Genomic DNA, 72,089 nt, shown 5'->3' on the forward strand with positions numbered 1-72,089 from the left:
GCCGATGACGAAGTGATGGTATACAGCAACATGGCATTCAGCAGTTGCGGCAAACAGATCACAAGATATATTTTCAGCCCCTGCAGTTACTTTATTTATTCATTTCTTTGTTTGTTTTACAAATTAGGCACTGCCTGAGGTAAGTGTTGTGTATTTATCTTGAGATAACAGTTGCAAAGAGAAACAGGCGCAGGTACATGAACATTGGCACACATTAACATTTCATGATGCCATCTGGATTACATAGTTTCAGTGGTTTGGGTGGGATGAGTGACTGGGACAGGGAGAAGCCAAGTAGCTACTTTAACAGACTGTGGGCTTGTCATTCTAAGGATCACAAGAGCAGGTTCAGAGGGGCAGTTTTGTCAAATAAGACATTAAGGGCCATAATATTTCCAACAGGTGATGCAAAACGTCACATAAATGAAGTCAAATTGCAATAATTGTAAATTATGCAAAATGCACATATGGGTCTTTCAAGTGCAAATTCAATGTGAGGGCATCCTCATGTTCACAAACCGGTCAAGGAAACTGGTTCACAGAAAAAATGTCTGTCATGATGCATTTTTTGCTCACACCTATCTCCTGTGGGACATTTTCTGCTCAAATCATGCTTTTTGATCAGATAATTTGGCAAAATGTTACATTGGCATCATGGCTAACATTTTTCACAATTTGTGGTATGTGAGCCTAATATAACATTTCACAGAATCTTAATGGGTTCCAGCCTGTCACCTTTGCCCACTGTGCATTAAGTGTCTTCTTACCACCAGTAGGTGCAGATAGAGCCGAGACAGATTTTCCGGATGAACACTAAAGGCCTGATTAAGAGCTGCATAGTACTGAAAGTCTGAAACCTCTGCACCCCTAAACACTGTTACTGTGATGCAACACCGAGCCAATGCTGTGCCTTTTGCAAGTCAAGTCCCACAGAATGGGAAATAAGTACAGGAAATAAGTTCAGGGACCTAATTTATTCCAGGTGATTTACATACAGCTTTCCCGATTCTGTTTTGATTAACGCTCACATTTAACACTTGCTGTCAGAAAGTAGTAAACGGGAGCGTGTGCAGTGTTGGGGCAGGTATGTGTGCGTGTGTGGTGGGGGAGTGTTGTTAGGGCAGCCTTAGGAAGGAAAGTGGGTCCTTCCATGCTTCCCAGGTCTCTTACAAGGGGGTCAGACAGTGGGTCAGGCTGTGCTTCCAGCCCCATTCATATCTGATTGGACTAGACTGATTTTTGCCTGCCGGTAAAATCAGTCCCAATGTTCCTGTACCTGGTAATTCCAAATTTAGAACACCGGAGGTGGTGGGGGGGGGGGTTTGATTACTTTTTCACACCATGCAGCGCAGTAGCACAAAAGCTGCGCTGCTTAAAAAAGAGAGAGGAGGAAAGCACCAAATTTACTAAAATAAGGCACTCTCCCCCCCTCTCCCTAGCGCAGGCACTGAAATCAGCTGCCATGAGCGGCGGAGACACCTTTGCGCTAGGGTGCAAGGGTGTCTCCGTGAGTCTAACATAGGTTTTGTATTGGAAGGAACCCTTCCAGTACAAAATACTATGCTGAGACTTACTTCAAACCTTTTCCCTACTTTAAAAGGGTGCAGTTTTCTGACGCTAAACCCTGTCTACTTTGCTTGTAAATTGGGTTTAACTTTAACATCAGAAACCTTTGGTGGTTGCATAGGAATGCCCATGCTCAACCCATGGGATGCCCCCTTGGCGCTAAGTAATGCAAAACAGCGCTATGTGCAGCTTTGCATTACTTTCAAGTTATTTCCAGCACTAATCAAGTTTAGTGCTGGAAAGTAAATCAGTAAAAAACGTTTTGCTCACTTTTGTGATGCAAACACAGTGTGAAATCTTGATAAATTCCCCGCTGGGTCTCTTTCAATCAGGAAGACTGGTATCCAACTGGGGTACTGCTCCGCTCGACTCATAATGTGGGCCATTACTGTGTAAATGATTCTGATTTGCATTAATTGTATGTCAGTGTATCTTAGGTGGATATCCTGAAATCCTGGCATGGATCCAGTGTTCTAACCATTACATATGTGTCATCTGAAATTAGGCCAAGAATTGGAGGAGAGGACAAATTACTCTTCTAACTCTTGCCTGTTGGGCTCGGCCCTTTTAGCAGGGTCATCCCTGAACTTTTTGCCTTCCTCCTGATATTTTTTCTGACCTGGTGTTGGTGGTTTCAGGACTCTGGGCACTTTATCACTGCTGTCCAGTGTAAAGTGCAAGTGCTTTCTATGGTAAATGTGGTAAGATTGGTCAGCACCTGTTTGGCGTATTTAATTTACGTATCACTCCCTTGTAAAATGGTATCTCATATACTCAGGGCCAGTAAATTAAATGCTACTGGTGGGCTTGCAGTGCTGCTTGTGCCATCCACCAAAGTAGCCTTTCAAACCTGTATCAGGCCTCTGCCATTGCAGGGCATGTGCGCGCAGTTTACTGCTGCTGTGATGTGGCACATAAAGTGGATGCCACGTCTGTGAGTCACCTTTTACTACAGATCAGTCACCCATAGGGTAGTCCCTAGCTAGCCCTATGGGCAGAATGCAATGTAGGGAAATGGCAGGACATGTGCCTTAACTGTGTGGCATATCCTGGTAGTGACAAACAGCTATTTTGGTTTCTCACTACTGTGAGGCTGCCCTCTCATAGGAATGCATTGGGGGTTCCATGATATGTGCTTCAGAGTGATCAAGTTTGGTATGTTTGGAATAGTGGTAATAAATGCTGTGTCATGGTGTTCGCAGACTTATTATCACTATTTTAGAAATGCCACTTTTAGAAGTGGACATTTCTGTGTGCTATGTGTCTTTGTGCCTGCTTGATGTGTATTGCATGTCTGGCTCTGGAGTGACAGGGGCTGGGGAGGTGCAGTGGCTCCAGAGGAGCTGGGTGAGTCAGCGCTAGGCTTAATAGGCCAATCTGCATTTGGAGTAGTGGGAGGAGTAGCATTTGACCCTGAATAGGTCTGTGCCTGCCTTGTGCAATGTTGGCTCTGCCCCTCTGTGGTGTGTCAGGGAACAGGACCTACACTGTCACTGGGGACTGTTGTGCACTTGCTAAGTGCTCCCCAGAACTGGTTTGAACTGGGACCTAAGTCCTGTGCCAGGGCAGAACAAAGAAGACAGGTAGGGTAAATATTGGGGCTGTGACTCCAGGAAGGTGTGGAATTTTTGGGTACCTGCTGGAGCCGAAGGACTGCTGGGCAAGGAGGAACCGCCGTGGGATCCAGCTGCTGTCTCCTGGGGTCCCTACATGCTGGTCTGCCTGTGCCCAGCTCTGCCCCTCTGAACTTGGGACCTAGCGCCTCATGAGCGCTGCAATCCTTATTGTCCCTTGGTGCCCGAAGAGAGGGCTCCAACTTCGCAGCTGGGAGGGCGCGTCGCCCCGTGACAGAAAAGCCACAGACCAGAAAGCCAGACGGTTGTTGCCTGGTTGTGGGTGGGGCTCCCGTGTGCTGAGAAGAGCCCTGTGTGCTTCTACGAGCCCGAGGAGGGGGCTCCAACTTTGCCATGCAGAGTGGTTGACAAGCCTTTTTCTGAGCCTAAGAAGAAGGGCTCCAGCTCTGCTTGTTTCGAGCGATTTGGCCGGAAGTCAGGCGAAGAGAGCATGATCTGGGGCGTGGCCGGCGGCCGGAAAACAGCGTGGAGACCGGGCGGAAGCCAGGCAAAGGCTGAGCCTGTTGGTGGGCGTGGCCTGCACCTGCAGGAGAAATGCTCACAAGGTACATGGTTGGTGCCTGCCAGGGGCACCACAGAAGCCCGGTGAGTGGGGCTCACAAGGCACTATGGGTGCCTGTTGCAATTGATACAACTGCACCGCCAGATCGCGGGCAGCTGCAACGTGGGGCACATGGTTAGGGAGGACTAGGGTGAGTTGCACCCCCTCCCCCCTGTGAGGATTGTGCCCAGAAGTGAGTGCTGCATCCGCAGCCAGGAGAGCCCTGACTTTTGGATAAAGGGCATTTGGGATACCCCAAGATGGGCCCCCAAGGAAGGCCAGTCGGTCTGGGGTTCGTCCCGTGTTTTGGTGGAGCGTAAGGCCCTAAGGTGATGTGTAAACCGCAGGAGAGTTACTTTGGTGCACTGCTAATGTAGGATGTATGCCTAATATGATTTATGCATAATGTGTTTATGCTAAGTGCCTTTACCAGCAGTTACTGGTTGTTGTTATCTTTCACTACTGGTGTGATTCTAATGGTGATGACAGTGGCCCAATTGGCCCTGAAATGTATATAATCCCCTGTAAAGTGTACCAAGTGCCAGGTGGCACAGTGTACATATGTGATTATGCTCTGATGTGTTTTATGGATAATAAAAAGGCTATTTTTATATAACCTTGTGTGGAGTTTCTTTTGTGGTGTGCCTAGTGTGTCGCTGCTGTGTGTCTGTGTTGCGCAAACACTTTACACATTGCCTCTGGGATAAGCCTGACTGCTCGTGCCAAGCTACCAAGGGGGTGAGCAGGCGTTATCTTCAGTGTGTAACTCTCTTGCCCTGGCTAGAGTGGTGGTTTCTGCCTGTCTTAGGTGCTTGCCCTCGCCAACCAGAAATCCCATTTCTAACACTGCCCATAAATAGCCAATGATGGGCATATTTTAGAGCCTTGCCACAGGGAAGGTAAAAAATAATGATGCTTGTGGCAGGGTTGATTGAATTCAGTGCATGCTATTTTAACTCTGATTGACTGTGATTTTCCATTCACATATTGTTCGTGCAAGGTGAAAGTGAAAGGCCTGGAAGGCAAAATAAAGGCTACCTGTCTTTTTCTTGCATCTCATGAGCGCGCGCTTGGATTGCCATGTTTATTTTTAACTCAGGCTGAGAAAGAAAATGTCCATTCTTTGATTCACACATTGTTTATGGAGGAGGCAGTCAAACAGATAGACATGAAGGAATTGAATTTGTCCATGGTGTCTTGTAAGAAGAAGGAATGAAAGTAACAGTACATTTATGAATACTTTTTCAGAGAAGAACAATTTTTCAAATATCACATTGTTCTAGTATCCTGTGAAAGATGCAGGAGCCAAGCACGAGCTGAGCCCCCCTCCCTTGATTGAATTGGGTGGAAAAAGGTTATAAGGTACTATTAAATGAGCATGGTTAGACACAGCTGGAGCAGATGCTGAAGGGAGGATTGAACGATAGAGTGCTGACTTCAAGCCTAAAGGAGAGAAGGTATAACTAACAGTGGATTTACCAGAAACTATGCGCCAGGCTCTTACTGCACAGATTCCCATTAACTGAGAGAGAAATGTAGTGGTCGGAGCTGACACAATATATTCCACTGTGGTATTTTGCTCATGGGTTGAAATAGAAGCTGCAGATGCAGCAGGGTTGACTACATGACGTTACATTGCGGTGTTTACACCGCGATGCCTTTACAACGCAGGCATTACAACGCAAGCCGTTACAACGACATGACCTGGAGGGTGCTGGATTTAGGAATAGTATGATTTACTATTTAAACTTCAGTCTACGTACAGTAGGGAAGGTGTTGAAATAGTAAAATAATACTATTCCTTATCTTAGAGCGCCATCCAGCACAAGTGTAATGACTTGCGTTGTAATATCCGTGTTGTAAAGGTATTGCGGTGTAAACACCACGATGCAAACGATGTTTCCCAGCAGGGTTGTATACATGTTATGCTATAGTAAATTGTCCAGCACACTATGACCTATATGTATTCACTGAGGCGTTGTCAACCTGCATAAAGCACTTGTCATTGTTTCAAGAGATGCTACTGCATGTAACACTGTAACAAATACAACATGTGTACATTCCTTTGCCACAAAGGGATTGATTCAGTTGCCTAAGGGAGAGACTAGAGAGATGCTGGACGAGGTCATTTCAATGTTCAGACAGCTATAGCAGAATGTCCTATATTAAGGGAAACTGAACCCACAGGCACTATTCAGAAGCCACAGATGCTAACACGACTGGCAATAATCTGCAAATTATATAAGCAATTACAGAGTGATGACCAGTCAAACAAAATGAAATTGTTTTTTGAATAGCTAGGAAAACCTATGAGGTAATTTATCCTCACCAGTTAACTTCTCAACTACTGGCATTGCTGTGGATTTGGCACCATCCCATGGGATGGTGCCAAATCCACAGCAATGCCAGTAGTTGAGAAGTATACTACGTAAGGCATACCATGGCTAGCCGAGTTACTGTAAGCAGATAAAAGAGCAATATGGCACCTCAATGGAAGTGGACCTGGAGATGAAACTGATAGGCAATGTGGATACTGTATCCAAGATAATGCCATGCAGTATTAAAAGTGATACAGCTTTGTTGGCCATGCACCAAAGACATGCTGTGGCTCCACAGATCAGAAAGAAGTAGGGTTTCTAAAAATTATCTCTCAAGAGAAGAAACACACTCATCACAAAGCCACAGACACGCCAATTAAAGAAGCTAAAATCCAAAAATGAGGCAAGCTGTATAGGAAAGGAACAGGACACACACTGATTGCAAGGGGAAGTTGTGAACTCCAGTGGGAGACTTAAGAAGAAATTCATATGGATGAGGAACAAGGGACTATAACCTGGGAGATAGGAAATAAATGGGTGCTCCTAGGGATAAAAATCTTTATAACAATTTTTCTTACTTATTCTTCACAGGACAGGGAGATAGAAGACCTGACCCTACAGAGGACCATTCAATGCAAGGATTTTACAAAGGGCTGAATTATCAGGAGGTAAAAGAGTGTGGAAGGAGATCAGGTCCAGCACTTAAAAAATTCAGAGAGAAAAAGTGGCTGCAACCAGAAGTAGTAATGTCTCACAGAAAGAGGGTACGGATACTGAGCAGGGAATGGTCGGTGGCCATCCTACAAAGTGGCTTGGAGGTAAAACTAGCTCATGTAAAGCTCAAGCTACTCTTGAATATAGAGGAGACCAATAATTATGTTCAGATAGAAACAATGGAGGGGCATTTAGATATATCAAAAATAATTTATAAAAACCCAGATTCAAATTTCATGGCAAAATATTTGATCAGACAATCCTTAGAGTTTTCTAGGCTCAACAGACATAATCCTAGGATATCTTACTAGCCAAGAGCGATTGACTCCAGCAAATTATATTGATGCTCTCAACAGAGAAGAAGTTATAATGGAAGTCTTTGCTTGAGTAATGACTCAGCAACTGAGTTACTGGTATACCATGAAGTTGCCAATGGAAATGGCTCCAGCACTACATAAAAATCAAGTAGGCAAGGAAAAGCAGGCAACTCCTCACATTACACTATTCCATGATGAACCACAGGCTCAGAAGCAGTATCCGATAAACCCAGAGAGAAAGCAGGATTTAAAACATATACTAGATGTATTACAATATCAGTGAATCTTCACTTAGCATCCGTCTAAATGAACACCGCTTTTTTGCCAGTCCTGAAACAGGTTAGTCCTGGAGATTAGTAATCAACTTTTTTTATTTGAACCACATTGTAAGACATATGCTGTACTGATTGCAAGTGGCACTGGATCAATGATGGCAGCTCGCACAAAAAGAATGCAAGAAACTATTGATATAGCATATGTAGGGAACAGGGTTGGGAGGGGTGTTACATTCCGCCCTCGGATTTGGCGGAATTAGACGGCTCCAGGTTAATCTTGTAATGCAGAGTTCCGGCCAAATTCCGCCACTCATCGCGTGGCAGGATTTGTCCCACGAGACTCCAGAAATACAGGACGAGCAAGATTTGGCGTCCCCTAGCACCATTGTCTAACGTGGCTGGTTGCAGGTGGTCACAAGTGGTCGTGGTCGGAGGGCCGATTCTCAAATAGATTTTCTGTGGCTTAAGTAGATTTTCTACTCAAGCAGCAGCAAAATCAACTTGAATGGCTATGCGCTCTTGGCACCGCATGGTACTGTTCATGCTAATTGTTCAGTGCTACTCGCGCTACTGGTGCTAAATTGTAGCAAAGGAGTGCAAACAGTGCAACATGCATGTTCTTCGCCCGTTTGTGGAACTCTGTGGAATCTCACAGAGTTGTTATGTAAGTCTGCGAAATTGCGCAGAATGAAACTCCATGAGTGAATTCTTCAATCTAACCTTGAATAGGTTCAATGGGAGTGGGACACTGTAAGAAAAGGGTTATTAAGTGAGAGGGGCGCGAGTACCAGTGAAGTAATAAAGACAATCCTTGTCCGGGTGCGCTACAAAATTCCCTAAATGAACCTATGCTTAACCTTTTGGTAGCTTGGTACAAAAGCAGCCAGTTTTAACATAGAGGCAATGTATGAAGTATTTATGGAGCACTCAAACAGTAATACATTGAAAACACAACACAAGAAAAAAACCAAACTAATTGTAAGAAATTGGGTTACTGGTTGACAGGGGAGTAAGCCCTCGTCAAGCAGTAGGCACAATCCTTGTCAGGGTAAGGCACAAACAAACCCCAAATTAACCTGTGCTCAAACTCTTGGTGGTGTGACACAGAGCAGTCAGGCTTAACTTAGATGCTATGTGTAGAGTATTTGTGTAACACTTCAAACAGTAACACAGTGAAAACACACCACAAAAGGCTCCAACAACAGATTTAGAAAAGTAGAGTGATTTTTAATAAAATCCCGCCACGCAATGATTGGTGGAATTTGGCCGGAACTCAGCATTACAAGAGTAACGCGGAGTCACCAAATTCCGCCGATTCCGTGGGCAGAATGAAACATTCCTTCCAAGCTTGTTCAGAACTTATGCTATATCAATAGATGTTTGTGTTTTTTTTATAAATAAGACAAGTCCAAAATTAGTAGAACCGGAGATATTAAACGTTTAAGATTTTAGTGAAAATAAAGCCAAAAAGCACAAAAATGCCATTTGTGAATATCTGGCACATTGGACCAGAACAAAGTCACAAGTTCAGGCTGACCACACTGTAGCACATGTCGGCTAGAGGGACCCAGTTAGGCCCGCTGAACAAAGTACCTTAAATCCGGGTTGCCAAGCATTATGAGGATCTGAGTTGAGGATGCATTGTGCTGGTTCTGATGTGGTGAGGCTGCAGTGTGAGGTCCTGCTGGATCGTAAGTGAGGATTCCATTGACGGGGCTTGTGATGTGAAGTCCAACATTGACGGTGGAGTGCGCATCAGGGCAATGCATCGTTCCGAAGATCTGCAAGGCTGTGATGCAGGGGCCGGGGTCGTCATCGATGCTGACATTGGTGAGAGACGCAAGGGCCTGCGCTGAGGATGTGTCGCACTGCTGTGGTTCTGGAGGTGATGTGGCTTTGGTGGCGATGTGAGTATTTACAACAGGTTCAATTCATGCAGCATCAGTGATGCGTTGGTTCGGTTCGAGGATGCGTCATCCAGTAAAGAAGATGCGTTGACTCTGCTCGGGGATGCACCACTCAGCAGATAAGATGCATTGGTTCTACTCAGGGATATGCCACTCAGGAGAGTATATGCACCAGTTCTGCTTGGGGATGCGCCACTCAGCAGAGAAGATGTGTCAGTTCCTATGGATCCACAGGACCTGGTAAGCACCTTAGGACAACTTCCTAGGGTCCAGGACTGTAGTGGCGCCACTTAGCAGGGTAGACTCACAGATGGCAGAGTCCGGATGCAAATACAAGGTTGTTAGAAGACTAATATGTCGCTGAGGTGATCAGGAGGCCAGCCAATTAGCCAGTGAAGTCACTCTGGGTTCTGCCTTCAAGAGATACAGGTCCAGTCCTCGTCACCCAGGCAAGAGGGCAGAAGGCAGCAGGTCAGCACTGCAAAGCAGGAGTCCATCAGAGTGCAGTCCGGCAGAGTCACAGTGCTTCAGAGTACAGCAGTCCTTCTTCCTGGATGAGTATCCACAGGTCTAAAATTGTACTGAAGAGTTGGTGTCGTGGTTCTACTTATATACGCTGGTGCCCTGGTTCTGGAAGGTGGGAGAAGCCTCTCAACAGTGTCTTTGAAGTACAAGGAATTCCCTACCTCCCCTGCCCTGGCTTCAAGGCCACTGGGGTGACAATACAGTGTTGTTAGGCCCTTTGTGTGAAGACAGGACAGAGCCCAATCAAGTGTAAGTGGGCCACTTTCCTCCCATCATCCAAGTGATGGTCTATCTAGGCACACCTAAACTCCCTATTGTGTGTGGCTGTCTAGGAGGAATACACAAGCCCAACTGTCCACCATACCCAGTTATGTGTCCCACAGAGAGGCTGCATGCACCAAATGGCTATGGCAAGAAAATGGCAACTTTCTAAAAGTGCTATTTTCTGAATGTCAATTTAAATTATGATATCACAATACATAAATTGTTATTCCAGAGACAATAAACTTGAAGTTGTTATCTCTTCCCATTTGGAAATTACACTTATAAAATGTATAAGGCAACTCCAATATTATCCTATGGGAGAGATAGGCCTGGCAGTAGTGAAAAACGAAATTGAGAGTTTTTCATACCAGGCCATGTATAACTTAAAAATACATATCCTACTTTTTAATACAGTGCACCGTGCCCTCCGGGCTGCCCAGGGCCTACCCTATGGGTGACTTATTGTTATTTAAAACAAAGGTATGGCACAAGGTTTATTTTGCCAGGTTGAAATGGCAGTTTAAACTGCACACACAGGCTCTGCAATGGGGGCCTATGACATGTTTAAAGGACTTCTTAAGAGGGTGGCACAATCTGTGCTGCAGACCACTAGTAGCATTTAACTAAAAAGCCCTGGGCACATGTAGTGCACTTTACTAGGGACTTAAACGTAAATGAAATAAGCCAATTAGGTGTAGGCCAATATTATCCATGTTCAGAGGAGAGAGCACATGCACGTTGGCACTGGTTAGCAGTAGTAAAGTGGTCAGAGTCCTAAAACGAATTTAGCAAAAAGGGGAGGAGGAATGCAAATTGTTTGGGATGACCCTGCAGAAAGAGTGATTTCCAACAGTCAGCATAAGGATGGTGATGAAAGTGGTACCCACTCTCAAAACATCCCTTTATGTGTGAGTTTGGAGCAAGACTTTTAGTTCTTGCACATGATTGCATTCATTTCTACAAAAAAGTCTTCAACTTAGAAAATTCCTCGCAAATTCCCATACCCAAAGCCGTAATGTCAAATGATGGAAAATGCTTCTATCTCTAGCACCTTTGGAGCTCATTTAGATGTGTGCCCATGCATCATGGTGATGACCACAGGACCCCGAAAAGACAGTGACTGATCAGTGAGTGGTTTTCTGGTTATCCTCATACTATTGTTAGGTGAGTATTTCTGAGAGGATTGAGAGAAAGCACATGAGTGTTAGGGTGAATGAGTGTGACTGCAAGTAAATACCGAAAGTGAGATGAGGTTTAGTGCACAATGCAGATCAAATTGCTACAAGTGGAAGAGACTAGGGTTGGCTTTAGAAAAGTAGGATCGGGGAGGTCAAGGTGGGGGTAGTGACCATGAAATGGGCTACTTTACTGAAACTTTACAGTAAGTAGTAGTGCGCATGTGAGCCTTGTCGTAGGCCACACAATAACTGAGACCCAAAAATGTCCAACCAGCAATCCACCACATGAATGAAATTGTCCATCCACCAGTCCGGCATGGCAGCTTCCAGGTGGTGAAGTAAGTAAGAGAATGCCTAATGGCATGTAGCTAATTGATACCCCGCTTTCTTTCAGATGCCACTTTATATATCAAGTGCTTCAAAAAACACAATGCTTTTTCATTTTAAGAAGAGGGATTAGAAGGCGAACCCCAATTTCATCCCGACAGCTGCATCAGTGAAGAGATGGATATTTTCCATGAGTACATAACGTGAAAACAATCTCCAATTCACAAGCAACTATTATCAAGCAGAAAGACATGCATCAGTGCCTAATTCTTAGCATCTGGAGCATGCTAAGAAACGCATTGTAAACACGGACCACAGCTCCAGATTAAGACGATCACAGCTAAAATCGATCAATTAATGGCCTAATTTAACTTCACAAGACAACCGCAGACATTCAGGTCATTAAGAGCATTAGGTTGTGAATGTAAATGCAATACTCTCAAATTTAATACCCTCTTAAAGATGTTGTTTACTTCACTTCCTGGATGAAATGGTCACAAATAGGCGAGCTTGGACTTTAAGAAAGATGTGACATGCATGAAGCAGGCAAACATAGTGGAAGAAACCTGGTCATCAGATTGGTCTACCATTGCGTTCTGCTTTTTTGAGAATTGAGGACGTTTATTGGGAAATAGATGTAAAGTTAGAGCTGTTCCCTCTCATCAATCTGCGAAGGTCTGACTTATATGTTGAGTGAGTCCCACGTGCTCATCAATGGAAGTAATATATGAAATGCGCCTAGGTTTTCTATGGCACCTGGACAGATTTTGCTGGGTTGTTTAGTGCAGACTAGTATGCCCACGCTACATTCTACCTGGTGGCATCTATTGGCAGCTGTTGCCAGACGAGCTCTTGGGTGTGATAGAGCGTGAAGTGAAATACATTTTATATACGTATATTTACATTCATAATACTCAATCTATTTCCTCTCTGGGCCCATTTTCAAGTAAACATACAAACCCTAGATCCTCCGATGAATCTTTTATGTGAGCTAACAGGTACTTTGATATTTGGGGAAAATCCTTATGAGAACCTGGAATAAAAGGATGCCAAATTCATGCAGACACATAAACAATTAGTCCTTTAAATCCATGTAGATAAACTACAGACAAGAGATTTCACACCGAGGATGACTCAAAACGATAACATTTGCTCATGTATATCATTTATCTAATTCTAAATTTGAATGGTCAAGAAACACAAATCACATTTAATCTTTAGGTATAGAAATAATTTAGTACCACTAGACACAAAATAAAATACAGTACAGGTGAATAACATTTGCTGATTACCTAGGAAATAAAAGAGAGAGAGAACATGACAAATATCAAGTTCAGCATTTAGGTTATACTAACCAAATATGAAGAAAAGTAAGGAGTCACAGGATTGAGTCCATAACTCTTCAGTCGAAGTTACCTGCACACTTTACCAGCCGGTAAAGTACAGGTTAAGTCAGTTTGAAAGTTCAGTTCAAAATGGGATAGGCATAGGAAATCAAAGTTCAGTCCGACAGCATGCCAGGCAGAGAAATGATGGTAAGCTGCCCGACTCCTCCTCCATGAGAGCAAATGTACTTCCAAAGTTCTCAGTTTATGCCCACAAAGTATTAGTTCAGTCTCACGTTATAGTTTCCATTTGTTGTCCACAGTGGGCTGTGATCGATACCTCACTAAGAAATCTGGAAACATTAAGTAATCCTTTTGTCGATTCATCAATTTCAACAACTATATAATTTGCATCCGCTCATTGGAAGTAAGGAAGTTCACTTTGTTCAATGTCTGTCTGTTCCCAGATGCTCTCTCTGGGTTTGCAATTGTATTGATACATTTCTGTCAGAAGTGTCACTGTATGGGAAAAGGACCTATTGTTCATAAGCATGAAAAGGACACTCTCTAGAAAGTTCTCAAAGCATATAAAATGATGATGTAAGCTAGATTCTGCTATTCTGAATAAAGAGAAGGAAGCATTCAAGGCCTACATGAAACTTATTAAAATCATTAGCACGTTAAGAATAATATAAAACACACATTAACATGAATAATTCAGTTATTTTAATAAATTCACTCATTATTTCTTTCTTCAAAGGGTACATGCCAATATTAGGCATTACTAAAAGAAACATTTCACACGTTTTAGCTTTTGAACAAGTTAATCTGCATGTCACTTTGGTTATTCACGTTTTTGAAATTCATCATATTTTAATGTAATGCAGCAAAACCTTTACTGTTACGAATCTTTAAGCTAACCCCTTTAATCATAATTATTTAGTTTCACTATGTAAGCATTATTTTCATTATGTCAAGTTAGGTAATCAGCAGCACATTTCTAAGTTAACCACGTTTTATTTCTTAAACGCATGTCTACATTTCATAAGCATATAACTATTTCTCTTCTTTCTTTATTTACATTTTTACTTTTCAGAACACTTCTGCATGCTTTTACGATTTTCGTCATCATTCTATTTTGCACATTTTCTTAAACTTGTTGTCATAAATCATGTATAATAGTGAGAATTGAGGGAGGCAACAGTCTTTGAACTTTTACACTCCATCAGGTGTAAGGTCATCAGTTAGGGAAGTACAGTTCAGTGTATTCAGTCTTGATAGTTGAGGTTTAAGTAGTGGTGTGCAAAGTTAGAATTCTCCTGGTGTAATCTGTTGAAAATCCATGGACTTGAATTGTTTTCTTTCACCCGATGCCAACTGCAGGAACATTCTCCTGTAAAAATTAATTTGAATGGTACTGTCAGCAAAGAAAGTACTACTTATGCCACTATGGGCTGATGCATTCAACTATTTAGCAGTCATAAAGCCCACAATTCACAACTTCATAGCAAAATAGAGTGTTACAGTGTAATAAAAATACATATTGCCAAGAATGATAAAAGTCTTTCTGGCTTGCAAAGTGGCTTCTGAAACTCATACCCACTCTCATAGGAAAGGGCGAGTGTAGTGGGTAGACCCCTATCCTTTGCGTGCCAGTAAGCATTGCATCAACTACCTGATCAGCAAGCAAGATACAAAAGAGGGAGGTAACAGACTTACAAAGTGTAAGCTGACCTCAGGGACAGCTTCTACCTTTTGAATAGTCACTGTCGGTGTCGGATTCAGGGGACCACTGCATGCCCCACCAGTGCCACTCCCTGATTGCCTTCCTTTATTTTAGATAACAGCCTCTGTTCCTTTCTGGGACAGGGCTGGTTTCTTTTTTTAGTATTTAGGCATTCAGGGAGTTTGTGCTGCAGAGTGTAAGCTGCCTTTCGGAGGAGATGGGTAGTAGGGACATTTTGGTCTCAGAGAGACATGGGACCGTTCAATCAGTCCAAGTTTGAGAGTGCCAATGTTTGGACCCATTTTCTGAAATCCGGTGCTGGGAGGTAAGATTTTACTTTCTTCATGAGGGAGAGATGAAGCGATGCAGTCTTGATTTACTTGGCAATGTTCTTTTTGAAGTAAAGTGTGGTGCAAGGGTGAATAAAAGTGAGTATGCATTCTGTTTTCAACAGGAGGATAAATCTGTTCAGATTTACTTTGCAGGGACACATGCGTTGCTTTTAACAAACAGGAGGAATTCCATCTTGATGGAGCTACATTTTGGATATCCAGTTTTGAATGAGTTTGGGGCTGATTTTGAGTCTATGAATGTTGTGAGTTGTGTATTGCCTGCATATTGTTGGCTGTTAACACGATTATTGGGGAATAGGGTTCCAGGTGGCTCAATGCACTGAGTGAAGAGGACAAGGTAAAGGATAGAGCTCTGGGCTACTCCACAGGAGATAGTCAGTTTCTGGTATCTTTGCATTCCCATCTCTGCAAATTTGTGATCCTTAGAGACAGGGGAAGTGAAGCACTGTGGGTCTATTTAGTAAACTATGAGAAGTAAGAATCCCTCACATTGCTTGTCTCTTTCCCTTGTATATTTTTCTTATTCATTCACTTATTCATTCTCATGTCGAAGCATGACATGTAGTGAGCACGCTCACTCTGTGTTTGACCGAGGGTTGTATGGCTCTTGAATATTCATATTCCTCAATATGTTTCTCATCTGATGGCTATATGCTTGTTTTTCAGGTCTAAAACGATGGCTGGGTGATGGTCTAGTTTAACCTTTCATTAATTTGTCATATTTTTCTTTCATGCACAACCTCCTCCAGACACAAGTGTAGGCCTAGTCAATGAGGGGGATAGGTATAGAATTAGGGCACACACCAATTTTCTGAATTGCTGAATTGGTCCTGATGAATGCTGTGACCTTTTTAGGTAAAGATTAGGCCGAAACATGTTGACCAGAATTTAGAGACTGTAAAGGATGATAATGACTTAGAGTGTCATACCTTGTTTTTTAACCTTCCCACAGGGACGTTTAATAAAGCAACTTATAGTTCATCTTTATCTATGTATATATTTATAGATACAAAAGGGATTCCCATTTGTAGCTACATTTCCAACCATCAAAGGTGTATAAAAACAAAAGATCTCCATTAACAGCTCAAATAACATAGAAGGCTTTGGATGGAAAAGGTTTTTTTTAACTGCCCAACAAGGAGCAAACCCCGAGGAGGAAGCATGCCACTGTTTTTGGATGTTATTTGGCTCTTTCTGAGAACACATGCATGTTTCCAGTTTGTGGATCAGTTCCTGATGGTGTCGTCAAATGCTTCAGAGAGATCAAGCTGGATCAAGAGACAGGGGCTGTTCTTGTAAGGGATCAGGAGGGTGTGACTGAACACCCGAGGGGTAGAGGTTGGATTGGTAGTCCAGGTTGTTTTACTGACCTTGTTAGGGAGTTCGATGAGCAGCTTTAGTTACTAGGGGGAAAACTCACATATAACAGTTTATTACACATGGATGAGTTAACTAATTAACAATCAGAAGAGTGCATCAGTAGCAAAGGAACTGCACTGGTGAAATCTGCTGTAAGTATACTGTATATGCTATTATTAAAGGACTATAACGGGCCAAAGGATATCTTCTTGGCTGGTTCCAGTGATTTTGTATCGCTAGTTTAGTTCACCTAAGAATCCATATCCCCCACTAGTGGTCAAGAATGTCTTCTATTTTGAGAGATAGTGGAACAAAGCATATTTTAACTGAGCTACTAGGAAAGGAGTGCAAGATAGCAAGACTTCTCAAGGCCTTTCCGGGGCTAAGAGCAGATGAATACTGCAAATCCTGATTTGGCGGGACCAGTGGTGCTGGAACAATTTTGAGAGTGGGTGGCTGCCATCTTGTGAGTCATAGGGCCTGATTCACAAAGGGCCTCTGCATTCGTGACAGATGCCCTGCAATCAAAGCAGGGATCCCAGGACATCCGTACTTCAGTTACCCAATGTATGTCCCATCATAAGTGTGGGCCCCTCGCCACTACTGCTGGGTCTCCGCCATGATTGTGGAGGCTCTTTGTGAATTAGGCCCACAATGTTTATGAAAAATCAAAACACTACATGAAGAACAAGGTTAGCAAATGAGCCATGTTTGTATAGCAGGTACATTTTAGGGTTTGTAGCAAGCATCCAATGGTGCATTTTGAAGTGCATTGTGCCAAGCATAGCAGTAAAGCATGGAGAGGTAGTCTACCGTCATTTTCATAGAGCCCATTTTCCATTGCAATATTCATTACATTTTGCAGGAAGCATGAAGTTCTACTGCTAAACCTATATGGCACACAAACAATAACACATGGCAACTTGGTGTCTGTGCACATTTATCCCAATCGTCATGCTTTATTTTGATCCTTTTAAAATCTTTGTTTCCATGACATTTCACAATTAGTAAAATATAATGTACTTCCTTTGCAACCCTTTATGTTTGATTTCAATCAATCATAGCATTTGTAGAGCGCACTACTTACCCGAGAGGGTCTCAAGGCGCTGGGGGGGAGTGCTGCTACTGCTCAAAAAGCCATGTCTTGAGGAGTCTTCTGAAGGTCAGCAGGTCTTGGGTCTGCCGTAGTTGGATGAGGAGGATGTTCCAGGTCTTAGCGGCGAGGTGGGAGAATGATCTACCGCTGGAGGTCGCTCTTCGGATGCGGGGGACTGTGGTGAGGGCGAGGGCGGTGGGTGGGGGTGTAGAAGCTAAGTCGTCTTTTGAGGTACGCTGGTCCGGTGTTGTGGAGTGCCTTGTGTGCGTGCGTGAGGAGCTTGAAGGATATCCTCTTGTTGACAGGGAGCCAGAGCAGGTCTCTCAGGTGGGGTGTGATGTGGCTGCGGCAAGGGCTGTCGAGGATCAGTCGTGCAGAGGCTTTCTGAATGCGTTGAAGTCATTTCAGGAGTTTGGCCGAGGCTCCTACATAGAGGGCGTTTCCGTAGTCCAACCTGCTGCTGACGAGGGCCTGCGCAGCACCTTACATACAAGAGGAGGTGAGGTTGAGGGATGGTTCTGGGACTTTGGGTGCCCTGCAAGAAAGGTAATGTGCGAGGCCCTCTCAGATTTGCATACAATCTGACACATTCAGGGCTGTTTGCATCTCAGTACATTATCCCCCCCCAGCTCCTGAAGCTGCTTTATGCAGACTCCACCAGGGCTGCAGCTACTCCCTCTCAGTCACCTACAACACCTCTTTTACAGCTCATAATGGGCTGAAGGTGGGAAAGTTGCTTGTCTTCTCAGAGGGTAAACTGCTGGGGCACTAAACTGTGGGACAAAGGGCATCCCAAAGTGCCTCTCTATGAACAGCAGGGCTGGACAAACTTGCAGAATGTATCGTATTGCATCTGAGCCCATTTGAGGGGTCACTCTCCCCTAGGTATCATCACCATACACCATGTCTGCAAGGCCAAGTGGAGGGGGGACTCGTGTGGGAACAATTTCAATGAGACACCTCTCTCTTAATTGGATGGGTATGGGTCATGAGAAGGCCAGTGTGCCGTGGCCTGGCTGTGTCATACCAGTGCAGTTCAAACATGCTAAACTTTTGAAATGGCCATCCTATAGACCAGTGCTTCCCAAGCATTTTAGAACCACCTCCCAATTTTTAGAATCAACAAACTTTCGTGACCCACCAACCTGTAACAGACATGAGGCTGGGTCAATATTTTTATGTAATAGTAGACATGCTTCCAAAATGCTGTGAATTGCCAAAATAACATACTCTTGAAAATTGTATGCATTCCTCCACAACAGAAATTGTTTGTAAATGTCACAACCTTGACCACACCCTTCGATATGTCTGTACTGGGCTCTAGCCAAGAAACTGATTTGCCGATCAAAGTGGCAGATGGTGAACTGCATTGGAGCATTTCATAGTGCGATGCTGGCCAGTGGCATCTGTTCATGAAACTCACAAGGCTTCTGAAAAATCTTTGTGTCAATACCAGTGATTTTAGTAAATTTGAAAACCCTTTTTGCAGCAGAGTATGTGCTAAGGCCTCATATCCATTTTTGTTTAAAACAAGGCCCAGTGGTACATTTTGGACTCCACATATATTTTGCAGTTTTATATAGAACAAACATTGCCAAAGGGCATTGGAGTGCTTAACATGAGCACCAGATTCCATTATACAAGGTCAGATTAATTTTACTTTAAGCACAGAACAGTAGGTAATTTGCCCGGAATCAATACCGGGACTGGAATCTGGTTCCTCAGATCCAAAGTCAGCAGCTCCGATCATTAAGCCGCATCCGTATTTACCGTTTTATGTATGACAGCCACACACAAGTGGGATGATTGTGTATGATTGCATAGCGTGAGCACATTCCCTATTGAAATGGCTTTGTGGAGTAAAAAAAAAGAAGCAAGCAATACTAAAAGCTTCATCCGGAGCCTTGCTTATGAGTACTTGCAAGAGTTTGTTTTTAAGATAGACTTAAGGACATGGTTCAGCGCCTTCGCACCAGTAATGCTTGAACAGTTTTCAGAGTGGGCCTGCTGGCATCAATGTTGCATCACAGAAGTAATAGGGATTGTGAGAAAATCTAGCTTCACACCAAGTGTAGCAAATGTACTCAGCAGGAGAGTGGTAAGGGTGTAATATGTGCCTCGTGGTGCATTTTGGAGCACACTCTGGTGAACTCATGTGGCAGCACACTGTTATTTAAAGACATCACATTTTCAATTGAAATGGCCTCTAAATTTGATCAAACATGTAGTTTAACTGATAAAACTATAAGGCACACGGAAACAAATATGTGGAAATCGGGTGCCGTGAATATTTATAATTTGCGTGTCCCAAGTCAAAGTTTCTTCATTTGCTTTGATCTCATTAATATGTTTGCTTCAGTCACACTTCAGAATTACAGAAAAAATGTGCTTCATTTTTGACTTCCTAACTGCTGATATGCTCTGAAATATGGGTACAATACATTTACAGGTAGTTAAATACTCCTGTGTGTTACAAACAAGAACATCCTACGGCCTTTCCTTTCACACTCCCTGTACCCCAGCAAGATTGTCACATAATTCACTTTAAAAACTACTTTCACTTTGCAATTCGAAAAAGAAAAGCAAACACCAACCCCTATGGTAAAGACTTAGCAAACATGGGCCGGAAGACATAGCCTGACATTTGGTCGCTGTCTCTGAAGCACAGGAACTGTGATAAGTTAAGTAAAAATGTAAAGGCATCTTAATATATTGCTCTTTAGCGACCCCCAGAAATCGAGTGGCCACCGACCCGTGGCTGTGACCCACAGTTTGGGAAACGTTGCTTTAGACATTCGTCCTTGTTCTGCTCTTTTGGATTTTGCATCAGATCTTAAGAGTTTTTTGACCTTCACTTGATAGATCCATTTAGGACTTTCTGGCCATTTCTGTCTGTTCATTGTAAATATTAAGACATCTTGTACAGTGGTGTAATGAAGAGTCTCAAACTCCTTTTCCATTCAGTAAATCGGATCTTATTGTAAGAAAAAGTAAATGCAATGTTGCCTAGACCTTATCCTTAGAAGATCAGATCATGCTCGTGTACCCAGGAAAAGAGTCAGTTGGTCATGCAAAGCAGAATAAACGCAAGACGGATGTGTAGGGTACATCATTCATCTGCAGGGGGGTGCATAGAGGCCCCCAGCTTTTCATTCAGTCCATCTTCTGTGTCTGGATGAGCCATTATGCCACTCTGTCATTTTGCCTGCAGGCTGTAGGGTACGGGGTTGTTGTTAGCTACATGGGCATGGGGACCAGATTTTGAAAAACAAAAACTGAAATTCCAAAAATGTAAAAGTAGCATTGCAATTTTGCATTGATCGAGGGGCACAGAATGAATTAATTGACACGAGGCACCGCAGCAAGTGAAATGCAGCTTTTACACACATCATAATTTGTGTTAACTGCATTTCATTGTCAAACTATTACTGTCATCTAATACACGAATGCTGTATTACTCTGTGTTCCTGTTGGCACTCTCTCTAAAAACCAGGTCATCTTTCTAATTTACTGAAAAGGTAAAAGCAAACAGGAGTGTTCCAGAAAATGTGAGATGCTTAGAAACCACAAGCATGGCTGCCATGATCCATCCATACCCCTGTTGCCCATTCTATTCGAGGCTCCTGCAGGGTGGGGCTGATTGGAACAGCTTTGCAAAGTCTGCTTCAATTTCATTTCCGGCCCTGGCTCCATCTGCCCCCTGAAAGTGGATTTGTTCCCCAAAATCTGTCTCTTGCAGCCTGCTGCCCCTCTTATTTACCAAACTGCTGCACTCACTCATCAGCCACCCGCCTGCACACAAGTCACTTTTGTGACCTGATCACACACTGGAATATGCACTTTTGTGAGTAGCTTTCACGAATAATCAGTTTCCAAATGCCATAGATATCCAACTTAATGAGACTAATTTGATCAAGGTTAAAATAATGAAAGACTGAACTGTTTTTTTCCAAAACCTAGGGACAGATGTAGGTAAATGCATGTTTGCGACTCCTTAATAGCGATTTTTAGGGAATCGCTATTAAGGAATCACAAAATGCCATGTAGGTAGGAATCGCAATATTTTTTGCGATTCCTTAATAATCCTTAATTGTGAATCGCAAATTGCGATTTGCAATTAAGAAATACCTTCCCAATCATTCCTATGGGCCAAGAGGCCCATAGGAATGAATACGAATTGCTCCTGCAATTTGCGAGTCACCAAGAGGCACTCGCAAATTGTGGGAGCAATTTCAAGGGTGCCAGGGTTCCAAAAGAACACCCTGTTGCACCCCTGAAATCTGCATGTGTGCACATGTGGCGCACATACATGCCCTAAGGGCATGAATGTGTGACACATGGCACTTAGAAATAAGCAAAAAAGTGCTTTTTTAAAGGAAAACGCTAATTACCACCAACTTGAAGTTGGTGGTAATTAGCGATTCCTTAAGGCTAAAGTGCACTTTTTTTTTAGATACTTACATTGCATTTAAGGAATCGCAATTTGCGATTCCTTAAATGCAAGAGCAAAATAAGGAATCACAATTTTGCGAATCCTTATTTTGCTAGGAGGTTTCAACTTACCTACATTGCTCGCTGCCAAATAGCGAGCGCTAACTCTGAAATTCTGCGTCAGTGCTCGCTATTTGGCCACCTACATCTGGCCCCTAATCTGTAATCTGCAAGGTACACGGAAAACCTGCATAAACTGCTCAACACACAAACCTATCTAGCAATCCTCACTTTTTTTGTTGCCGTTTTATGTAGCGCAAATTCGACCAGAAGGCATCAGAGCGCTTTAAATGAGCACCAGTTGCATTACAGAGGGACACATTTGTTTTAGGTATGTGGAGACTAAGCGATTTGCCCAGACTCGAACCTGGGTTCGAAGTCTGGCTTCAAAGTCGGCCGCCCTAGCCATTAAGCCACACCCTTTTCCCATGGTCAGTGTTGTTAATTAAACAACCTATGTTCCAAGAGAGGTGTGTTAAATATAAAAAGACCTTGCCCCTAATATGTGCCTATGGAAAATTCCTAGATCTGTATTTTTCCACACTGTATACCTGTTTTTTTTGTTTTTTTTCAAATTCTGGTAAAATAACAGAGCTAGAATACATAGTTTAATTATTTTTTTCTGTCTTTGCTTCACAGGGGGTCTCCTGCACAATATGTCTAGTTACAGCACATTTTCTTAATTGCACTGTGAGTATTACCTCTCCTTGATGTGCGAGGAATGGCTTTGTAATGCCTTCACACCACAAGGGATGTTGCAATTTTCAAACCTCATGGATATTTATGAGGCAGGAATCAGATTATCAGCCATTGTGAATAGCAACAAGTGCTGAGTTGGAGGTCTGCATGGACAGCATACTTCCATTTTAGGATTTGGAATATGACTGCATTATGATGACAAACAAAAAGACCTATCATGAATGAGGGGAAGGGGAACAGCCTCCTTACTGTGCATCAATTTTTAGGATCAAAATTTACAGCTAATTTGAGGTTAAGTGACCATGCTGCCAGCACATCTGGTGAGTCTTATTCCCAGTTGTAACACTGTGTAGGCAACAGACATGAAGAGGTACAGTAGTAGTCCAAAGGACAGATATATGTACTCCCAGTTGTCACGTTCACAATGTGCACTATGCAATTGCGACCCAATAGCCTTTAAGGGATGGGGTCATCATAATGCAAGAACAACCAAAAGGGAGTGGAGGGTCTCAGGGAACGTTTTAAGACCAAGCACGGATTTATTCCCCTAGTACAATCTGACAAACAAAAAGAAAAACACGCATCGCAAAATGCGATGCAGCGCGCGCTACGAAATTCGTTTTATTTATTTTGTTTACTTACCTGCAATTATCCATATTCCGGTTTTTAGAACCACACACCCTGCTCCTCCCCCGCCGGCCTTTCCGCCCCACGGAACTCCCTCCACGGGCCGCGGCTGCAAATGCCAAGTAGATATTTATGCTCACCTGTATCTTACGAGGAGTGGACCTCACCTCACCTGGCGACAGCTCAGGAAAAGAGGCCCGCTCTACGGAATAAAGAGGGAAAACTGACAATGATATGCAGACAACGAGCTATACCTCATGTCTGACAAATAATTCACTCAAATATTCCAAAACCTACATTGTGAAGAGCTCTTCTGAAAAAACAGGAAGGCAGACAGCAGTCTGAAATTTGTGATTTAAAAATACTGGGTGGCACATCCTCTTATGTAGAAATGATGCATAGTGCTGTTACAAAATTTATTATTAACAAATTAACAACCTTTGTGACATCCAGTATATATGGTGGTGTATAGCCACATTGATACATGAAGCCATGTGATCATCTAGCTTATTGCCATTTCATAGGAAAGACATTAGTGTGTTTAAAAACCCTTTTGTAATTTTAGAGGGTCTGTGCTGTTACAAAAATGTCTTGGAGGTCACACTAACAACCTTAAAAACATTTAGGGTATTTGGTAATGTACAGCCGCAATGGTACACGGAGTCTAGTAATCATGTAGCTGGTTACCATTTCAAGGGAAAGACATTAGCGTATTTAAAAGCCTATTGTATTTTTAGAGGGTCACGCCATACGGCAGTCTAGTTGATAGCGATTTGCAGAAGAAAAACATTAGCGTTTTTAAAAGCCTTCCACCATTTAGAAGATCAGGCTTTAGATAAAAGGTGCGCCTTGGTACTCGTCACTATAGCCAGCGCATGTATTAACATGCTAAATGATGATCGTATTTAGCTGCAAGGGAAAACAAATTATTCCGCTAGAAATCTGACTTGTAAGTGAACGCATGCAATGCTTAACATTGGACCCCACTTCTGCCACCAAAGAAGACCCTTACCTGTCCGTCGGTACCCCAGGCTCCAACTGAGCCGAAAGATGGAGGTACCGACTACAGGGAAATTCTGATATTTATGGTGGTCTCTTTCACAGGTGTAGAATATTCGCCTAGGTGTGGCGCTCTGAAATGACGTCAGATGACCGAAGACTATCAGACTCATCAGACCCGTGGTTTTCTTTTTGTTTGTCAGATTGTACTAGGGGAATAAATCTGGGCTTGGTCTTAAAACGTTCCCTGAGACCCTCCACTCCCTTTTGGTTGTTCTTGCATTATGATGACCCCATCCCTTAAAGTCTATGGGGTCGCAATTGCATAGTGCACATTGTGAACGTGACAACTGGGAGTACATATATCTGTCCTTTGGACTACTACTGTACCTCTTCATGTCTGTAGCCTACACAGTGTTACAACTGGGAATAAGACTCACCAGATGTGCTGGCAGCATGGTCACTTAACCTCAAATTAGCTGTAAATTTTGATCCTAAAAATTGATGCACAGTAAGGAGGCTGTTCCCCTTCCCCTCATTCAGTATAGGTGTTTGCATTTCAATCTGGAACATTCTGGGTGCTGAGACAGCATTGTGCAAGGGAGGCATGCCATATTCAGATGCAAGGGAAACTCGTCCCCCTACTCTAAATGCAGGCAAGGTGTATTCAGCTCAGCTCTGAGTCATCCAGGAAGGGCCAGCCACACCTCAACCCCTCCAGTGGCTGTCTACAGTGAATGCACACCCCAGTCCCTATCACTCCAAAACCAGACAGTCAATCCACAAACAGGAAAAGGCACTCAGAATGGTTAAAGAAGAAAATGCCTACTTTCTAAAAATGGCATTTTCAAACACAATTTAAAAACGATCCTTACTAAAAGATGTCAAATTACATTTTAGTTCATAGACCCTAACATTCATCCCTCTATCTGGTCCCAATGGGATGTTATACTTGTAAGATGTTACAAAGTATCTCCCATGTTAGCCAATAGGGCAGATAGCCTTCTAATAGTGAAAAACGAAATTGACAGTATTTCACTATCAGAACATGTCACGCACACCAGTACGTCCTTCCTTTCACATACACTGCACCCTGCCCATGGGGGTACCTTGGGCCTACCTGAGGGGTGCCGTGTATGTAAGGACAGGGATGGTTAGGGGCTGGCAAGTGGGTGCACTTGCCAGGTCGACATGGCAGTTTAAACTGTGTGCAGACACTGCAGTGGCAGGTGTGAGATACCTTTTTAGGGCTACTCATGTGAATGGCACAATCAGTACTGCAGGCCCACTACAATCATTTGATTTAACAGGCCCTGGGCACACTCTACACTTTACTACGACTAACCAGTAAATAAAATATGGCAATCATGGATAACCAATCAAAATAGTAATTTATACAGGGATCACTTGCACTTTGACACTGATCACCAGTGGCAAAGTGCCCAAAGCATTTAAGCCAGCAAAACAAAATCCAGCACAGCCTCAAAAATACAGGAGGTAGAAGCAAAACGTTAGGAGATACCACGCCAAAGATGCCAATTCTAACACCATCCCATTTCCCTTGCAATAGTTTAAAATGCTTGCCTTGCGAGTAGTATGAGTTTGCATTCAAAAAGTTTGTTTCACAAACTTTGCTAATGCAAAGTCTTTTGTATATCGGGTCAAATGTGATTCAGTTAAAAGTACGGCTTGAAACCCAAACTCTAATGTGTGACAGGAGATGTCAAAAATGCGGACATGTTTTGTAAACTATCAAATCATTCATCACTCTCTGAGGGTGCTTTTGTGGTGAAAGAGAGGTATCACCCTTATGTGGTTAATCATACAAAGTATTAAACCTATGAGTACCTACTGGCTCCAGGGAAGATAAGGTCTGTTGATGTTCACGGAGCTCAGCTTTAAATTAACTACATGCTTACAATCGCAATGCAATATCATCTAATTTGTGTTTGTCACTGGGGAATATGCTTTTTCATGTGTTACGTGCAGAAAGAAAGTTATCCTCAACTTGACAACCTACACACTGCACAACCCAATGCAGCTCTCCATCCACAATAAAGTCACTCATTGCTGTGGCTGTGTACATTCAATCAAGGAAATTCAGCTTGAAACCGCTGAAAGAATACAATGCCTTTTATTGTGCCATTTGTTTAGCCCGGCATATCATTGCTGGGGTGCAAAGTGGTCCTGTTTGGTAGAGTAAGAGGCTACTCTGTTGTGCAGGGTTGGTAGAGTTTGGTTTTAAAGAGTGGTGGAAGTGGGGAGCATTTTAACATCATATGTGATTATGCCTGGCATTCAATCATGCTGTGGCGAACGTGAGACTATGGGGCATATTCACAAGGAACTATCATGGAGTTAACGGCACTTTATCGCAGCCAAAGTTGCGATAAATGTATCTCCCCATTCACAAGCTGCTGTTAACAGCCCACAGCACCAGTTTAACCATGATAGCAGCCGCAAAAAACATCGCCACAGAAGACCCCCGAAACTATCGCTAATGAGATGCAGAGTAGGCTTTCCCGTGCGAAAATCTGCGACAACACCACTCCACAACATTCACAACAACCAGACAGAACTGCGATAAGAACACAAAACAGGAGATAAGGCACGTTAGCAGCAGGAAAATAACACCTGCTCTGACCTGGTGCAAAGTCGGACCACAGCCTGCACCACAAATGGGAGCACAGCCCACAGCCACATTTGAAAGGCAACAGATGCCATGGAGCCACTGGTCAGGCAGCCCGGACACCCAAGAGGTCCACAACACCCACCACCACCACCCCAGGATCCCAACCCCCACCGGAACAACCTCCCCCCCCCCGGACCACCACAGAGGCAGCGCAGACAAAGACAGCAGGCCCCCAGGAAACGCACCAGCCTCAAAGACCCAACACCTGACAATGTCGTTGCCCACTGCAGGCCCAAAAAGGACAACTATCCTATGCATCCTGACCAACAACGCCCAACAGGCCGACTGAACCAACACAGCGGACAACCAACATCCCACCCCACATAAAGCTGTTAGCTGTGCTGCACCTGTTGGCCCCTGGTTACCCCCAACCAACACCCGCCAGAGTCGGAGGAGTCACACAGCCAGCCACATCCAAGTCCCTCATACCTGTCCTGGACATCACCACAGCCTGGTACCCCAGTCCCTATACGTTCAAAACAATGCGCAGGATCCGCTGGTCACCAAGCAGGGACCATACGCCATAGCTGGATGCACGCACGACTTTGGGGCAATCCACAGCACACATACCATACCTGTGACCCCTGCTGACACAGCACACATTCCCCGTAACAGAAAGCACAGGTCTCACATCAATGTGCAGGCAACAACCGAACCCTGTGGAACCTCCAACAATGTCGCCTCCAAATACCCAGCCAGTGTGCATGATTACTCCATCCTCTGACAGTCCATCAGCAATCAGCATTCCCAGGATGGCACCAAGGGAAATGCACAGCCCCTTGGCAAGTTCCAAATGAACACCCCACTCACCTCAACTCCACAACCATGCAACTCACAACTCTGGCAATGCACACATCACAAAATCTAAACCAACAGGCAAAACAACATGCCCACCCACCAGGCACGACCAAACAACTCACAATGGTAACCTGGGCAAACCCTGCACATGAGCCATCAATGGCATGGCACCTCAGCCACACACTAGATGAATGTGGGGAGAGGTGGCAACCAGGTATGTGTGAAGGAGGCAGGAGAACCATGATAGGGAAAGTACACAATGCCAAGAGTGGCGGAGATGTGCTGGACAGACTGCAGTATGCAGAACACACCCATATCCATGGCGACATACACCTCTGGTGTATGGAGTGTAGTGGACAGTGGACGCAACCATGTCACCCCAGCCAGCGGGGGAGTTTGCGGAAATGTTGCCTGTGACGTCCCCCATGGAAGCGTGAGCAGAGTGGGATGGCCCGGTGTACACCAGGCCAGCGTAGGGGTTTGCACAAAAGCACGTAGCCCTGGGTGTGGTCCTCTTCCAGAAAGCCCAATTTCTCTGCCAGGGTGGCACCGATCACCATGCCACGAGGACAAAGCCATCCTCCTGAGCGGAGTTGTCTGCGATCCTGTGCGCCTGCCATACCCCGGCACACTGGACCCCGAACCTGTCAGGCCCACCCCTGCGCAGCCAGGCCACACTGATCACCTGCCGACACCGATGTGTGTCAAGGAGGGCACACCACGTGCCTGCGCAAGCTCCAAACCTGAGTCCCGCGACCTTGACAGCCTCCTCAGACCATCATGGCTAGGCCTGGGCTAAAATTCCGTTCCGGTCACGGAAATTGCGATAATTTGACATTGTCACGTTCCGCGGAGAGTGCGAAAATGTCAAAATTTCCGCAATCCGCATTTTACCGGAAATTTTTTGCTTGTTCGCGCTGGAAAATAATACATTCTCGCGTGCGCGCGATCGCCTTACCTGAATCCCCGCGTTCGCCGACAAGTTTTCGAGATCCGGTCGCGTTCTCCATGAGATGTTGGATTGTTGGTAGCCATTCGCGCTGTCTCGCGACAGTTCGCTCCTGCAGTGACGTCATTCGTCGCGCTATCACGTCTTTCTTCTCGCGATCATGCACCGCGTGACAAGTGAAAACAAGATGGCCGCACCCGCGAGCAACCACATGGGTAAGTTGGCGAGCCGCGACCATGCAGAAAATACCGCGAACGGGCGGGGAAAAAACTTCCGCATCTTCGCGATATTTCCGCATGTCTACGGAGATTTTTAACATTTTCGCGATAATTTGCGAAAGTGAATTTCGCAAATTCCGCCCACCCCTAATCATGGCCTCCACAACACAGGCCCGCTTTACTCCTTTCTCATTGACGTACTCTACTGCCTCCTCCAGCCTACACCACGGTCAATTAGGTCACACATTTGGATCTGAGTCTTGATTACACCATGGCAGTGAACATTATTTAAGGCAGAGTGCATGTCACTACACTCCCTTCGATGTGGTGCCACCAGGTCTGTGCATAGCATGAACAACCTCACGTGTCTGTGGGCCTACGCGGACTACTGCCCTCTGCCTACACTGCGCACGAGTAGGTCACAGAATAGGAACTGAACATCGACTATTCAAAGGCAGAATACATATCATCGCATGCAAGGAGAGGCGTAAGAGGATGACGTGTTGCAGTCCAGAGGGAACAGGACACATCGTTAAGGAGGTGATCAAACACTACCGACAACTGCCCTGGTCTCACTAACTCTGTGCATCATGAGCCAATGACAGGTGGGTGTGGGCCATTGCTGACCTCTGCCTCCAGCCTACACTGTGGTCCAGTAGCAGGCTCTGTTTTCTCCTCTGAGTAGCTTGTCTGCCCTGGTCCTGGTAGTGGGTTCCGTGGGATATCCATGGGCTGTTGTAGAGCATCGGTGTCGATGGTGTGGTGGTCCTCTCCGGCATCACAGATGTGTTGTCTTGTGTGCTCTGCTGGAGGTGTTGTGTGCCCCTCTGCAATGTGAAGGGGAGATGCATGTTGCCATTGTGTTGACATGTATGTTGGCGCATTGTTCTGGTTTACATGCAGACTGTATGGCAATGTACATTCTGACTGTTTGTGAAGTGCTGGATTCTTCTGTGGGACAGTGTACATTTGGACTACATGACGGATGTGAGTTCGTACACGTACCTTCCCTTTTCACAGTTTCCAGTTCTGTCAGATGTAGTAGGCATGTTTCTGTGCATGTGCGGAGCCAGTTGTGCAGTGTCGACTATGTGCATTGTACCACGTTGTCGTCAATGTGGGTGTGCTGTTCGTGCTATGTGTGTGTGCTGCAGTGTGCCAAGGGGATGAGGAACATGATCCTGGATAATTGTGGGTGTTCAGTGTGCTACACATCATTGTGCATGTGTGCCATTGTGCCCATCTCCCCCCGTCCCCCAGTCCCTGTCCATTACTTTTCCTGTTGATGTTGTCAGGTCCTCTCGGGCTGTGTCTGTACTTCCTACCCCTTGCACCGTCTCCACACTGATGACTGTGGCCTCGGTTTCCTCCGGCTCCTCCTGTGGCGCTGGACTGCCACCTCCTGTTGCCGTTGCTGCCTTCCTGTTGGCAGCGGGTTTGTGCCTGGTTTAGGTTGTCACGTCATGCCGGCGCCTCTTGCCCTCCTCTGTTGGTCTCCTCTGCACTTCGACTGCATTCCAGGTGGTCTGCTTGTGTGTCAGTTGCTGGTAGTGTTCTGTCTCCTCCGTGACGCTGGTCTTATTTTCCTGCAGTCTGCACCTCGGCTTCCTCTCCCTCTTCTCCTTCGCCTTCCCCGATCCCGTTGTTCCTTGCTGGTTGTCTGTGGGGGATGTGGGGTTCGCGTTGGCCTCTGCGCTGGGTCAGGGTGCATCCATGTTGCTACGTGCTTTGGCTTGTTTCTGGTGTGTTGTTTCTGTGGTTTTTATGGTGCATTTTCCCGCAAGACGCGTGGGATTTGCAGACCTGTGGCTGGTTTTTGCAACTTTTTGTACCGCGATTGGCCTCATCGCATGATTTTTTGCGTTCGCTTTTCACATTTTTGCGGCGTGGAGTTGATTTTTGCATGCCCATTTGACGCGTTATCTGGTGACTATCGCATACTACCGCTGCGTTGTGAATACTTGGTTGGCACGGCGTAATTTTCCCGCGATGGGCTGAGGTGATGAGAGTTGCAATAGGCTACTCTTGAGGTAGTTATCACACGTTCTTGTGACTATACCCATATGTTTACTAATGGAATAAAGTAGGGAATTATGGGTAAGATAGTGTCTCAGGCTGTCCTGGTAGAGGACGGCCTGAAATGACTAATTCCTACCCAGTTCAACCTGGAGCAGCATTCTTTCTCTATCCTTTATTTAACATCTATATGCAACTACATTCTGAGGTTGGGATGAAGTGCTCACCGGATTTTCTCTCCGTCCTTTACTTAACATCAGTATGCAGCTGCTGCCTGGGGTTGGGATAGCAATAACTGGGGAAATGAAGCCAGAACGACTCATTCCCCTGGTAAGTAATTCTTCATTTCCTTATGAACCTCCAGGCTCCAACTTTTAATCCCCTGGTATCTCCACCGCATGGTGTTACCGGTACCCGTGTGTTAGACCTGGCACCATTGGTGTGGGTCTCCCTTCCATTTTTAGGTCTCGCCTGACCCAGCACATGCGCTGGTCTGGCGAGACTTATTGAGAGGGCTCCAAAAAGTGCTACCAGGCCAGCCTAGAGCTACAGTGCATGTGCGCGGGCACGCGCGACGCGCTTGCCGCGATTACTTTCACTTTCGCGGCCACACGGCCGCTTTGATGTTTGATCGCGATCACTTTCACTGCCGCTTGGCATAGCCAATAGGTCTTGCTTTTGGGACCTTATAAGTATTTAGTTATGCAACTGTTGCATGGCTAAACACTTATAAGGTCCCAAAGGCGAGACCTATTGGCTATGCCAATGCTTGTTTTCTGTTGCCTCCTGTGTTTTTGCTATGTTTTTGGGTCTAGATGCTTTGGGCACTTTGCCACTGCTGTTCAGTGCCAAAGTGCAAGTGCTCCCTATTGTAAATTGTTGTAATGGATTAGTGACTCCATGATTGGATTATTTGAATTACTTGTCAGACCCTAGTACAGTGCACCATGAGTGCCCAGGGCCTGTAAATCAAATGCTGCTGGTGGGCTTGCAGCACTGATTATGCCACCCACAGAAGCAGCTTGTAAAATATGACTCAGGCCTGCCATTGCAGAGCCTGTGTTCAGTCTGGGACTGCCATGTCAACTTGGCAAATGCACCCACTTGCCAGTCCCTAAACCTTCCCTTTTCTACATCTTAGTCATCCCTAAGGTAGGCCCAAGGTACCCCAGTGGGCAGGGTGCATTGTATTTGAATGGTAGGACATGCCCTGGTGTGTGTGGCATGTCCTGATAGTGAACTACAGCCAATTTCGTTTTTCACTCTTGCAAGGCTACCTGTTCCCATAGGCCAGAATGGGCAGTTTGATTATAGCATCTTATAAACATAACTGACCCAGGGAACAAGATAGGAAAATAAAGTTTAGTATGCCTGAACTCAAAATGTTAAAATACTACTTTTAGTGTGGGTGATTTTTACATTCTGTGTTTGAAAATACCACTTTTAGAAAGTAGGTATTTTCTTGCCTAACCATCCAGTATGCCTCTGCTAGGTTTGTGTATTCCATGTCTGGTTTATGACAGGGGGCTGAAGAGGGCCATGGCTCCAGCAGTCTGATGGGTCAGGGTTGGGCTGAACAGAACCTGCACTGAATAGAGAGTAGAGGGAGGAGATTTCCTTTCACTTGCCCTAGTCTGCATAGAATAGAGAGTAGGGGGAGGAGATTTCCTTTCAGCTACCTGGGCCAGGTCTGCTTTTAACAATGCTGTCTCCACCTCCTGCCAGGAAGCTGCATCAGGGAGGACAGAACTGGTTGTGGCTGGGCACAGACACTCTCTGCCTTCAGAGAACAAAGGATTTAGTAGTATAAATATTGGGGCCCAGAACTTTAGATCACTTCTGGGAATCAAGACAAACCTTTGCCAAGGGGAGAAACCAAGGAAGATGAAGGAGAAGACTGCCCCTACGATAGTGACTGTTTGGGGTTGGCCTGCAGTGGTTACTCATTGCCAAGGAAAGGAGAAAAGGAACTTTGTGTGCGTACTTTCATCTTCCTGAGGAAGATCTCCAAGGGCTTGAAGCTGAGCTTGCCTCCTGTTCTGAAGTCTCAGGGACACAAAGGGGCAGATTTATGACGACTGGCGCATCCCTGCATATCAGCAGGGATGCGCCAGTTATTATGCGCCACAGCTGCGCCACCATGGATGCGCCGCATTTATAATGCGGCGCACCATGGGGCAAAAACGGCACAGATGCGTGACGCATCTGTGCCGAAAAGTGGCGCATTGCTGGAGTTGCGTCGCAAGCGCGACGCAGCTCCAGCAATGATCTGGGGGGCCCTATCTTTACAATGCTGCGTCAATCCTTACGCCTGCTTCAAGCAGGCGCAGGGTTTTGACGCAGCATGGGCCTAAAAGTGACTGAGTGAAATCTTGTAGATTTCACTCAGCCACTTTTAGGAGGCGTTCCTGCGTCGGAACGCCCCCACCTGCCCTGGAACGCCTACATGTGGCGCAGGGCTTTACAACGTGACGCATCTCCCAGATGCGTCACGTTGTAAATACCCCGCACCATGGCGCAGGATTTGCGCCGCTGCTGCGTCACAAAAGTGACGCAACGGTGGTGCAAAAGTGGCGCAAGTGCAACATAAATCTGCCCCAAAGTCTTTACCACCAGCTCCTCCTGAATTTCCTTGCTGGGAATGCTCCCTGCAGAGAGGTGCCTGCTGTAGACCTCTAGAGACTGCGTGTCGCTGGGAGCTGGAAGCATGACGCCATGAGGAAGAAGGAAGCGTGTCACCGCCGCAGCTGTTGTCATCGCATTGCCGAAGAAGCATGCCGCCACCGCAGCTGTTTGCCGTCGCATCGCTGAAGGAGCGTGTTGCATCACCGGAGAAGCGTGCCGCCGCCGTAGAGGTTGTCATCGTATCACCGGAGAAGGGTGTCGCAGGGCCTGTCACGGCTCAAGAAACCATCGATCTTGCCGCACAGACGTTTGGCGTGCATGCATCGCATCCAAGTTGTCGCATCGCATCAAAGACACCATTTTGTCATATCGCACCGGATCGTCGCATTGCATCGATGCGCCATCTTGTCGCATCGTAACGGGAACGCGGTAAGAAACCGACGCATTACCTCTCCTGCGCTGCAGTAAGGAACCGACGCATCACCTCCCCCGAAGCAGGAACTGACGCTTTACCTTCCCTGTGACCCTTTTGTTTGTTTTGTGTTACGCGTCCAAGGTACTTTGAGAGTAAAGTGTTGCATTTACCATCTACATTGAACTAAGCTATTTTCTTCCATTTTAAATCATATTCTTGATATTGTATTGTGGATTTTTGTTGTTTGGTCTTGTGTTAAGTCTAGATAAAGATTGCCTATTTTTCTAAACTGGTGTGGTGTTCATTTGTAGTGTTTTCACTGTATTACTGTATGTGTTCACAAATGCTTTACACACTGCCTCTGAGATAAGCCTGCCTGCTCGTGCCAAGCTACCAAGGGGGTGAGGAGGGGCTAATTTAGGAGTGTAGCCCCCTTACCCTGAGTAGAAGCAAGGGCCCCTACTTGGTCAAAGGTACCTACCTCTGCCAACTAGAGACCCCCATTTCTAACACCCTGGTATTAGTAACCCTGAGGGCGGCAGGGTTAACAGAAGGGTAACTGGCCGGCTTGTAAAGAAGAACCATGGAATTCCACACCCATAGGAAATAAGAAAACTCTGGTGATAACAAAGTGCAAATAAACGAGGCAAAATGTCCAAAATAGCAGACATTTCAATCGCTTTCTTGCAGGTTTTGCATATTATCTTCCTCCTCGATACAATATGCAGAGGCGGTGCACACTCTACACTTGCAGTGACATCATTCTCCACACTTGCAGTGACATCATTCCTGTTCCAAGGGGTCACCCTGGATCTGCACAATCTGAGTCAATCTATGTGAGTGAAGTATGGTTTAAAGTTGTCACTTAGCATGAATCCGAGACCTTTTGTTTCTATTAAAATGCTCCTTTCTGTTATTCAAATGTGAGTTGGGTGCTTGCTGCTACTGGTGCTAAAAACAACATGAAGTAAGACTCAGTAGCATTAACATCTAAAACAAATGACTGAATGCAGGAAGCGGGCAACCAAGCTGGAGAGGGCAGTAATAAAGGTCTGCAGAAAACCAAAAAAACAGAGCATCTCTGTACGGTGCTTCAACAGTGGCTGTACAACATGGGCCATATTAGACATGTTTGTATCATACCTTAAACATGTTTTCATTCAGAACAGAGTACAAGAAAAGCACATAATCTATAAAATTTACAAGAACTTAACTGCTGAGAAGATTATTCTCCCCACAGGACCAATCGTCTTCACCAAATCCCGAGTATGGTGGGATGTATGAGCGAGAACATCACTGCTTGGAAAACACACCGAGCTCAGCCCAGTTCGGTGGGACAGCCTCCTGCTGCCAGGGTTTGATATGAAGAAAGGGCATGTTTGCGAATGAGCAATATGAGAAGGTTTGGTGTGAAGGTGAGCTGCTTAGGAGAAGAACGCCTGAGGGAAAATGTTTGTTTTCAATGCTCAGAAAATAGCAGCTGCTATTAGATTAGAATTCATTTGGCAGCATTTCCAGGCAGCGGTGTCTTTTTATCTCCAGAACGAAACCGGGAGATTAATTAGCTTTGATTAGATCGCATAGATTAGGTGACCAGCGCTATAGTTCCAAGAAGTAACACATACACATTACTTTTTATATTAAAGAGTTTGCTATCGCACGCATTCCTCAGCGGGTGTTTCTGCATTCTTGTGCTGCATATGCTCGGAAATACTGAGTTGTTGTAAGAAACTGGCTCTATATATACTACACCAAAATGAGGTACAGTGTGTATAGAGTCCAAGTGTCCCCAGAGGTAGGCAGAGGTTAAAGTTTGATAGAACATTACTCTCTATTTGTGGTAGAGTGGACGAGCAGTAAGGCAGTATCAGAGGACAGTGTTAAGCATTTGATGTACCCACTCAGTCAGCAAATGAATCCACACACTCAAGAACTGAACTCTAGGCTAATTGTTTTTGTATAAAAATATATACTGTTGTTTTATTTTTAGAACCAAGAAAGCCTGGCACAGGTAAGCATTAAGGGGCATATCAACAAGGCCAATATCGCCGGGTTTGCGACACTTTCATGCCGCTAACGTGGTCATTTTACTTCGCCTTATCAACAAGATCGCGCTAACCCGTGTTAGCGCTAACCCGTGTTAGCGCTAATTTCCGCGAGTTAGCTGCCGGTTTTTTATCGCCCTGCATGCCATCGCTAATGACATGCAAAGTAGGCGTTCCGGAGCAAAACAACATGGAAATAGTCGCTAACACAGCTTTGCCATATCAACAAGCCTGCAGCAGACCCACGAAGCATCAAGAAGAATTGCGCTATGCACCCTTTATCGCAGGTATTTAATGTCTGCTATTTTTCTGACTAAGCCATATGTTTAATGAGAGGTGGATTGCACAGTTAAGGCCACAGAGCCGTATTAGCGCATTTATGCTTTATCTCACAAAATTATTGCTGGATTTGCAGCGCTGTTGGGGTTTTTCGCCACTGTCGCTGGTTTTTCATATCACCAAGGTGCTAATCGTTGTTAATAGTGCACTAACAAGGCGATGCAATCCAGCGATAGCCGGCGATATGAAAAATCGCGCTGACCGCGCGTTGCGATGTTTATCGTATGTTGTTGTTGATATGCCCCTAAATACTTTACAGTAATAAGTTGCTGAATGTAGAACAGTTTGAAAATGCAATAGAACTTGCCCTTTGTTTGATTTACAGGGGATGCAGAAAGTTGCAACACTTAGCAAATACAGTACATTGAAATGAATAGGCTTTTTCAGTAAATTACAGGTAAGCTACCTTTTAGGTTACTTTTCTGACTCAGTGCTGGATACCTAGATTTAGCACTGGGACATTTCCTGCAAACAGGTAAGTAAATACATTTTGGCTATTTGTGCGATTTTTAAAGAATATTTTTCGATTTCAAAACTCCACACAGAAAATTTTTGGAAGAAAATTGTCAATGTTATCCTATGGAGGAAAAACAGGTTATCGGTTCACAGGTAAGTAATCGACTGTGGGAGTTAAGGTTCTTGGGTTAGACTCAGGGGTCCCCCAGGGTCAGTGATGCACTGTTGTTGCACCCTCAGCCGCACTAGGGCGGCCGGGAGCAGAGTGTTGAGGCCCAATGTTATCCTATGGAGGATAGGGGGTCTCTGGTTGGTGGCTGCTGGCAAGCAGGCCACTGGGTTGTGGGAGCAAAGCTCCTACGGTTTTGGTCAGGGCAAATAGGGAACCAAATTAGCACCAAAGGTGCACCCTCAGCGGCTCTAGGGCGGCCGGGTGCAGGGTGCCGTTTTGAGGTCGGGTGCCCTGTTGTTTTGAATGAAGAACCTTCGGTTAGAAGAAACACTGCATGTTCGGGGACGAGGATCTTCTGGGTGTGACCACCACTTCGAGGGGTAAGTTGGGATGTCTTGGGTTGGTTAGGCACCATTGGTTTGGGCACAAAAGGCCGTGGGGCATCCGGTGCAGGGGTGCCTTGGGCTGTCGGAAAGTCTTACCTGCTCTGGTCGCGGTAGAGGGGATCCTCTGGATTGAGGCTGTGAAAGAGGGCACTTTCTCACAGTTGAGGAATCAATCTGCGGCTGCGCCTACACGAGCTGATCAAAAAGTTTGACCATGGAGTTTGGCTGCGGATAAATGTGTTAAAATAAGGTTGGATTGTGGAGGAAGATTTTCTTGGGAACTGGTGACTATTACACTTGGGCTCTCGCTTCTGACTGGTCCGAAGGTCTTACCTGAGATCTTCCCCGCATCTGCTGAGCAAACATCGGTATTTCCAGAAACCAGCAGTGATGCTGCTTCTCAGACTCTAGCTTTGGGACCAGTCACCATAAACAGACATTCTAATCACTAGCTTCCTGCTGCCAAGGAGACTTCTTCTCAGCTCACGATGGACTAACTTTCACCGCAGTGAACCTTCTCAAAGATCCAGCTCGGTATAAGAATTCCAAACTTGAAAAATCCTCTGTTCCATGGTTCGACCTTATAATCCAAACTCTAAAACTCTGGAGCACACTTCCAAACTTCATCAGATAAGTATTTAATCTCCTTATCTTCTGCAAGGCCTTAGATCCATGACTGCTCTCAAACACATGGAGGTATATTCACAAGGACGTGTGCTAAATATCATCAAAAAATGCTAATGCAACTTTACACATCGCAGCCCATCGCGGGAAAATAACCCCGTGTTAACGTGGAATTCACAACACGGTGGTAGCATGCGATAGTCCGCCGAAAACGCGGCCAATGTCTGCAATACAACCACCCCTACGGAGATAAAAACACAAACCACAACACCAGAAAACATGTGATGAGCCCATTCTCGATGAGGAAAGCAGGGATAAGCACAGCCAGGACCGTGAAACACACGGCAGGTGGGAATAAGCACAACAAAAGCCTGAAAAAAGTAAGACAGACCAAACAGAAAACAACAGCCAACCACAATGGAGGCAACCCGAGCCAGCAGACAACCCCACAAAAACCCATTGGCAAACAAACATTGTACATGCCAGGCCATCTTGGACAAGATGAATGCAGCCTGAGAGCGGAGGAGGACAATGAAAGAAAATCAGAACTCCAGCAATGATGCGAATGGCACAAACAAGCAGAAACACGCCAACAACAAGCAGGCAGCAATGCACACCGGAGGCGGGAGTCCAGCGCCACACCATGAGCTGGATGACATGGAGGAAATGATGTCCACCACATCAGTCTGGAGATGGTGGCAGGACTCGGGGACCGGAAACTGCACCAAACGGCAGACACAACAGCAACAGGGAGAGGAACTAACAGGAACTGGGGGACGGGGGGAGATGGGCACAATGGCACATATGCACAACTAAGCACAGCACAACTGCAGACAAACCATGGCCAAGCGGAACAACACCAACCAGGAGCACAAGCCACACAACCCGGCAATGTCACACCACTGAACAAGCACAGAAAGGAAGACAACCCGGCATGAAAGGGAGAAGGGTGAGCCAAATCAGAGCTGAAGGGACATCTCACACACAATGCATCACACACACATAGGAAGCAGAGCACCCCAACAACGAACACAACGTGGTACAAACACCAACTTCTGCACAACCAAGCACAGGACACAAGTGCACCCGCCTGTGGCCGGTAAATGGCCATACGCACCTGGCAAAGCACGAAACAGGGACATGACAGTGCACAAGTACAAACACACAGTCCTGATGGGGTAGCAATACACGTATGGCAGGGAGCCAGAGAGTCTCTGACATACACATTGGCATACAAATCAAGATACAACACAGTTGGAGACAAGGGAACGTGCGGAAACTTTATCAACAAGTGCGAGTCACTACGGCCAAGAGAAGTGCCAAGATATGCAGACAAAAGCAGCAGCATGTCTGAATGAGGAACTTAGGAAAGCGCCCATGTCCACCTCGGGGGAGTCCCTCACCAACACAAGTCAGTGCCAACCCGCGTTGGTTGTCCGCAGCTGGAACATGAGTCCTGGCCAATGCAGCCATGTCCACTGTCGTCTTGGGACATGTGACCATATCCACAACATGCAACCATGTGTCGGGACATGTGCAATGGCTCACATCCAGTTGCGGCTGCAAGTACCTTGTCACTCGTCCATGAACGCGAGTGCAGCTGCGTAGGCCAACATCTCCAATGAGCGATCATCGTCCACCACATCTGACATGTCGTCGACTTAATCCATCAGCTGACCCGGACAGATGTGCTGACTCCAACCACTGGACCCAACGTGCACCAAAGCCCAATCGGGTAGTGGCTCAATGTGCTCACTGCACACAACGACTCGTGCAATCTCCCAGGTCCAGTTTCCAGCCTGCATGCCAAACATCCATGCATGCCATAAGCGGGCATCCTGGTGACACTCCTGGTCGTGGGCCAACAGGGGGTGCGCACACACGTCGTAATCCAGGTCAGCTACCGTTACGTTGGAGAGGCAGACATCCATGGACCACTCGAATATGCACGAGCGACAATGCAACACAGGCTGCACGCAGGTCACGTGCGCAAAGCAGAAGCTCAGCCGGTAACCAATCCTCAGCCCCCAGTACATGCAGTAGACGTGCACGGTACAGCTCCACGTGACTGGAGTCGAGCATATGTCCGGGATGGTCTGGCATTGCGTCAGTGGCTCTGCTTGAAGCGGCACTGGCTTGCCCCGAGACAGTCTGGTAGATGAAATGGCACAGCTCGGTGCAATGAGCAGTGTGTGTGTGCAACGGGTGCAGGTCTTGGGTGGGGAGGGAGTACGTGTGAAGGCCATTCCACACACACCAACTACGACCAAGGACTACTGCGTGTGGGATGTGTACATGTTGGTCTCATGTCAGGCAGTGCGTAGTTTGTGAGTCGCAAGCAAATGCTATTGTATCTGTCAGGGGTGCTGGGCACATGCAAGTTCCTGCTCGGAGCTGCAGATGTGCTACCGCCTGATAGTACAATCAAAGGACCTTTCATCACTACAGTAACTTCACCAGCTGCATGCATACAGGAGACGTACAGAGGCCGGTCGTGGGTGTGGTGGGACGTCTGCGATCCTGGGAATCATGGATGAGATGCCCAGCACGATGCACATGAGCGGACTCACTGTGTGTCACGTTGCCACACAGCTGCTCCTTCCTGCCATGGGCACCCACACTGGTGTGCGCTGCACGGTTGCGTCACGTGCACTCCTACGGGACACCATTCAAATGCCTGTCCGCGCATGTCCAGCACCATGCCAACAACACCGCGATGCTGGCCTTCAAAGGTGTGCACCCACTTGGGTGTAGGCCAATGGTCCAGACAGGGCGGACACAGGTTATCAGCCCATGGCTGGCTGGGATCTTGCTGCGAATGGGGCCAGGCAACAGACTCATGCATCCGCAAGACTGATACACATACCACCTGGCATGCATGTGCCAAGACCCTGAGCGTTCTTGCGCTCCTACATGTCCCCGTACCTGCAGGCCCGCCCTCCTGGTACATGCTACATTGCAACATCGTGTACTGTGGCCCTGGTGGCGAAAACACCCCAAAACAGACACACTTATCGCACTTCCTGCATCGGGCCAGGTCCGGACCTCGTCCTGCCCCCCTGCCAAACCAGCACATGCAGCCTGTGCATGCAGGGAGGTAGGTGCAGGGCTACATGTCCAGGGTCACTGCCAACGCTGAGGTGACATGGCAACATCCGCAGAAGACAGCACACTGTGATGTTGCAGGGCCCGTGCCCATCATGCTGACACAATGAACACACGGACACACTTGCTCAGATGGTGTAAATGGCAACAGGCACATGCGCACGGCCACATTTATTATCAGGTACACTTACCGAGTGACACCTGTGCTGGATGTGTGTGGGGTGTGTGCACACCAGCCGGCAAGGGCTGTCTGAAAGCGACAACAGTGTACATCATAAAGGACGCAACCATTCAACCATAAAGGCTCCATGAGTCCTGCACGGGCCTGCCGCCACTGGCCGCTGACTTGCAGGGCACTGGGGCAGGGTCACGGGTGTAGAGCAGGTCAACGGGATGACAAGGGGCCCTGTCGCGGAGTGTGTCGATGGACAGTGGAAGGTGTACCCCCAGGGTAGGATGCTGAGTGCAGGCCCACGCTGATAGAGTCACAATGGTCGAGATGAATGGAACAGACACATGTCGGACACCAAGTCCGGTCCAGCCAGAAGAAGATGCAGAAAACCTCCAGGCCATGGGCTCTGCACCACCAAGGTCCAACCAGATGTTGCCCATGACTCATTGCGCACAGAGTCAGTGGCACCAGTGCTGTTACGGGTTGCCGCCGGCGATGAGGCGTGTCCAATGGTGTGGATTCCTCCACATCTTACCCAAGACACAGTTGCACATGTGTGACCTACTGGACCGCAGTTAAGGCCTGAGTCAGCGGTCAGCACAGGCCATTCACCGAGTGTCGCCAGCATAGTTTGGATGGCCCCACCGGCCTGCGTAGTTCAGGTTCAGTGGCACCACATGACACAGACTTGCGATGCACAGGGTTGATGGCACCAGGTCAGTTGTTGATAGTGTTCGGTCACCTCCGTGACTGTGACCCGGCTTTCGTCTGGACTTCCTCTTACTCCTCTCCGTGTGACCACTGGTGTGCCATTCGTGATTCGCGACTAGGTGCTGGATGTGGGACCTACTGGTCCGCAGGGTAGTCCTGGTCCCTCATCCACGTGTCGCCGGCTGGCGTTGAATAGGGTTAGTGGCACCATGTGTTGCCGGCTGGCATTGAACAGGGTTAGTGGCACCACGTGTCGCAAGATGCCCATATGGAACTATGCCTCACTGATCAGGGTGGTCTGGTGTTGTGGCCGCTGACCCGGCTTTGGAGTCACTGCCATTCAGGACTCAGGACACAGTTTCACATATGGTATCTACTGGGCCGAAGAGGATGCCGGTGTAGTATGTGAAAGAGGAAGGAGTAATGTGGGCCACCGTCGGGGGGCCAGCGATGGTCTGAGAGGCTGGCAAAGTCGTGGCCCTCAGGCCTGGAGCTTGCGCCTGCACGTGGTGGTCAGTGTGGCCTGGCTGCGCAGGGGTGGGCCTGATGGGTTCGGGGTCCAGTGGGCCGGTTTACGACATACGCAAAGGATCGGAGGCAACTCCGCTCACGAGGACGGCATCGGCCTTGTGGCGTGGTGAGAGGTGTCACCCTGGCAGTGATATTGGGCTTTCCAGAAGAGGACCATGTGCAGGGATACGTGCTTTTTATTCACCCCTACGCTGGCCTGGCGTACGCCGGGCTATCCCACTCCACTCACGCTTACGGGGGGGACATAACAGGCAACATTTCCGCGAAATCCTCCACTGGCCGGGGTGACATGGTTGCGTCCACTGTCCACTACACTCCATACCCCAGAGGTGTATGTCTCCATGGATATGGGTGTGTTGTGCATACTGCAATCTGTCCAGCGCATCTCTGCCACTCTTGGCATTGTGTACTTTCCCAATCATGGTTCTCCTGCCTCCTTCACACATGCCTGGTTGCCACCTCTCCCCACATTCGGCTAGTGTGTGGCTGAGGTGCCATGCCGTTGATGGCTCATGTTCAAGGATTGCCTAGGTTACCATTGTGAGTTGTTCGGTCGTGTCTGGTGGGTGGGCATGTTGTTTTGCATGTTGTTTGTGATTTTGCGATGTGTGCATTGCCAGAGGTGTGAGTTGCATGGTTGTGGAGTTTAGGTGAGTGGGGTGGTCATTTCGAACTTGCCAAGTGGCTGTGCTTTTCCCTTGGTGCCATCCTGGGGAAGCGAGTTGATGATGGACTGTCGGAGGATGAGGGACTCATGCACACTGGCTGGGTATTTGGAGGTGACATTGGTGGAGGTTCCACTGGGTTTGGATTTTGCCTGCACATTGATGTGTGACGTGTCACCAGGGGGCACAGGTAGGATATGTGTGCTGTGGCATTCCCCCAAACATGTGCGTGCATCCAGCATTGGCGTATGATCCTTGCTTGGTCTCCAGCGGATCCTGCACGTTGTGTTGGATGTGGACTGGGTTACCAGGTGATGGTGATGTCCAGGACAGGTGTGGGAGACTTGGATGTGGCTGGCTGTGAGACTCCTCTGACTCTGGCGGGTGTTGGTTGGGGGGTGCCAGGGGCCAACAGGTGCAGCACAGCCAGCAGCTTGGTGTGGGGTGGTTGTCCGCTGTGTTGGTGCCATAGGCCTGTTAGCGATGATGGTGAGGATGCGTAGGATGGTTGTCCTTTTCAGCCTGTAGTGGACAGTGACATTGTAAGGTGTTGAGTCTGTGAAGCTGGTGCGTTTCCTGGGGGTCCGCTATCTTTGTCTGCGCTGCCTCTGTGGTGGTCCGGGGGGGTCCAGGTGGGGTTTGGGGTCCTGGGGTGGTGGCGGTGGGTGTTGTGGCCCTCTTGGGTGTCTGGGCCGCATGATCAGTGGCTCCATGGCATCTGTTGCCCTTCCGATGTAACCCTGGGCTGGGCTCCCTTTTGTGGTGCAGGCTGCCGTCTGACTTTGCACCAGGTCAGAGCAGGTGTTAGTTTCCTGGTGCTAACGCGCCTTATCGCCTGTTTTGTGATCTTATCGCCGATCTGGCTGGTCATTGAGAATGTTGAGGTGTGTTGTTTTGGTGGCTTTTGGCATAGGAACGCCTACTCTGCATCTCATTAGCGATAGTTGCGGGGCTCGTCTGTGGCAATGTTTTTTGCGGCTGCTATCGCGGGTAAACTGGTGCTGTGGTCTGTTAACCCCAGCTTGTGAATGGGGCGATATATTTATCGCAAGTTTGGCTTCGATAAAGTGCCGTTAACTTGGCGATGGCGCCTTGAGAATATGGCCCATGATTTTCATAATCACTGCAAGTCATCATGAAATTAGATTTTCTGTTTTTTTAAAGCAGGAAGTGTTCCTTAAAAGAGAAGATGCTGCTTTAAAAAATAAAATAAGTTCCTGCTTGCGAAGGCATCAGGGTTATCAGGCAGTGCTCCTCAGGAACAAAGCCTACTCCCCTGAAGACCATCCGATCGATTCCTAAAGGGGAAGCATTACAACAGGGAGAGATTCCCCTTTGTAAGTCAGCTGCCATCAGCTTTGAGGTGTTGGTAACTTTTCACAGGCTTGCAGCCACAGTTGCAGCATCAAACCACTGCTACCTAGCATTGTTAACAGAAATAAGGAAGGAACGACTCTTTAATAACCACTCCTAATTCTGATTAGAAATGAGTCGCAAAACCCCTTGAAAAAAAATGAGTAGGCTCCAAAGATGAGTCATCAGTAAGATATTCCAAGTATTTATTAAAACCTATGTCTCCACGCTCTTTTTTCAGGTCCAGCATTCTTTAAGTGCCTCCCAGTGAAACGTTTTAAGTGGCTAATAAAGTGAGTGGGAAGAGGGAAAGAAGGGAGGAGGAAGATAAGGTGAATGAGTGTGAGTTACAACACCCCACTTGCAACTTGTAAAGTCTTCTGAGAATCGTAATAGGATTTAGCAAAAGTCTAAAACACCATTATGCAAGCACAAACCCTTTGATTTAGCTAATTACAAGGTTTGCAACTGCAAAATAGTTTCGTACATCTGCCACCTAGTTTCTTAGTTGCACACCCTGCTCACTACACCATGTTAGGTACCCATGTCTAGGCTTCATGCACAGTTTTTTCACAGAAAGATACCACCTCCTGCTACATTCTTATACGTGCCTTTCTACCTTCATTATAAATTATGCCACTGGAGCTGGCCTACAGTCTGGCCACATGGTAGTTTCACTAGTACTCATACTCTCTGCATTATCCAACATCAACCTTGTTGCAATGTCAATGGACACTAGTACTCATACTCTCTGCATTATCCAACATCAACCTTGTGCAATGTCAATGGACACTAGTACTCATACTCTCTGCATTATCCAACATCAACCTTGTTGCAATGTCAGTGGACACTAGTACTCATACTCTCTGCATTATCCAACATCAACCTTGTTGCAATGTCAATGGACACTAGTACTCATACTCTCTGCATTATCCAACATCAACCTTGTTGCAATGTCAGTGGACACTAGTACTCGTACTCTCTGCATTATCCAACATCAACCTTGTTGCAATGTCAGTGGACACTAGTACTCATACTCTCTGCATTATCCAACATCAACCTTGTTGCAATGTCAGTGGACACTAGTACTCATACTCTCTGCATTATCCAACACCAACCTTGTTGCAATGTCAGTGGACACTAGTACTCATACTCTCTGCATTATCCAACATCAACCTTGTTGCAATGTCAGTGGACACTAGTACTCATACTCTCTGCATTATCCAACATCAACCTTGTTGCAATGTCAGTGGACACTAGTACTCATACTCTCTGCATTATCCAACATCAACCTTGTTGCAATGTCAATGGACACTAGTACTCATACTCTCTGCATTATCCAACATCAACCTTGTGCAATGTCAATGGACACTAGTAGTCATACTCTCTGCATTATCCAACATCAACCTTGTTGCAATGTCAGTGGACACTAGTACTCATACTCTCTGCATCATCCAACATCAACCTTGTTGCAATGTCAGTGGACACTAGTACTCATACTCTCTGCATTATCCAACATCAACCTTGTTGCAATGTCAGTGGACACTAGTACTCATACTCTCTGCATTATCCAACATCAACCTTGTTGCAATGTCAGTGGACACTAGTACTCATACTCTCTGCATTATCCAACATCAACCTTGTGCAATGTCAATGGACACTAGTACTCATACTCTCTGCATTATCCAACATCAACCTTGTTGCAATGTCAGTGGACACTAGTACTCATACTCTCTGCATTATCCAACATCAACCTTGTTGCAATGTCAATGGACACTAGTACTCATACTCTCTGCATTATCCAACATCAACCTTGTTGCAATGTCAGTGGACACTAGTACTCATACTCTCTGCATTATCCAACATCAACCTTGTTGCAATGTCAATGGAGTACCATTTGGGTCTCACTAAACATTTAACAAGTAGGGAAAGATACAAACAAGGTAGCAGCAATTTAAGGACATATTAGTGGAAGTGCTGCACTATATCACTGACAGTGTCAAGGACACATACATAATCCGAGGGCATTCAGACAATCCAGACTAGAGAAATATCCTGGAATAACAGCAAAACACAGAAGAGAAGGACTAACCAAGGGGACTGTTACCAACGCATACACCAGAATTAGCAGGCTCTCTTGTGAACATAGGTTGTACTGAGAACTCTTGAGAGTTACCTGGTTATGGCCAATGGACATGCAATTGTCTGCATCCCTGGGCAACATACAGATGCCTCGCATGGCCGATCCACTGCAAAATGGAGGTAGGAGATTAGAGAATGGAGGATGCATCAGGCAACCTCTGCTCTGACCTTCAGGAAAAAGAAAAAGAAGTAGATGCCTGGGAATGATACGTGAAGCCGATGCAGCCTGCATACATTAACAGAATCATCCCAGTGGATAAGGGCACTTCTACCGTACAGGCAAACACACACAGCTGTACTCACAATTAATATCACTGTCCAGCGGTTGTGCCTACCAGCAATTCAACTGACCCTAGCTCCTAACCCATCTAAGTAGATTGGCAGAAACATTCTGTACATGTATATAATAACACTTTTCATCCAAAACTTCAAGCCTTTTTATAAACTTCAAATATCTGGCCCACCATCAGTGTGTATATGTGCAGTCATTGCCTAGTGCAACTCCACAATTTCCCCCTTAAAGGCGTTATCTAGCTCATGCTATGTCTCATCCCTTCTCTCACCTTCTGTCCGTCATACATCTCATACTGCCAGCCTGTGCCGCTCTCTCCACTTTGTGATATCTGTTTTTATCTCTGCCTGGCCCTGCTGAGTGAAGGTCCTTTTGGAGCCTTCATCTCTATAGTTCCTTCCCTTCACCTGTACCTGAGTCTTTTTTATCCATTGGGGCCCTACAGATGGTTTGGTGTTTTCAGTCTGTACTTTGTGCCTTGGCAGAAGTTGAGGCGGAGTAAAACTGAGACGTGCTCCTAGACACAAGTTGAAATGTGCATAGGTAAATAAAAGAACGGTTCTTAACTGGGAGGACTGCGATCGCTGCCTGGATGAGCAACAACTGTCTTCAGTTCAATGCAGAATAAAATGAAATCATGCTGTTTGGGAAAGCCAAACAACTCTGGTCCTTGGACTGGTGGCCTTTGGAACTAGGTTCCGCCCCTACACCAATACAGATTGTGAAGAACTAGGCCATTTGTTTGGACCAAGCCTTGACCATGAAAGAGCAGGTCCTTGACACTACCGGTGCCTGTTACCATATTATGCATCTGCCGAGGAAAGCTCTTCCTTTCCTTCCGCTCTCAGCGAGGCAGACACTGGTGCAAGCACTTATAATAAGCAGATTGAATTATGGCAATGTGTTATGTGCTTCTGCCAATGAGACGTTCTTAGCCAATAAACAAGCTGTCCAAAACAAGGCTATCCGTTTCATCTGCATCCTACCATCTGGCTCCTCGCCCACACCTTTAGGAAGATCTTTACACTGGCTGCCTGTCAAGAAAATAACTATTTTTAATATTTGTTATCTTACCCACAAGGCATTGCTGGGCAATTGCCCCAGCTACCAAATTTCAAAGCTAAAACTTTAGTGTCCAGCTAGGCACCGTAGATCAAGTGACAGAGCTTTGCTAGCTGACCTGCATATCAGAAAATCCTGAATGGGAGGCCCGTCTTTCTCCTATTTAGCCCCCCTGTACTGGAACACGTTACCTCGCCACATGCACACATGCTCTGACCACCTGAAATTCAGGAAACTCCTCAAGACAGAATTGTTTTGATTGGTGCTTCCTTTGCCTGCAATCTTTCTGTGTGCCGAGATACCCCTCCCGGGGTGAATTGTGCCCTATGTAAGTTAAATTAACATAACATAGCATATGATGTATGATTTCATGCCTTCAGTTCCTGAGTGAATATACCCCAACCCATCAAGCATTGTCCCACCACTAGTTAGATCCACTGAGATGATTGTATGCTTCTGTCATCTGATGTCTTGTTCGGGGAAGCTGCAGTTAATGTCAGGCCTGAATCGTCACTACTTTTAAATGATAAATCTGCATAAGGGAGCAATAAAGACGGGTGAGGTAAAAGGAGAGCACAAGCTCATCAACAAGTAGTGATATGTGTGAAAAGGTGTCTCTTTTTGCAGGGTCAGCCCCATTTGTTGTGGACTGATGCTGCTGGGTTTTTGACTCTGTGAACTGGAACAGTGCAAACGAGGCCCTGTGCATGTACTCTGACCACTAAAACATCAAAATTAGGTTACTCCTAAGTGGCCTATTTACATTTCCTATAATATCTTAGTATATGGTGTCCCAAAATACACCCATGACTTGGAAATTTTAAAGTCACCTATTATGCTACAGTAGTACTGTGCTATTCACTGATGTGATACGACAAAAAGGTTTTAGGCCTACCACTGTAGCCTAGCGGTTGCAGTTTTAAAACTGCAGCCCGGCCTATTAAAACGCCTAAGTAAGCCTTGTAGACCATAAGGCAGGGTACCTGGCATTCAATAGTATACATTTAAGTAATCATGTCCTCACAGTGACTAGCACCTAAAAGTGATTTTTATTGTAGGAAGGCAGGCTAGCCAATAGGGGATCACCAGGAAGCAATATTAAATATCAATCCTTATATCTCTGGATAGGGAACAGCTAAAAGATTGATTAATCAACCATATTTAATATTTACTAAAACCCCAACTTAATGGTAAAGCCAGATTTATTATAAATATTAAGGAAAAAGTTCCATGCAGAAAGTTGCCTTTTTCGTACCTGAAGCTCCGAGAGGTTAACATGAATTAGTCTCCAACTTTCACACCGGTAGTGAGTAGCCCTAATAAGGTGTTAAAGTTAAAAGATTTATATAGTGTGGCTTATCATCCGTGAGGGTATCCAAGCACTGTCCATGGGCATGGGGAGATTATGTGATTTGCCCAGAATCACAGGATGTTGCGCTGACACCGAGACTCAAACCTAGATCCTTAGTCCGGAGTCGACAGCTCTGACTGCTGCACCACATCCTCTCCCAGTGTGAAAATTTTCCCAGACCAGAGAAAAAGGACTGATTTTGGGGAGGTGTTGTACCTGGCCCTTTTTGCAGGGTACCCCCCAGATCTTTGCCTTCTGCTGCTGAATCCGTTTTTGTTTGATTTAAGACTCATGCCCCTTACCGTTTCTAACCAGTTCTAAAGTGCTTGTGTTCTCTCCCTAAAACATGGTACAGTTGGCCAACACCTGATTGACACATTTGTTTTATTCATAAGTCCCTAGTATATAGTACTGCATATACCCAAGGCCTGTAACATATAACGTGCCACCCACTGAGGTAGCACTTTAAAATGTTTCTCAGGTCTACCACTGCAGCCTGTAATGCAGTTTTAAACTGTCATTTCAACCTTGCAAAGAAAACCTTTTGCCAGGCCTAAGCCTTCATTTTAATACTTAAAAGTTAACGTTAATGTTGGCTGTAATGGCTCTAAATGCATCATGCATTGTATTTAAAATGTAGGATATGGATATCTAAGTTTTACATGTCCTCGTAGTGAAAAACTCCTAAATTAGTTTTTCACTATTATAAGGCCTATCTCTCCCATTTAATAAGTAGAAACCTTTGACGAGGAGCAGGAAGAAAAGTTAGGTTTAGACTCAAATTAAGTGTAATTTAAAATCCTCGTTAATGGTATACTTGGATTTTAAGTTACAATTCTGACAATGCCACTTTTTGAAGGTTGGCATTTTCCAGTACTAACCATTTGTGTCCCACCTGCCAGTGTCCTGGGTCACATGACTTTGAGTGGCTCTGCTAATGGTCTTTATGTATTCCCCCCAGGCAGTGACACACAAGGGGACTATGTGTTGGCATGATGAGCCAACCTACCAGGATGGCTGGGGTAGTGAGCTGTTCTCTTCCCCATTTACATTCCAAAGGGCTTGCCTCCAGCACACAAAAAGGAACCTAATACTCGCTTTTTGTCACCAGACGTCTTGGAGCCTTTACAAGGGAAGAACTTTCCAGTATCAGATGCATGGGTAGTAAAGGGAAGCCCCCACCACTTCAAAGGCTGCACTAGGCATACATGTTGGACCCTTAGAACAACTCTTCAGTATACTGCAGGGCCTGCGGACGCTACAGAAGAAGGACTGACATATTTCCCAGAGGACTGCCCTGCTGTTTGGAAAATGCCTTGTTCCCCAGAGGGCTGCCCTGATACTAGTAGAGGACTGCCCTGCTGCTTGTGGCCTGAATTGTTTGCCAGAGGACTGCTCTGCTGCTTGAAACCTGCTCTTCTCTGTGAGAAGGACGCCTGGACCTGCTCCCTTCATCCCAGGCTAACCAAATTGTTTCCAAGGGTCAGTTGGCTGACCTCTTGTACTGACCTACAGGGACACAACATGATCCAGAGGCCGCTCTGCAGCTGCCCAGCTGACCTGCTGCAACTGGACCTGCCTGCATCTGCCTGAGCCCTGCTGGCCTCTTCTAGAGTGAGTCCTGCATCCCAAGAGGTACCTGAACCCATGACTTGCATCAGAGTGCACTCCTCTTCAAGAAAAAGAGAAATCCTCACATGTCCCAGGGCCCGTAAATGAAATGTTATTAGTGCATCTGCATCACTGATTGTGCCACCACTTAAATAGCACTCTAAACATGTCTCAGGCCTACCACAGCAGCCTGTCTGTGTGCAGTTTTAAACCTCCATTTCGACCTGGCAAAATAAAACTTTTGCCTGGCCCAAGCCATTCTTTTGATTATATATGACACCTATAAGTTAGGGCATGGACAGCCCAAAGGAGAGGGTGCAATCTATTCAAAAGTTGGAAATGTACTTTTATGTACTTTTAATTGTTAATGTTCTGTTTGAAAAATTCCAACCCGGGGTTATAAACTATTCTCTTTCAGAGGTGCCTAGTCCATTCACATGAGAGCAGTTGAATTTAATGTGAAGTTTCATCAAAAATATATATGTGATTATTTTCAGGCTCTCGTTTTTTACTGTAAATAATGTGAACTGATCATTTGTAATTGTAGGACTTTTGCTTTTCCCGTAGACCGTTTTCCTGACATAGAGTTGCCAATTTAGATGCTTTGGGTACTTTCCCACTGCTAATCAGTGTCAAAGTACAAGGGTTTCCTGTGTAAAGTGTAGTGATAATTGTTTGGCCATGATTGGTATGCAAGCCTTACTAGTCAAGTCCCTAGTGATGTGCACTGTGTGCGCAGGGGCTAGTAATGCAAAGGCACGCAGAGAAGGGAACTCAGGCCTTCAGTGTAGGGCCTGCGCGCAGTGTGCTAAGTTAGCAAGTTGTCCTGACAAGTACAACCACTTGCCCGGCCTGACTTTCCTTTTTACATACACATTGGGCACCCCTGTGGTAGGTCCCAGGTAACCCCTGGGCAGTGTGCGGTGAAAATAAAAGGCAGAACATGTACTGAGTTGTGTGCTATGTTCTGACAGTGAAAAACACTCCATTTCGTTTTTCACTGCTGAAAGGCCATTCTGCCCATAGGACAGAATGGGGAGGCTGGGTGTTGTGTTTTGTTAGCCTAGTTTCCTGTCAGTTTATAATGGAGAGGTGAGGTTTAGTATGTATGAACTCACCGTGTCATAACTCATCTTTCTGTGAAGGTGGTTTTGTTACTGTGTGTCCAGAAACCACTCTTTTACATAGTGGCTGAGTTTTGTGCTTTAAGCATTTCTGTGTGTCTCTGCTGAATGTGGATTGACTGTATGGATATGTGAGGTGCGAGGAGCTGGGAGAGATCTTGACCCAGGTAGGGGGTTGAGATGGCACCAGGCTGCCCTGCATCTGGAGAGTAGGGGGAGGAGAAGGTGAAGAGGCCCGGGCTGGTGCTATAAACCAATTGACCCATCTCCTGCTGAGTGATTAAGGATCCAGACCCCCAGTATCAAAGGGAGAGAGGTGACACTCGGGGGGAGACACCCAGAACTGATTTAGGGGGGGGTCAGGGACCCCTGAGCACATATGAACTCCAAAGACATGAAGGAGTATAACTAAGAGAACTGAAATCCCTAGAATTTGGTGTCGTTTTGAATGGCAAGATGGACAGGTTGAGTGTTGCAGAGGCTCTGACCTGTTCCATGGTCAAGAAGAACCTCTGCCAAGGAAGAAGTTGCTGAAGAGACTGCTGGATAGGACTTACCCTTGCTTTGTGATCTGGGGCTGGCCTGCAGTTTGTAGCCTTTTCCAGGGAAGAGACTGAAGGGATATTACAGTGGGTGGTGTCACCCCCTTCTTGAACAGGACTGTGCTTTGTGCTGTGTGCTGATCCCCAAGGGCCCGAGGGAGCTGGCTTCCTGTTTTGAAATACAGGATCATAAAAGTTTCTGGAGAAGTCCCAAGCAACGCGGTGTGTGCATGCTTTTTCAGCTTGAGACCTTCACAAGTTGTGCCTTGTGATCGTGGGCACGCAGGAGTAAGCTACATCTTGGATGCGCTGGTTGCGTGTCGGGGTGCAGGCCAAGGTGTTGGTGAGGAGCACCTGGTCATGGTGCGCACGCGGAGACGAAGTGAGTCTCAGACGTACAGAGTGCGTGTCGTGGTGCAGCCAGGGCATTAATGAAGAGCGCCTGGACATCCTGTGCGCCAGTAGAAGAGGTGAGACTCAGACACGTAGAGTGCGTGTCGTGGTGCAGACAGGCGATGAAGAGTTGGTGAAGAGCGCCTGGACATCGTGTGCACCGAGAGAAGAGGCGAGTCTCGGACGGGCGGCGTGCGTGTCGAAGTGCAACCTGAGGCGCTGGTGAGGAGTGCTTGGGTAGGGTGTGCACTGAATTTGAGGTAAAGTCTCCACAGTGCTGAGGGTGGATCTCGGTGTGGACTGAGACCGCTGGAAGGAGGGCCAAGTCATGAGCCCTCGGAGTAAACCAGCAGCAGCCTGGACCAGCAGCCCCGGAAGGGCTGAGCCACCTGCCCGAGTCCGCCACACCCCGTGACGGAGTTCTGGATCAAGGCCCAAGTCGCTTACTGCAGAGAGGAGAGTGGGGTTGCGCCCCCCCAGGTAAGGTGGATCAACACATGGTGAGGGGTGCGAGCTCGGAGGGACACTCTCTCGGCCTCCTGCTTCTGTCAGCTGCGTGAGCCGTTGCTTCGGCTCAGATCCCGGCCCGTGCTGACCCAAGGAGGGGCAGTACTGGGGCCGGAGTGGGAAGCAGCACTTTTGTGTCATCATTTGATCCATAGAGGGGGCACTGTTAACGGATCACCTAAAACCGTCGTATTACACTTTGCATTATTGCTGCTAACGAACTATCAAACTGTCGTATGATGCCTGACCTCATTTGTGCCTGATAAACTACATGCTTGGTACACTACGCACTGCGTTATTTTTCCCTTACAGATTACCTGATTGTAACGTGGCGCATTGTATTATTTCTTCAGTGCACAGTATCTGCTTATAACGTGGCGCAGTGCATTATTTCTTCATTGCACTGTACAGGGTTGTAGCGTTACGCATTGCTTTGTTTCTCCCTGGCACAGGGCATGCTGGTGGTGATACGCATTGCATTATTCCTTCAATTGCAAAGTATATGACTGTGGCACTACGTATGGCATTGTTTATGTGTTGCACAGTATAAGAGAATATCGTTACGCATTGCAGTATTTGTTTCCTCTTGCAACGTGTGAGATTCTAGCAATACAACCTTTTGAATATGGTTAGGAGTGAGATTAACTTTTGGTTAGAAGTGGTGGTTGGGATTAGAACCTACCAACCCCCCGGAAAGAATCCTACCCATTCTTATATGTTGGTTTTGTATTGTGTGGTCATATCGTATAATTTCTTATATAAAGATTATTCTCACTTTATCAAAACTTGTGTGGCGTCTATTTGTGGTGAGATCATTGGGTTACTGTGAGCATGGTCGCACATACTGTACACTTGTGCCTTGGAGATAAGCCTGGCTGCTCGTGCCAAGCTACTAAGGGGGTGAGCAGGGCTATCTCAGACGGTGTCCTTACTTAGCCTAACATTGAAGCGAGGGGTCAGGGACTCCCGCGTCCAGCATTTGGTGGTGGCGGTAAGCTATAAGGACCCCCACTTCCAACAGTATTGTTTTGTAATATTTTTGTCGCTTTACTTGTTTTTGTTTAAATTGTATTCATATGCACTGTTTTGTTGAGATTTATGTTGGTGGGAGGGAAGAATGCTTGTAAATATATTTTGTACTTGATCTTTTGTGTGTGACAATAACCAAAATATTTTGTATGATGTTTGTATATACAACTAAAAAATAAATGATGACTCTCTCTTATTGATGAAAGCGGCCACAAATGAATTGAAATTGAAAAGGATTGGTCAGTTTTGCCAATGTTTGTTTGGTAATCTTTTCAGTGGCTCTGCCTTACTGACTTTAGGAGCCCAACCCCTCTGTTCAGTGTAACTTTAACATCTACGTCTAGGCATACCCGTCCCACTCGTGGTGACAAATGCAAGGACCAATTTCATAACCGGCATATCAAGCATGGCAAACTTGATAAAACAGAACTGCCTAGAACTCAACCCCAACGAAACTGAAGTCTTGATTTTCGGGAACAAGAGCTTGCTGTGGGACTCCTCCCAGTGGCCAACTGAACTGGGACAAATGCCCACCTATACACACCAGAAACCACAGACTCATCTTGGACGACAAACTCACGACGACCAAACAGGTGAACGCTGCAACCTCTTCCTACTTCCTCATCCTACGTATGCTTCACGCAAACACCAGACTCACAGTCACTCAGGCCCTCATTAGCAGCAGACTGGACTATGGCAACACGCACTATGCCAGTATCTCAAACCAAGTCATAACAAGACTCTAGACTGTCCAGAACGTTGTTGCCAGGCTCATCCTCGACATTCCGCATATCGCACACTCCACGCCCCACCTCAGAGAGCTACACTGACTATCCATCCAGAAGCACTACCAATTCAAACTGCTCATCCATGCCTACAAAGCCTTCCACAATGCCGTACCTGCCTACCTCAAACACCAGTTAACTTTTACCACCCAACTAGGCAACTGTGCTTAGCTACACTCTGCCTCGCTCAAATACCACGCATCCGCAGAAGCAAAACAGGAGGATGCTTTTTTTCCTACATCGTTGCCAAAACCTGGAACAACCTTCCCCATCACACCAGGGCCTCCCCATTTCTACCCGAATTCCACAAGAAACTGAGGACCTGGCTGTTATGGAGCTGCGGTCAGCTTACACATCTGCTCTAGTGCCTGGATATCCCCTCAGGTAACAAGTGCACTATAGAAATCTTCATAACATAAGAAAGCATAGCATAGCATAACATAACATAACATAACATAACAAGATTCACCTCAATGGTTCTGCACTGCAGCCTGGTAATCCGAAGAGATATGTTTCATTTCAAAAGTAAAAGACAACTCATGGCCTTTTGAAAACACAAAGCAAAACACCTGTTGCTATGCAGGTGTAGGAGAAGCCCTTCCACATACATAGTTACGGTAAAAAGTAGTCCCCTGCTTGAGTTTCTGGTGTCTAAGGCAGAGATTCTCCCACCAGTGAGTGGGAATTACAGCCCCTCATTCCTAAAAGCATTCAAGACCTTAACGTACCTGCTCCAGCATGGTTGTTTCAAATGTCTAACCCTTCACCCCCTTTCACAGACCCAGAGAGGTACTCATATCTAGGGAAACCCAGCGGGTGTCTTCTCTACAGTAGCCCATGGCATTTCAACTGTCTGCCTCTAACCCCTTCATCCACCTCCCAGATGCACATTAGTCCGTATCCAATGACCCGTCGCATAGACAGGCTAAGGGTACCCGAAAAGCGCCACTGCTTCCAATCGCTGTAGAGACTGCAAGTGGCTCCATAATCCCACATCGCTTCAAGCCGATTTGGTACTATGAGGTCACTATGAGAAACTGGTTACAGGGCTCTGTGTTCTAAAAATCACAAAACTGTTCCTCTCTTTCTCTGGAATTACTCCTCCGACAAAAGTGGCAATATCGACTTCAACTAGTTACTTTAAGATCCTCCAAGATTGCCAATGGACTCCAGACAGACTTTACAAGGCCAAACTAACGACTACATCCTATTTCTGGTGGTGTCCATAATCGAATTGCAAAATATCCTACAAGTCCAATGGTCATGCCCTCCAATCCTACCTTACTGGACATAGGTATGGGGGGTTGACAAGGAACCTTGCTGTATCTATTTCACCCAATCAGCAGCCCTTGCCATTCAGCATGTGCCCAGTGCATTACTTCCCTAAAAAGGCGTGAGAAGAGATAAATGGATACTGCCCTTGCATTAGCAAAGATTTGTCTCCTCTTGAAACTTACAGGTGTCACCCTTGAGTGCTGGATGGAAAATATGGCAATGACTGTGGCACATGAACACCTGATATGCAGACTGAATGGCCAGACACAGTGCTTTAAGGACATTCGGGGAGACTTTCTACGCTTTCACTACTGGGGGCGGGCACTGGCTTGACTGACCTGCTCCTGGGTGGATTCTTACTGTGCTATCTTGGAAGATTTATAGACATGCTTTGCGTCTCATAGAAGTGACAGTCTCCAAATTGTAGCTAGAATTATCCTTCATTTTCTGTAAAACACTTGATCACCGAGGTGTCCAGGAAGGTATTGCTCTAAATTGTGTTTTACTTTCTCTTGCTGATTGATATTTTGTGATATATAATGTTTAGCACTTTATTTACTTTGATATCCTGGTCTGTGTCCACTAGTATACTCATATGAGTGTTGTTTTTGACACCATCAGAAATCAGAATGTCAGCAGAAGGTGAGCACATTACAAAAATGTCTTGACTGCCCTGCTTTACATGTGTCTCTATACCTGTATATCTATGTATGTGAATGTTTTTGCGTGTGAAGACATGAGTGCGAGCATTAGTAATGTGACCACTCTCCATCCAGGAAAATATTGCCCCTGGCACAATAGTGATGAGTCATGGTAATAGCCATTTGTGGCATGGTGACCATTTCATAACTTTGGTAAAAGCTTGACACTCGCATACTGGTGCCATATTTGGCAACTTGTTGGCCCTAATGGTATGATGCCCACTGTCCATCAATGGTAACATGCTGACCCTCACATAGTGGTGCTATTTCTTCATGTTATATGGACATCCATGGCACAATGTCTACCTATGGCAAAATGCTTGTCCTGGCACAGTGGTGATGATTATTGCTAGCTATGGGCATTTATGTCAGGGTACCCACCCATAATAAAAAAAAATAGCCTTCAGATAATAGCGGTGTAGGTAGGTGGAATCTGACTACATGGTTGCCCCCACTTTTTTCCTGGTGTTTTGATGGTTTTTGACTTAGTTTGGCTGGGAACCTGCCATTCAGGTCTCCAGCCTAGCTGCTTCCTCTCTAAATTGATTCCCTGCAACTTAGGCACACCACAGATTGGATTCTGGGGTGCCCTTATAAGTCCCTAGTATATGGTATACTATGTACCCAGGGCATAGGTACACCAGAAGCCTACCAGGGGCTGCAGCATGTATTATCCTACCCCTGGGAAGCCCTCCAAAATGACACCACCGGTCTGCTACTGCAGCCTGGGTAAGGTGGTGCATGCACCCCTTACTGAGATATAGGCTCACTATATCTCACCCTATCACTGCACATATAAACCTATCAGTCACCCCTATGGCAGTCCTTATCAATCCTGAAGGCAGGGATCTTGGTTTTGTGTGAGAGGGTGCCCATGCATGAGCAGAGCCCCTCTGCAGCCTTCGGAATCTCTTCTCCGGGGTTGTCTGTGATGCAGCCTGACCATATACTCTTAAGTGCATTATAACTGAACGGTAAATGCTAACTTTGGGATGGCTGCACGGAAACATGTTGTGTTTGGTGTCAGATGTTCCACACCTCTAAATGAGCTATTTTCCAGCTAGTAGGGGAATTACTGAATCCACTGCATTTGCCTTTACCAAGCTTCACTAAATTGGATTCCAACGGAAGTCAATTGATTCTGCATTTTCCATTCACTTAGCAAAGAACAATTCCCCAGGCAAGGAGTAGGTTACGGTGCACCACATGAGCGAGTTGAAACAAGTTAGTCGTACTTTGCAGGCCAGAAATAGTGACTCCGAGGGTGTTTAGCTCTGGTATGCCAAACAGTGCTGTAGAGGTAGGTAGCATCTTGACCATCGAGTGGCAGAACACACGTGACATGTTCCAATATGCTTTGGTAGTCTCGCACATCATAGTTCTTAACACGAAGGTACATATTCTGGCACAGAGCCCTTTGCCAACTCGTTTGTATTGAGAAGTGTTTGTTTTGCAGAATGCCCTGACATGTTCAGCTGTGTCTGGGGTGTGACGCCTGCTTCAACACGTTTTTTATTTTTTTATTTTACAATTCTACATTTTAATATTGAATTGACGCCTCTATTTCTTGGTCAGACCTTGCGAGTTTCTATAAAAACCTACAGTAACATTCTTTCAAGTGGTATAAAGTGTATTCGCACTGTAAGTCACACATCTAGATGTCAGACAAGGGCAATGTCCTCTTTCAAAATTAAATTGACTATTTGGGAACGATTTGATGAAATCTCAAAATAACTTAATTTTATTAGTACACTTTAAACAGCAAATCAGTGTAAAGGAGTGGTTAACAGTGCAGAACCACAAAAGAGAATCTGTAAATCAAATTTGTAATAATTGAAGGCTTATAACTGGATTGGTCTTCAATGGGCATAGCCACGCCACAATTCCAGGATTTATTTTCTACATGAGATACATTAGTCATACCAGATAATTAAACATGGAAGAATTTATATAGTCAATGCTTATCCTGAAAGTGTTGCATACTCCAGCCCACGCTAGACAACATTGCCGCCAAGAAATCCATTCCTGGTATTTTCGCCTTCACTGTGGCTATTGCTTGCTATACAGGCTGAGCCACATGGTCCCTGTTCAAAGGGATGGGTGTTTTTATTTCAGAATTATTTTCCACGTTGTCATAAATGATGCACTATGAAGATAGCTGCCCGGGAGCTGGACGCATACACAGTGGCATTCTGTAGATATATGGGTGTAGGAGAAAAAGGATATATTTTCCGACCTACCCCTAAAACTTAACAGGTTATTTGAGATGATATGTTTGTTTCCAGCTGCCGCTGCTGCAGGCCACACATTTCTATTTTGCTCAGTGGATTAAAACCCTAACATTGCAGCTGGTGAAGGGAAAGTGCTTTCATTTCTAGCCAGCAGTGAAGAGAGATTCCTAGCACCCTTCACTTTTATAGGGTTTGAAATACAAAACATATTTTGCCTGAGCTCAGCTGATGAGTATTCCAAATGGCAGACATATTGGTTTCGTTCTACTTTCGTAGGACTATACAATACCCAGAATGTTTTTGAAATGTCTTTCTAGACCCCTACCTTGCTAAGCAGAGGCAAGCACTACATGTGGGAATCTACTCCTCGAGCGACCCAAGACGAAGGCGCGGGGAAAGAAATGTATTTGAAGTCCGGCGAGCTGAACTAGGAGGGCCATGGAAGGAGATGGAAGGCTACACAGGTGAGAAAGGGCTGCACTGTTTCCTATTGTGGGTGCACAATACTCTGGGATGGGTTTGTGACAATAGGCATGCCTCTAGGAAATTAAGTGTGTCCCTTTGCTGAGATTGGTCAGGCGGGGGATTTTCATAGGACTGGGTACGTCTTCATCATCAATCCATGGCTGGATAACTCTTTAAAATACAGAGGTTGGTGAACAAACTGTAGTGGACAGGACACCTTTTCTGAGTGCACCAAGTGGCACATGAGCACAAAGAGGGCTCTGGGATAGGGAAAACTGTTATCAACCTGAAAATATTCCTGATGAGTAGACAATTTCTTATATAACTTAAAGGTGGGTTGTGGTATCCCTCTTGCAACTGATACCAGTCGAGTTTAGTCTTGAAGATGTGAACAGGGAACAGTGTTACCAGATCCTGTAAAAAAAAGTTGAAAAAAACTATTGGACCTCTTAGAGGCCTAGAACAATCCCCAATTCTACCTGAGAAAGATAAAACGTTCTGTGGGACCAATCAGAAAACTCTACCCAATCGTGTTTATGCATTAGTTGGCCTACAGAAGGTGCCTAGACAAAGATAAAGGGATGACAATGGGACTTATTTAGAGTTTGACGGACAAGGTACCCATCACAAACATGATCAATATCTCATCTGCCGTATTACAAGTCCATAGGCTATAATGCATCTGTAATATGATACTCAAAGTTGTGATGGAAGATCATCCACAAAGCTCTAAATTAGTTCAGATTTTCCTTATTGACAAAGCAAAATGTAAAAGTGGTGGTGAAACTTTAGATCTCCCGAATGTACTTTTTGTTTCTTTGGGATTCATTAATATTTCTGCAGGGTTCCAAGAGAACTTTTGAGAATGTCTTGACACTTTCCTAGAGGCTCCGATTTTGTATATTTCAAGACTTCTAAAGTGGAGAAGTCCGCACAAGAGGAATAGGAGCCTCCAATGTCAATGGTCTTTTTTCCCCACTGAGAATTTTTTTTTCCCCTGGAACTAAGTCCTTCTTCTACATCCCCAACAAGCCTCAAGGTCATTTGTTCTCCCTTACATCCTTCAAGGGGGGCCTCCGACCATTTCCATGGGAGGTAGGTGAAGAGGTTGGGGAGGATTTGAGAATTCTCACAAAAGTACATGTTTGTTGGTGTTCAGAAGCTTCCAACACAAACTATAACTGGTAATGCTCACTTCCTACTCTTTATATGGGATTTACTCCCGGGGATTTCTCAGTACTCATAGTGGAGAAATCCGAAGAAGTAAATGGATTTACATTCACCAGGACCTCCTTGTGGATGTTTAGTAGGCTTAAAAATATAAATTTGGGTGCTACCTTTCTGAATACAGCTCAATGACGTATTTTGCAACATTTTTGAAACTCACATAGGGATTTCCAAAGTTGTGGGTTTTGTTTCCTTTTTAACTATTAAACCCCATATCTGGTATTCTTCATTTTTGTGGCATTTCTCGTATTATATTGTTTTCCTTCATAATAATTGGTTATGGACCCTTTTTAGGTTTTGCCTGCACAAAGCTTGGGCTGTGCTTGTGAAATATGTTGTATTAAATATATCTTAAAATGGGCTTACATCCTGCCCCGTTCCTTTTCATTGGTTCCTGTGCTTGCCACTCACTTTTCCTCCACTTCTATTGGTTGTAGCATGCTGTTTTCTGTTGTTACTCATGTGCTTCTCTTATCAGTTTCCGGGCACCTAAGTACTATTTTCGTCTGCTTTTGTGAACTAATTTTGAAGATTTTACAAGCTTGTTCTGGTGGTGGTGTGTCTGTATTTTCCAGAAAGACGCCTTATAGGCGATTTCTTTTTACAGCGATTGTGGCCTAAAAATGTGGCAGTTTAAAGAGCAGCCATCAGAGGTGTGATTTGGGAGCTCCACATGAAGGAAATAAACAAAAATTGCAATGTCCTCTTCATTCGACTAGTTGGGAAACACAATGGAAGTTTCCAGCCATCTGCAGCGTGTTGGTCTCAAAAGACAAACAGAAGGGAAAAATAAAGCTTTGCACAAGGGGTGTATTTTGGAGGAAAAAAGAAACATACTTTTCAACCAGTCCTCAGGATATGGTGTTAGTATTTTATTTCTTCGTATAATCGACACTTGGATGTACCTTTTTATAAACTTCTTTAAATAATGTGAAACTTGCTTCATAAAAAAAGAGTGTGCTTTGAAACCATATACAGCGAATCAAAAAAGCAATATGTATTGTAATGCTTCAACTAAATATGCCTGCTGTAAAATATCCAATCTCGTTAGGCAGAAAAATGTATTACTCAGTGGGGTTCTTGAATACGAAGACATCACATTGTGGTTCACCTATGTAAAAGGTACCTTTTTGTGGTACTCAGCTGTAAAATTGTAGGAACCTGGCTCTGAGTATACTATACCAGAGTAAGGTATGGTGTGCAAAGAGTCCAGTTGATCCCCAAGGGTTGACAGAGGCTTAAATAGATAATATCAAAACGCTCTATTTCAGGTAGTGTGGTCGAGAAGTTAGGCTTATCAATGGGTAGAGTGAATGCACTTGTTGTACATACTCATACAAGGCAGAAACACGTACTCAATGACTAACTCCGTACCAATGTTTTGCAAAAAAATTACTTACGTTATTTTAATGGTAGGAACCAAGTCGAACTCAGTTAGACGTAAGTAGACATCTCCGAGAGGTAAAACTTTCAACAGGCAGTAGGAATATTTTATAGTCTTGGAAATACTTTTGTACTTGTCAATCAGAAACAGTAACACTGGGTACTTGAAACAGATAGACAGTTGTATGCAACAGATAGAATGCAATGCAATCTAAGGAAGGAAAACAGTGTTATGTAACAGCTGGTAAGTACACAGCTTACTTTTCCAGTCTTCGGGGGTTTAGACGACCCTGGAACAGGGTCACTTAAAGCTAGGTGCTGCACCACCAGCGGCACGGGGTGGCAGGGTGCAGACTTCGCTTAGACCAAGTTTAGTCAGTGGAGCCTGGGGCACCCAAAGGGGTGCGGGGTTCAGTATCTCCGCCTCGGTGGTCAATGCCAGCAATGGTGTTTGATCTCGCAGTCAGCAGAGAGCAATGGAGATTAATGGGATTCAGAAAACCACCAACAACGGTGCCGTTGCGGTCGTCATCAAAGTGTCACCATAGATCGAAACAAGGAAAAGTAGCGGTCATGGAGATGCGCATGGAATGGAGGAGTTACGCCGATTTTGGGCCATCTCGGAGTGGTCACGGTTGAGCCGGTGGGGCAGTAGGAGGCCGACAGGGCCACTGGAAGGAGGATACAAGCTCACGGGGATGTAAACAGCTTGGGTTATTGAGCCTAGAAGATCCCTCTGGGCCGTGTAGGCCATTCAGCTACAGGGCTTTATTCTGGCGGGGCAGAGTTGCGTTGACACAAGTGTCAGTCCTCTTCCACTGCGGTCTTGAGGTTCTTTTGCAGTAGTGAGTCACGTCGACACAGGTGTCGTTCTCAACTATTAAGGTTCTTGTACCAGCGGACACCGGGGACTAGAGCCTCTAGCCTAAAGGGAGGTTCTTGGAGGTGGGTTTGAATGCTGGAAGGTCTACCAGGTTTCTTGGAGGCCTTGCTGTGTTTCTGGAAGGACAGCAGGTCCAATTGTCGAACTGGCTACAGGTGGCAGGGTTCTTGCCAAGTTCGGTCTGCAGTGGTTCAGTTCCTGGTCAGGCAGTGGTCTTCTTCTGTTTTCTTCTTTGGTCCATCAAATCTGAGGAACAAGGTTCAGAGCAGCCATTAAATACTAAATGTAAGGGTGTTACTGAGGTTAGAGGGCAGTAGCCAACGCTATTGTCCCCTGGGGTGACTACACCTCTTGGGTGCCCCCACCCATCGGGGAGAGGGGCACATCCCTGTTCCTATTGGGTAAAATTCTCCAATTCAAAATGTAGAATTTCTAAGAGAGGGGTTCACTTCAACTCCTGGTAACACTAGGTGTGTGCCAGGCTAGGGTGGACACTCTTACTCTGCTTACTAATTTTCCCGCCTGTCCTGCAGCCAAAAGTCGGGTCTGGACAGGAGGGCGGGCATCTCCACTAATTGGAGCTGCCCAAATGAGCAAATCACAAGCTGAGAGCCATTAAGGCACACCGCCAAGTGTTGCTGTTCCTACCAGGGGGAGGTGTGAAGCACCTCCACCCAGAGCAGGCTTTGTTTCTGACCTCCATGAAAGCAAAGGCTATCACCCCAAGCGGTCATAAACCTGTGTGGTGGTGGCTGGCTGGTAGTGACCAGTCAGCCAATACACTACAAGTTGCTCGTTTTTCAGGGGGCATCTCTAAGATGCCCTTTGAGTGCATTTTATAATAAATTCAACACTGGCATCAGTGTGGGTTTATTATTCTGAGAAGTTTAGTAACAAAGTTCCCAGTTTTCATTAAAGCCATCATGGAGCTGTGGAGTTCATAATGACAAACTCTCAGTCCATGTGCTCAATATGGCGTCACTGCACTTACAATGATGGTGAATGGCATGGACATTGTAGGGGCATATTGCTCTGACAGCAATGCCCTCACCTGTGAGATGGTGCACCCTATGTTAGGGCTTTGAGGCCTGCCAGAGGGGTGACTTACCCATGCCATCGGCATTGTTGGTGGACATGGCACACAGGGACGTGTGCCGTGTCTACTCTTCAGTTTGGTCTGCACCAAAACAAGCAGCCTGCAATTACAGTGTGTAGGTGCTAAGGTGAGGTGTCTCTGAGGGTGGCTCAATACGTGCTGCAGAACTTAGAGACCCACTCTGGTCACAAGGCCCTTGGTACCAGGGGTACATTTTACAAGGGACTTACATGTGGACCAGAGGTGTGCCAATTGTGGAAACAAAAGTACAGTTTGAAAAAGAACACAGGTGCTGGGGCCTGGTTAGCAGGGCCCCAGTACACACTCATTAAAGTTAGCATCAGGTATCTGGCAAAAGTTTAAGGGGTAACCATGCAAAAAGGGGCACTTTGCTACAAAAATGTATTGCGATGTGACACTCGGGTGTGGTATTCTAGTATAAAATATACAACTTTAGTTAATCCGAGGTGGATTTCTCAAGGTAACCTTAAGACTGCAGTGAGTCCTTGCCCCGTGACTCACCTGTGGCACGAATTGCAGGAAGAAGTACTGGATGTTTCACTGGACATCAACTCGAGCAATGTGCACCTAGAGCAACATTTTTCATCAAAGTTTGCACTATACGTATATCGTAACACAACACATTAATAATGAATGCAACTCTGTGTTTACACCATCACTGGCTGGCTTTAACACTGCACTCCAACTGTAGAACTGTGCACTGACTGTGTCATTACATGCTGGCTGTACCACTGTAGAACGTTTGTAGCACTGCATTTTCAATGTAACACTGTACATAGGCTACCAATTTCTGCTGACTTTAACAAGACCAGCAATGTCTGCTGACATTAACAGTGGAAACTGACAGTAGTGGTGCTTACTGGTGGCACAACTACACACTGCATTTGTAATTCTATGTCAGGACTAGAGGCGAGGAGTATGCCTTCTCTCTTCACTTTTATTAAAGTCAGCCAAATTTTCAAACAACATTTTAAAACAACAAGACTACATTTCCCAAAAACCCTTGGGAAAATTGTAGTTAGAGAGAAAATGTCCAATTAGGAACAGATCCGGCTCCTCCAATCAGGGCACTCCATCGTTGACGTAGTCTGTCTTCACTGGCCCTTCACCCTCTTTCTTCGTTGTTGCGCAGCCGAGTTAAGTATTTTTTTTCTTCTCTGTGATATTTTAGCTTTGGTTATTGGAAAAGCTTTAATTAATTTCACTTAATGTATAGTATTTCGCACGCTGCTCGACGTTTGTTAATGCTTGGATTGCTTTGTTTCTTCATGACTGTTCTTTTGTTGGTATTTTACTTAACTGCGTGTTGAGGCAGCGGTGACGTGATTGTTTCGTTTTTTGCCCTATTAAAACTTCACCGTCGCCTTCAGTTGACTTAATTAGCTGGGTTTTTCTGTTTGTTTGGGTGTAGTGCCACATCCTTAAATACAAAGCCGTGGTAACATTTTCCGTCCCTACGCAGCTGTTTCTGGTGCGCTCACGGTCCTCGTGCCACCAGGGGACATGTGAGGCAGAGGGAAAATGCGCGCGTTGAAATCCTGAGGGGTTTGAACGGCGCGCCGTAGTTTCCATGTGATCACCAGCCTGAGGAGGACGCCTCTGTGAGGTTGTTTCGGATCGAGCTGTGTGAATATAATTATTGGCCGATCCGCGTATTGCACGCTCAGCTGCCTTCAGGCACATTCAGATGGCAGAATCTATATTGATCTTCATTCACTATGCCCCCTGTGGGTCTGTATTCAGGCTTCTTAAGCCTGTTGGGCACTTATCCAGGCCGGCAACTTCTTGTACCTTTTTGCACCAGACTCTTCGTGCCCAGGCCTTGACCCTAATACGTTAGCGAGTTTCCTCTCGCGCATGAGTGCAGGCTGATGCTCCAGCGCGGAGTGCAAAATCCCTCCCTACCGTCACGGACCAAAAGATCTCACATACACACACTATCCATACATTCGCTGGTGGGGTCCATAACACCAACATTCACTCACCATCAGTCCGTGCGAGAGGCGATTATCCTTCCAAGCGCTGGAAATGAGGGGGAAAGATACCACTTTTACTCTAATGAGCAACAAATCTACACAACCTTCTTATACTCATTAGGCCCTAGATTTCACCTTTGGTATTCCCCTAGTAAATGGGACGGATCAGTTAGTTGTAGGTTTAAGTGAATTTCTAAAAGTCGAATTAACCTTTTCATTAACACATTTTAATGAATAAACAACCCAACTCATTTCTGTAGATGTTCAAATCCAAACTTATATTAATATTGCAAATCAAATCATTTATTTGATCAAGTTGCCATTTATATTTACCTATTCTGGCTAAAGTTGTCCTCTATGTCAAATCTGGCAGTCTCGCAAATCTATGCCCATCAATGTTAGTAGGTTCAGTTCATCAGGAGTTTGGGCATTAATTCAGTCCGTCAAAGATTCAGGCTAACAGCTGTCCTGCAGTGTCACCGTCCTCTCCGTCAGCATATCATCAGGAAACCGAAGGAGCGACTCCCAACCACTCTATTCTCTGTGTTTTTATAATAATTTCAATAACAAAATGTAACAAAAATGAGTTTTAAACTGTTCTGATTGGCTGGTCAGGGGTCGTACTACAAAGTTCTCATAAGGTTTAGTCCATGGTGTCATCATACTTGCTGGTTCAGTTTTTTTAAGAAAGTCTTTTGTCTGTAGTGTTGGCACTATTCCCAGTGTGACCTTGATAAGTACAGCTTGCCTGGGGTCAGGACGAGGCCATTGTTGCTCATCTTAGCACAGGCGCACTTCACCCAAGCCTTGTTCGGCGTTGGCAGTCGGGTTAGGCACCAAAGGCAGCCATCGTTCGATAGGCCAAAATGGTCAACTTAAGCAAAGAAACACAAAAACGTAATTAATACATAAAAATGACTATGCAAATGTTATTCCCTCGCTAATACCCATCTGCGTGTGTATTTATCTAGCCAAAAGCAACACTCAATGCGGTTTATACTTACTAAATAAAGCATGAATCACAATTACATCACAAAAGCAACATATATCATGCTTTATTCTAATTGTTTATCATTAGTATGCGTACGAAATTTAATTCATGTATTAATTAAGCCATGCAGATGCAGATCCCACGTGTAATTCATATATTAGTAAGGTTGGTAAATATTTTCCACATCACTCCAATACGTTAGTTCGATTCTAATTAATTAATTAATCTAGTTAATAAAATATCATGCAAAATGGGGTGGGTATACAAATTTTTGCATAACCCGCTCCAGCAATCCCCCCTTTGGTGATTTTATCACCACACCACCCAAAATTTTGTTCTGTCTTACGGAATCCTTAAAATGTTTTCTTGCTCTTAATCATAATTCAGTTTCACCTACGTCTTCTCTTTTTACTGATTCATACATACTCTCCTTCCACTCCTCCAATTCTATTTCCTCAATTTCTCTTTCTTGTTTCTTATCTTTTCTTTTTGAATTTTCACTTTTTATTCTTTTCTTATTTTTCTTGTTTCTACAGCACATACAACATAATCTTATCACTAAAATTATGCAGATTACACATGTTAATGGAAACAATATTTTACCTATAAGAGTACTACCTATTTTTACTAAGAAATTCTTAATAGCAGCTATTTTCTTTCCAATTCTTTCCCAAACACCTTCAACCTCCAGTGGTGCAAGTTCATCATGCAATTCAGTAATATTCTTAATATAAGTTTTCAGATCTTTGCTTTCGTCAGGAATATAAGTACAACAATGTTGATCTTTCAGCATTCCACAGACTCCACCCTCTTTTGCCAATAAAATTTCAAGGGCAAGTCGATTTTGCATCACCATAGCACGCATGGCAACCATTTCAGTGTTAACCAATACAAATCCTCCAGCGGTGCTTGTTGACAAGCGATCCACTACTGTTGACAATTTTCTAATTTTGTTTGCATTCAGAGTTATTCCCACTGCTGGTATCAATCAATGCCTGGAAAATGTCCCCTACAATTTCTGCCCAAGATTCTCTCTTGGTTCTAGCTAAATGTTTACTTAAGCTATGTACACCATCTTCTCCTCTATCCATATGAAAGATTTTTGGAAAGACCAGGCCTACGTAACATGTGCCATACCAATGGTCTGGCAAACGATAATATGCCCTGTTCCCGCAAATAAAATATAATCCAGGAAAAACTGGATCTCTTCCACCTTTGAATCCCCATCCACCCATGATTCGATATGTATCATGGCACTCACTGTTACCTAGACAATAATTATCATACACAGTTTGATTCCTTTGAATGCAAAATTTCCCTTTCTGAGGCCAATCTAAAGCTATAGTTGGACTAGCTTCTCCTTTCAAATGTTTTTCTTTCTCTATATCCCAGATTGTTTTCTCCACTTTCCCTTCTGCTGCTTTTCTATGCATTTTCAATCTTCTTTCCTCAACCATGTCTAGGAATGTCTTTTCCTCCTTCTTCAAACTGCATGTTAGATTGTTTCTAAAAATATACTTTAATGTTAGTTCCTTAGTTTCTAAAAAGAATTCACCTAATACCTTAGCAGGTTTTACTTTGTTCAATTTATTATGAGAAGGCACTTGCGCAAAAATGTTATCTACATCTGAAAAATAATATTCTAATTCCCCTGTCTCATAAAACAAACTAGCTATTACACTACATGTTATTCCATACGTTGCCGGAAGGTGATGATATGTCTCTCCCTCAGAAACAGATGCAGGTAACTGCATACATACGTAGCAGTCCCGTACGTCCATTGTCTTTACATATTCATACAATAATTTTGAAAACACATTATTAGAAAAATCTGTTGTTGACCTGTCTTTATGTAAATAATTATTATCTATTCTAGTTGGAACTACCTTTGGAGTTTTCCCTATACTAGTTTTATTCTCACTATGTCCTTCTAATGTATCTATAGTGGCCTTAAAAGAAATGACAAGAGCAAGGATGCTCCATAAAAGCATTAATAATCCTGTACAACAACAGCACATTTTACACCATCTTTTCATGAATGTACATCTACCTTTACTACTTTCTATGTTAGCCATCTCTGTTAAAATGGACCGTGTCTTTTGACTTAGCCTCTTTTACTTCACAACTAGTTTTTCTAACCTAAGGTTCTAACACCTATTTGGTTCTACCAGTCTCTCTCTTTTGATTCAATATCTTGTTTTCTTCATCAATAGTTTCTTAATTTATTCAGTTTGGCATCTCATCGTTCTTTACTCTCCTCTCGTCATCCAAATATGGATTTTCCTGAACTTCCGTTTCTTCTTCTCCAATGTCGGACAAGAGAACTCTCAGGATTTCCGATTCTATTTCATCCTCAACCACTTTCAGTACAGCCTCCTCTGGATTTCCTTGACTATCTGCCTCTTCTCCCTTTTCAGGCAGAGCCACGTACGTCCATTCTGGTGACTTATACTTCTGGTTAGGTTTCCTTGTTCTTTTACTCTCTTTGTCTTCAGTTAATTCGTCTTCTTTTGATTTTTCTTGACTTGTCACTTCATTCACCTGTTCAGCTCTCAGTGAATTCACTCGTGTTAGTCGATATCTCAGTTTCCTTATTTTATTGGGCCAAACATCATCTCTTGCAACTCTTTTTACTTTACTTCCTTTGTCATTCTTTTCATTCCTCCAAGCTCTCTTTCTTAGAGCTCGACCTTCAGGTATTTCATTTTCACTCTCTTCAGACCCTGTCTCAACTTGCTTTGTCTTTTCAGCGACTTCTTCTTCCACCACTTGTTTTGTTTTCCCTACTTCTGTCCCTCCTCGGATCTCCGACACGCAATCTTCCTGCTGGCTACTTGTCCCTTCACCTAACTGGATGTTGCAGTTCCCTACACCTCCTCGGGGGTCTTCCGCAGAAACCTGTCCCTCTCTCTCTGTACCTGTCCCTTGTTCACTTAAATTTGTTACTTCAGGTGGAATTTCTCTCAGTCTCTCATCTGGTACTTCCTTTTCACGAATTTCTCTTGTTGTGTCTTCAGTACTCTTTCCTCTTTTCTTTCTATGTTCTTTCTTAGAACCCTGCGCTTCTTGATCGTTTCCAGAATTGCTAGATTCAGAAATCTGCAATGTTCTTCTCTGAGAGCTACTTCTGGGGACTAAAGCTGAACTTTGTTCTGATTCCCCCCTTTCAGAGTTTCCTCGTGTCTTCGACCCTTCGTTATCTGATTCAGTGCTTGATTCTGATTCATCAAAGTATTCTTTCCCTGTGCTGTCCACCGGATTTGGAATTCTCAATGTATGACTGGCATGGATCCAGTTCTTTAGTCCAGCACACTTCACAGCTGTGGTCGTGGTCAGAATGACTTGTGGTTTTCCCCACCTTGGAACCAGACAATTTCTTCTTCTGTGGACTTTTATCCTTACCCAATCACCTGGGCTCCGATCATGGGCTTGCTTCTTTTCAAGTGAGGTGGCATCTGGTCCAACCTGATGAAAAACAGAATGAACTGCGTCAGCCAGGCCTTTACAGTATTCCAACACCATGTCATCAGTTATTGTCATCAGCTTGTTGACTGGTATAAACACATGTCTCATTGCACGTCCCATGATTATTTCATGAGTACTCAATCCTGTAGTTCGATCTGGAATGGACCTTATTGTCATGAGTACTAGAGGCAAGACATCAGGCCATTTCATACCTGTATCTAAACACATTTTCCCTATTCTATTCTTGATAGTACCATTCATCTGTTCAACCACACCAGAAGCCTCTGGTCGGTAGGCACAATGTAGTTTTTGTTGTACATTCAATGCTTCACAAATTAATCCTACAATCTCATTATGGAAATGTCCTCCTCGGTCTCACTCAATTGTCATTGGGAACCCGAACCTGGGGATGAATTCTCTTAGCAGTAGCTTAGCTATGGTCAACCCATCATTTCTTCTTGTTGGGAATGCTTCCAGCCACCTGGAGAATAGGCAGACCACTACCAAAACATACCTCAGTCTGTTACAGGGAGGCATCTCAATGAAATCTACTTGCATTCTGGTGGAAGGCCCTCCTTCTCGACCTATTATTCCCAGACTCACTACTGTCTTCCTTCCAGGATTGTACTGCTGACATATTAAGCATCTCTGACAAAGACTTTCTGCCACAAGTCTGAATTTTGCATTGTACCAGGTCTGCTTAAATGACCTGATCATGGCATCTCTCCCAATATGTCCCTGGCCATGATACATCCGTGCCATGGTAGACATCATGCTATCAGGCATAACTGGTCTTTCATTTCGATAGACCCACACATGATCCTTCTCCCTTGGGGCACATCCTGCTTTTACCCACTGTCTCATTTCCTCATCTCCTGCCTCATCCTACAATTGTTGTACCTCTTCCCAAGTTCCCACAATGTTAGTGAACATCAATGAGCAAGAAGACATTTCTCTTTCCTTAGCCCGATTGACCGAATTCTGATTTTGTGCACAATACTGCGCCATGTCGTTTGCATACCTA

Source organism: Triturus cristatus, chromosome 1_2, assembly GCF_964204655.1.
Source record: "Triturus cristatus chromosome 1_2, aTriCri1.1, whole genome shotgun sequence".
Taxonomy (NCBI): domain Eukaryota; kingdom Metazoa; phylum Chordata; class Amphibia; order Caudata; family Salamandridae; genus Triturus; species Triturus cristatus.